The sequence below is a fragment of the Lampetra planeri genome, chromosome 1 (genome assembly GCF_965212315.1).
Source record: "Lampetra planeri chromosome 1, kcLamPlan1.2.h2, whole genome shotgun sequence".
Classification (NCBI taxonomy): domain Eukaryota; kingdom Metazoa; phylum Chordata; class Hyperoartia; order Petromyzontiformes; family Petromyzontidae; genus Lampetra; species Lampetra planeri.
Window position 1 is genome coordinate 7,663,197 of NC_136107.1, and position 72,089 is coordinate 7,735,285.

Below are 72,089 nucleotides of genomic sequence, written 5' to 3' on the forward strand. Positions count from 1 at the left end.
ACTCCTACTGATGCTCCTGCTGTTGTGGAGTGACTCATGCAGCCAGCTATGGCTACAGGGTTTGGTGGTACATGTTGTTTATTGTGAAATTCGGTCAGTTCCTATGATCACTGTTACATTGCTTATGGCTTTATTTTGGTGATTTCGAAAAAAAATTTGGTTTGTAGTACGCTTTAATCTAAGTTGTCTTGTGGTTGTTGTTGTTGTTGTTTGACTTGCATCTCACTGGGATTTTTGCACAGCGTTGGTGTACGGTGGGGTTTTTTCTGGAAGACTTTGCAGTTGTTTCCCTGGATTTTTCTGTTTGCGCATAGTCACATAGTTACTTTAAGATGTTTTCTTGTTCATCTTTTTGTTTGTTGCGGTTGCACCCGATTCAAGTGCCGAATGGCTCACAGGGCTATACCAAATAAATGAAAAAACTGAAAAACAGAAGTTATAAACAAGGGGCCTTTACTTTGCCTTCCATCCGATACGGGTGGGGGGGGGTCCTGGTTCCTTTCGGAAGATGGTCGTCCCGACTCCCCCAGCGATCATCACGATCCATGTGGTTAAATAGCCCATAGGCGTCCACTGCACATGACATTTTTCATTTCCCCGTTGCCTTCTGCCAAACACACTGAAGTTAGTGGGTGGCACCAATCTCTGTCATAACATAATAGAGGTTTTAAATAAATAACTCAGCTTCCCCCTCCCATTGGAGGGACGCGCACGAGGGGCCCACCCACGCGGCTCAGCCAATCGGCAGGCGTCTAGGCGGGGTATTTAAAGCGGCGCAGGGGGCGGGGGGGGGGAGCACGTGGTTCCGGGTACTCAGCCGAGCGTCTCCTCGCTTCGTGTCCGCAACTCCCTGGCCGCACCTCCCCCCCCCTCCCCAAGGGGTCATCGCCGACCAGAGAAGAGGACGAGCGGTCAGCACGGCGGTGTCTTCACCAGGGAGTGGACGTGCCACGGGACTCTTGACCGGCGATCAACGCTCGAGACCCTCCACCTCCTCCTCCTCTCCACCCACCACCTCCTGCCTCGCTTGCACAGGTCACACATTGTACACCGACGATGTGCGCTGCCACCACGTGGCACCCCCCCCCCCCCAGACCTTGCACTTTGCAAAGTCTTACGCTGACAACTTTAATTTTACATTCGACAACAATGGATTGTATAGCATCTAAATTTAAATCGTATCTTAAGACCCCCTTACGAAAAACTGCATGAGGGTATAAGGTTGAGGTGGGTTGGGGGGAGGAACACGGAAGAGCAGAGGGCAGTAAACAGCCCTGAGCGAAGCAACCTGGGCCTAGCACCAACAACATCGAGAGCCACCACATGGCATCTTTAGGAGGGCCTAGATCCTATGCAGGGAAAGTCCAATTCTGCAACATTCAGTCTCGGCAAGCTCGCACCCTGCGCCTTGCACCGGCGTGTGTTACCTTCTAGCTGAACTTGGCATCGCCTTGCAACCAAGCTGAACGTTGTCTCAACTTACACCGCGAAACTCGCCCGTGGCTCCAGCTGGTGGTGGCACAACATCTGTGTGCGTTACAGGTAGGCCCGGCACATTGAGCTTTTTCTTTTTAATTCAAGCAACAGTTGTGGCAACTTTAGTCATTCGACGTGAGTACGCACTGCACTGACCAGCTCGTTAAAAAGTGTTTCCCGAGTAAAGGCCATTGAACCGAAATAGTTTTTTTCAAAGGCCACTTGGCTGCTCGTGTATGCAGAGAGCCCATGCAGCTGTCACTGTAGAATGATGCAGATAGAACCCATGATAATATAACGGAGTGGATCCTTGACTTTCGTAAAGGTCTGGCTGTTCACCAGCATTTGTTCAAGCAAGCGTGACCGCTCCTGAAGCACACTGTCGAAACCGGTCCAAAGTTTGCTTGTGTTGAACCATTGCTGATTGTATCATCATAATTTCATCCGTGCGGTAGGATGTATAAACATCGCATTTATATATTTTATGTGGAAGGTGTGTGTTTAGGAAGCGATAAGAATAGGTGTTCCCCTTTTTTCTGGCAACAAAACAGGTGAAGATGTTAAAACACCAAACTTAAACCTTTTGCAAGGAATCATGTCTATACGGGGTAGTATTTCTTGTGATCTCTCATTTACTTGATACAGCTGTCGTGGCTGTGACGGTTCCACATGAAGACTGAGGCTTGTGTTGCTTCCGAAACGTCGTGAATTTTTTTATTTGTTTTATTTAACTTTTATTAATTTAAATGTTTTACCTACGTGACTTTACCGAAATGAACCTAAGAGTATGAGTAATCATGTCTGTATCAACCACAGATACTTGTGGTCAAAATACAAACAAAAAACATGCTCTGACAGTATATGCATTGTCTTTGAAACTGATTGGTCCACACCAGAGACCGCTTTCTTTAGAGCCATGTCTCAAACAGTGTTAGACCAGAGGACGCCAAAAGGCGAACAGCACCAAGACAATGCCACTATCAGAGTAATGAGAGCTCGGGTTGAGCAGCTACATCATGGGACCTCCTTTGCCAGTACCAAAATATAAGACTAGGTTTTCCCCTTTTTTCTGGCAACATGATGTAGCTGCTCACCCCGAGTTGTCATTCTCCTAATAGTGCAATTGTCTTTGTGCTGTTCGCCTTTTGGCGTCCTCTGGTCTAACACTGTTTGAGACATGGCTCTAAAGAAAGCTGTCTCTGGTGTGGACCAATCAGTTTCAAAGACAATGCATATGCTGTCGGAGTATGTGTTTTGTTTGTATTCTGACCACGAGTATTGTGGTTGATACAGACATGATTCCTTGCAAAAGGTTTAAGTTTGGTGTTTTAACATCTTCACCTGTTTTGTTGCCAGAAAAAGGGGAAAACCTATTCTTATATTTTGACACTGGAAAAGGAGGTCCCATAATTTAGGAAGCTGCTTACGGTAGTTATTTTGCCTCGTATATGAAGTGGAGTTGGGTTAATTCTCAGCGGGTAATAGTATGTGCATGAAGTGAGGTGTAGAGTCGTTGCCATTTGGCATTAACGTTTATATTTTTCCTACATTGTCAAACGATTCGTTTTTAATGATCGTGTGACGGTGAGAGATTTTGTTAATTAAATACCTTGTAATCGGATTGCATGTTAACAGTAATTTGCGTGGCATTTACCAAGAAGCATTGTGGTCACATCATTATGCAAGTTTGCCTTTGTGCACCTACAGTACACGTCTCTTGTTGCTCTCCAGAATCAGAAGTGTATTTACCAAGTAAAGCCCATTCACCTATATAGCGCATGTTTAAGGACAACTCAGCAAATCATGCCTCTACGTGAAATCGTATTGGTGGCCAGTGTAATCGGACCGCACTTGTTGCAGCCATGCAAATTTTTGGAAGCATAAAATGTTTTTTTTCATGGGCATTTGTTTTTGTTCCATGTGCTCCATGGGGCCATGCAGATTCCTATAGCAAGTGAGAGCAGCTGTTACATGTGGGAGGGATGAGACAGATTTTTTCACTTATCTCGCATTTTAACCACGAGTAATGAACTCGATGTTGCGCCGTAGATAAATTGGACGGTTTACATCTAATGAATCACTCTTGCATTTGGTTAACCACAAGACATTTCTTATCCATTGAAGAGTCCCAAATGCAAGAATGAGTGTTTGCCGTGGTTTGTGCCCCACGGGGTAGATTTAACAACATAGGTGTGCAGTGCATGCACAAACACTTTTCTAGACCACCAGCTCCAAAGAACGAAATGTGGCTGCTTTGTCATTTAGACCACCAACTCTGAAAAAGTAGCATCCATCCTAACTCTTTTTAAGTTGATGGTCTTGATAATACTAAACTTTTGTCCATACATTAGTACTGTATATACCTTTCATGATAAATCTCTTTGTTACCAACCTGAATTCATTTTTATCTTGCATTTAAACCCTGAATTATAATCACAGCATTGCTTATCGGTTCTATTTCAACTAATAAAAAATAGCTCAAGGAGCAGAAATGTCCTGTAGCGGCAATTGGAATTAAATTCATGTGCACACGTGCTCTGAAAGTTAAATGACCTTTTGGTCCATTCAGGCCACGCCACAAGGCCTGGTGCATCTGCACTGCTATTTGGCCTGTATAGGTCTCCATTGTGCAAATCACGGGAGTGATTAATGTGGTCACGAGTCGCATGCATATTTTCACGTCTTTGTGGCTCAATAAACATTCACGAAGTTTGTTTGGCAACCTGCCTTTTAACAGAGCCAGTTTGCACAGGATTAGTTCCTCGATTCACGCAGCTGACTTAAATAGTACATTTATACTGGTAGGAACCACCTGGTTCCACCAGCCCACAGGGGATTATTGTGTCCGTCCGTCGTGCATCCAAAAATGGGAGGGGTGGAGAGGGGAGGGGCTGGGTGGTGAGGGTGGGGCTGGGTGGGAGAGGTGGGGCTGGGTGGGGAGGGGCTGGGTGGGGAGGGGCTGGTCACCCCGTGGTGCCCTTATAAAACTCAACGTTTAACCTACTCACACCGGCTTGTGCCCGCCTTCACAGTCGGCCATATTTGGCCGACTGTGAGGGCGTTCCTACCAGCTCCCTCCACAAGAATGTGTTAAGCGTGAGGTATAGAATGCCCCGATGTGGTTCGGATGACAGTGGCGTTTTGTAAACATGAATCAAGCTATTTTTGGCTGTCACTTGTTTATTATAGATTGTGGTCATGCACCTTGGTATAAGTAATTAACATGTAACTTGTTTGCTGTATTTTGGAGAAGCTATCCCGAAGGAAAAAAATCCTATTCAATAAAATAATCCTGCCCTAGTTTAAATAACTGCTACAGATTCCTGCATTAGCTTGTGAAATATTTACATCCATGAGTGCTGATTAGTTTCTCAAACTTGGTTTCAGAAAATGCCCTTCATACTGAAGCATCGTACCATAAACAAATGTTCTTTTTTATAGCGCAGGACTCCTTTTGAATTGTATATTTTATTGTTAGCATTTTCACTTGAATAAGCAACAGTAAACTGGGTCGCTTATAATTTTCCTGTGCACCTTTATAAAAATGTACTTCTAAATACCTTCAAGAGAACGCGAAAGCAAATGCGTCATATTCATGGTTAAGGCGTATTTTGTTCACAAAGTATTTGCAAAGTAAAATTTGGGTCCATTTATTTAAGGTTGCAATTGGAATCTGTATCTGATGGATTAGATGACACTCATTTAACTTTGGGTTCCGGACATGAAGTTTTTTGTATTGGATATTTGGCTAGTCATATCAGCTGTGTATCTGTTACATAGGACAAACATAATTGTCTTTGTGATTTAACGTGTCAATGACAGCAATTGGGAAATTATCTATTCGGTATCTCTATCCAGAGCCTACGCGTGATATCCGACAATTGTAGAATAACAATAAAAGAACACCCACTTCCAGACATCAGCTGCCCTGTTGCCCTGCTCTGTCAGCATTTACAGTTGTTGGGATTATTGAATGTCTTTTTCAGACAATTGCATGCTGATGAAGGGGACCGAGCACAATCTTGCCGCTCCTTGGCCCTCCGTTGCCACGTTGGTTTCCAGTGCAGGATCATTTGCGCCTCCGATTCGCACGGGTGGCTACGTATGGTGTGAAATAAGTTCAACATACAACAGAAGTGGGCTTGTGGTCGTGTGGAGTATGAAGCATTCTTTTTAAATATTCTTGGTTCTTTTGGTAAAGTCACGTAGAAGGAACATAATAAAAGAATATGAATATAAAACAATAAAAATTCTCAGGACGTTTTGATTGCAACACAAGCAATCATCATCAGGTGTGAAATCCACAGCAAGAAAATTTTCTTCTCTTGCTGTGGATTTCACACCTGATGATGATTGCTTGTGTTGCAGTCGAAACGTCGTGAGAATTTTTATTGTTTTATATTTATATTATTTTATTATTTCCCTTCTACGTGACTTTACCGAAAGATATAAGAATATGAATCCCTGCAGTCACGAAAGCTTTAAATAAAAATTATTTTAGATGTTGATTTTTTTGCAAAAATAATGCAAACTATGATTTATATAGCAATGGAAGAAACGTTGCAGTAAGTATTGGAGGATATCTCTATTTCCAGTTCAAATCCTGGTTCAGATCGCTATAGCCCTTCATTGCTACTGGATCAATACAATATTTTGATGGGTAGTCTAGTGGTTGTCCGATGGAATAGCTTTCCCCACCATAGCAATGTGGGTTCTTTGTTATTTTCCGACAGACCTGTTCTTCGCCTGAGGACTGCTGCTTGCGTTGTGGCCGAAACGTCGTGAGAATTGTATTTTATGATTTATTTTTATAATTTTATTATTTCTCTTCTACGTGACTTAACCGAAGGAAGCAAGAAGGTTTATATACTGTTTTACAATAACAAGTTAAGATGCTGTTTCTCAACCGGTAATTTTGAGAATTCCCTCAAGTTAATATTGGATGCTTAGTCAGCTCGTGGTAGTCCTGGCACTTGGAATTTTTAAAGAACTTCGTGAAGTTGCTGTCAACTCCCCCCTCTGTTTTTATACCGTGGGGTAGTCTTGTGTGCAAGCTTATTTTAACGGACACATCACGCGTCCCACTTTTTTGTGCCGGCCCTCGGCGCATCACAGATACAAAGATCCGTATAAAGTTTATTCGGCTGCATAGTTTGCTTTTTTCGTGTAATCTTTTCTAGTTGGACGGAATGCCTACTCCTGTATGACGATGCCTCCTTTCCTGGGGGAGGGTTGGGTGCAGGCAGAGTTAGTAGAGGGCAATGGCACGATGTTGAGTGCCACAAAATTCTGGCATTGAGCCAAGCATGTGCAAATACAATTGGCCTGTGTTGTGGAACGTTGTCCTGTCCCGGCTCCCCCGGGGCAGTTCCTCGGTCAGGCTCATGTGCATGGCCGACTTGTGGAATTATCTCTTTTGGCAGTAGGTGTGATTTTATGTTTTCAGACTAGCCCGTGTGGACATGTGTGTCCACAACTGGGAGCGGTAGTGTAGGGGTTTGAGCGCTGCGCTACGAACCCAGCGGCACGTGTTTGATTCATGCTCACGACCAGCAACAGTGGCGACATATTTGAACCCTTCGGTCTCAAATGCATACCTTGTGTGGTGTGTAAACATCACCACTGGGGGAGGCCAATGCAGTCGGGCGTGGTGCTGGCCACCCACCCCCTCGTGTACCGTGCCAGCCTTCATAGGTGCTCACAGCACTTGCCCCAACATTCAGTTGAAGGATGTGTGTACGTATTTGTTCTTTGTTTGGTCATTTTGCAGCTTCCGTTGCATGTTGTATTTAGTGTGTAATGTACGGTATTGTGGTTCTTTGTCTTTTGTGCGGTGTGAAGTATGATATTTGTGGTTTAAGTGTGTGTTACGGTGTGGTGTGGATATATACGCCCACGTGTGTGTGGGGGTATAGTATTTGTTCAGGTGTGTTATGGATTTGTGGAATGGTTTGAAATATGTATCTATACACTCTGTATGAGTGTGCATCACATTTTCCCCAACAATGTGTATACTGTATTGTAATAAGAGTACTGTATACACTCATATTTTAGTAGAAGACGTATGCAGTCGCTACATGTAAAGTTTACCCCAAAGATTCTATTATATCCATCCTTTTACTTAGCAACATGGCGTTGAAGCCTGTGTGAACTGGTGTACATGCAATTGCTACGCACTAGTCTGAAATGTACATTGAATTGCATGTTACGGTAGATTCCAAGGTGTTTTTGTGACATTGTGGTTTTTATGTGTTTTTTTTTGCTCTGAACTGTGGCTCCGTGCTGAAGTGTTCGGTGTGATTTCTCTTCTGCAGGTGTTGCTACCGTTAGAGTGCGGCCGGCAGCGAGCGACTCTAACCATGGCCGAGTCCGAGTACGTTCTGGAGGAGGAGCTCTCGAAGGTTCGTACCTGGTGAACAGTTCAGATGCCAGCTCCGCCAATGCAGCTGCATCGTGCCTCCAATGTGACCTCAACATGGGCTCGGTTGGCTTGACACCCCAGAAATCCTGCCTCCCTAAGTAGGATTTGTATTTGTTCCTTGCCCTAAGTATTTAAAGCAATACAGGGTAACATAATTACTGTTTTTAGTGAGAGGAAGGTTTTTGGATTTTGTTTATATGAAACGTTTTATGAAATTAAATTAGCAATGGGCCACAGTTAATCTTAGCCGTAGGCCAACTTGAGTGTGTGTGAATACAATAATATAACTTGTGCATTGTCTGATCTCACAATGACACAATGTTGTCGCAACGCACTTTTCTGATAATATTCCCTAGAGTGACGAAGCATATTTTGTTTATGTGGTGATCAGGCCACCATTGCCACGTAAATAATTATAAAGCTGCTGTGTTGCCCTCTACTGACATTGCTAAAGTTCTGTAACGCAACAGTTAAAGCTGTACGATTTCACTTGTTTTTAAATAGTTGCTTAGTGATGTTCCATTATGTTGGTGAGCAATATATTTTTTTTAAACCTCTGCCAATTGACTTGTGAATCTGATGTATGTGTTGTGAGCGACTTCTGACACACCTCTAGTAGAAGACTTCTTATTTATTAAGAGCACACAGGGCGATACACTTCGTAAAGCGGCTAAACCTAGGCTGTCCAAACACGCAGCCCATCTCTGTGCTGCGCTACGCTGGCTGGTTGACGAGCGTAGCGGCGGCGACCGAGCTGGTCTTGCAGAAGAACAGCCACGTGGTCGAAGACGAAGAGATGACGATGGCAGCGACGCAACCAGGACCCAGACCCCACACTAACAGCCCCCAAGCTCTGGTTCGGTGCTCCTTATATCTGCCTGGCGTGGCCAAGCTCCACCTCTAGCCACGCCTCCTTTCTAGAACCTACTCGACCCTTCGGGATGGTTCCCGGAGCTTCTTGACTGATTCCACCCTTAACCTTTTCCCCAGATATGCCTCTTCATAATAAGGCATTATGTAATGCAGCTATAACCATAATTACCCTTTCAGGCTGGCAGGTGCCACCCTGTCATTCCATATGTATTACCTCCACTGTAATTGATATTCTGTAGTGTAAGTGATCCTGAGATACATGCCATCAATAATCCTTTAGTGTAATATAGTCAGAAATTGAATATATATAGCCATGTTAATGTATGTCATGTTAATACATTTTGATAATTATTTTTTAATGGTTAACATCTAGTTTAAATCGTATTGGTTGTTGCTGTTAGATAATAACACATTAGAAGGCAGCTCAGGTGACTGTTATTTTGACTTCCTGGACTGATTGATAAACAAATTACTTAATTTGTATGTGAGATTGTCCATCAACTTGGCTGTGAGCTGAAACAATAATTCGTAAGTTAAATGCTTGTACACCTGACAATTTAACTTTTTTGAATGTTGGGTAGGCCTGGGTCTTAACATAAATTTGGCAAGTTATGTGGCCTAACCTAAAATCTGTTAGGAATCCTAATATTGGCTACAAAAACTGTTAAGGTGGATCATAGTCGGTTAGAATTAATTGACACCCAGTGACTTGGGTTCATTTCCCATCTCTGCACATTTTAATAAAAAAAAAGAAAATACATTTGTGAATCAGGACTGGGGCCTCTTGATTACCTTTGCTTTAATACCTAAAATGGAGTGGTAGGCTGCCTTGTGGGCAGCAGAGGGTAGTCCAGCTGCGTCGCCAACACGCACGGGCTGGCGTGAACGGTCATATAACTCCCATGGTGTGGGGAGGTGCTCCTTCCAGTAGTTTGGCCAAGGGCTGTACATGTGTCGGGCAGGACTTGGGAGACAACAATTGTGGAGGCACCTTTTCTTAACACGCCATCTCGACTACACACACTCGATATAACACTAGCCAACTAGGATCGACCACGCTAACTAAGGTAGCTGGCAGGCTATCTAGCAACGCGATGACGACCACTGACAGACGGCAGTGGCGATGAGACTGTGCCATACCTTCCTGCAGTTCCGTTCAGATGACGTATATGTACATATATGTATGTCATCAGAACATTATTGAAGAAGAACTGTACGTCATTAGTTTGGTTCATTGGACACGGTTCGTCGAGTTCCTGTTTCAGTTCATACACTCACGAGTGACATGACATGTAATTTCTATGCCTGTAACTAAAAGTTTAAATTCCTGTCCCATCCCATCAGGTTCCCCCCCCCATCCCATACCTTCCCATGAGCTTCTGACTGCTGGCAGAGATAACGTGATGGCAGGCAATGGCATACACTATTGCACTGTTTTTTTATCTTGAGAGTTAAGGGAAAGTTGGCAGTGGTGTACAAGCATAAATCAAAGCCTCCAGATGTATTATTAATACTGGAAGCCTTTCATAATATCACTTTCACATCACACGGCCACCCAAAGAAATCTTGTAGTATCACTGATTATATAATTATGAATGTACAGAGGACTACTGTACTGATATTATTCGGGCTTGTTCATAAACTTTAAATTTGTTATCGTATAACATTACTGACTTATATGGCCAATAATAGTGAATTAATGTGGGAACCTTTGCGCTGGTTATTATACCCTCGTATTTTTACTTAATACCTTTTTAACAAAACGGTTGAGTTTTACCATCACATAAAACATTGGTTCAATTCCATAGACCTCATGGACTATTGAGGCAAGCGTTTGCAAGTGTTCACCAAGGACAGGAATGGGGTTGCCAGCATCGCGTACGATCCCAATCATCTCCACAGCGCCGGTGTTCACAAACATCGCATCAGTTACTCCTCTTCGGCAGCATTGATCCATGGGAGACTAAGTCCACTTTAGCAATGCCAACTGCCAATGCTGTGTGGCAAGGAAGTTAAGAGGCCGGTCGTTGGGACGTCAAGCACAGCGCCGTTGCGTCCTCCTACATGTGTACATCTACTACCTCTGCATGCTTGTGCAAGCCGGCTTTATAAAGAGCAGGCTCAAAAGGACATGAGCATCCTCAAGATGGTATTTAGTCCAATTTACTGGAAGAGAATCCTGCAAGGTATTTCAAGACGTGTTATTGTCCAGTTGCACACGAAGCACTATTGCTGTCTAGACGAGGGTGTCCTTTGCCACTATCACTACTGCAATGATACATTACATTGGAAAAGCAGCTGTCAGTATTATGTTTTTAGTATGGCTTTTATTGCTTTCTTCATTGTGTTATGGTTGGATAAAAAAAAAATCCCTTACCCCCCCCCCCCCCCAATTTAAGTTTATATTGTCAACTTTGCCCTACTAATGTATGACATAGTAACAGGTTTTTACCCTTTTAACTGGTACAAAATCTGACACACGAAGAATTAACTTTACACATTTTACACCACACGAAAGGGAGTCTGGGTGGGGTTGGAGTGAGGTGGCTCTTCGTAACCCCTTGCCACGCTGCTGTGAGGCCATGGGAGGTATGCACTGCATTAGAGGCCTGAGTGGGTGTGATATGGGCCGTGTCGGGTTTCTGCTGCATGTCGTGTCCCTGTGTCAGTTTGTGAATAACACCGGGTCAACATGCACTGCTGTTGTCTTGCAGTGATGTGGGCACCATTACAGATTTGAGGGAGTTGTTGTCCTGCTTAGAGTAGTGGAGTGTCGGTGTGGGCGAGCTCGTGCACAGGAACAGGGTTATTCCTGTATCAAAGTGCATAGTTGAAACCAATTGAGTTAACTTCCACACAACTGGTCAAAAGTTATCTTCTCTTATACCGGTATACTCGACATGCCGAACAAGCTAAGCAGGATTTTGGCCAACACCACTTGACATGTTTGGGGGCGCCCATCCCCAGAGAAATGGAATTCCCTTAATGGCTCGGTCGGCACATTGTGTGTTTCAAAGAAAATTTGGTGTTCACCTATAAGAACGTGTGGATCCTCATCAAAGTAATTGTATTTTATTACGAACATTTGTCGAACAGTATTGACATTATGGTTTAGAACAGAACACATGGAAGAGCAGCCAGGTGCTCGATAAGCTTATGAGAATTTGACAGCTGTAGCTAAAAGTAACTAATAAAATATTTACCACTGATACTTCAAGTTTGCACTGTATGATCTCTATACAACACTTTCTTTTCTAAAAGACTGAGTGATGAACAAACAAATAGGAGGGAAGTTCTGAAAGGGAAACTGTCAGAACGATAATATTGAGGCCTAAAGTGTGCAGGTTAAAGGGATACGCAATGGGCATCGATCGGCCATAACCTACATGTTTTGCGTAATATAAGATGGCATTCATAAGAGGGCATTGAATGCCAAAACCAAATAAAATAATACGAGCATTGAAACTGCCCAAGTAATTAAAACGAAAAAATACCGTACATTGCAGGAGTAACTGAAACTCGCCAGATGTTTGGAAAAACAAATCATCCGAGTCAGATTTGGCATGGTACATAAAATACAGAATTGAAAATCTGGTACAAAATATGTATTACCGAAGCTATCAACAGAAGGTGTGTACAGGGTTAACTGCAAGTTGATAAATGTTATGTTGGGAAAACAGGACGAATGATCAGCACGGGACTAAAAGAACATCAGAGAAATATTAAATTCTCCAAAATACAACTGTCAACAGTAGCAGAACACGCTTGCCAACAAGGACACTCAATTGATTTTGATAATGTTGAAGTTCTGTGCAAAAGTAGCTACTACTGGCCAAGACTAATTATAGAATCTATCGAAATTGAAAGAAATAAAAATAACTTTAACAATTCGGATAGCTACCGTCTTAGTGCTGCGCGGAAGCGAATCGTCAAATAATACATTATTTAAATGTATGCCTACAAAGGGCAGCGTACTTCAATAGGGATTACCGTTGGTAGGGATATTTTAATAAACACAATAGACAGAAAGGACAAGTTCAAAAGGCTTGCATAATGTACGTTGCCTCAGTAATCCCCCCCCCCCCCACATGGTGCAAGAGCGCAGAAGGGTGGTCAACACATCTACGCCTCTATATAAGGAACGAAACGGTTAGACTTCTCCACAAATCTGGCTATCGCCTGATGAAGCTCGTTGTAATTACTGGCAGAACATCGTACTCTGTTTGTAAATGTTGTGGCTTGGCTCTCCAACACACCGGTGTTGCTGTACTAGTGACGGATTGGCCACGTTCTGTTTACGTGACAACCCTTACTAGATGGCTGTGGCGGGTTTTAACGACACATTTATATATTTACACGATCTAACCCAAAAAAACTCTATTATGGAATGCAAGTGACAAGTTTTATTTAGACATTTTTGCCTAATGTGTAATTGTTCACCCATGAGTCCACCAGCATATTTGGGGAAAACACTCAAAGGCAAACTACTCGTGGTTCCATGAAGCTGTCGATAACATTGGTTTGTCAGAACTCTTGGTATCATCTCCTGATGGTCCTGAAAATGCCCATTGGTCGTATGCTTGCCACTTTTTTTTCTCTCCAGCCATAAACACATTTGCAGCTGTTATAGGTTATTACACACCAGGAAACTACAACTGTAGTCTATTGATATTTTTCGGTCAACGCCATTTTTTTGCTTAAATTTAGTTCTGAGACATGGTGTCCTTTGGCTCATGTTTTTTTCTTGAGACAATTCATTGTACCTTCCTCTGCAAACGTGTGTTGATAGGATAGCGCATGTAGGTGATGTGATTTTCATGGGCGTTTTGGTTGCATGTGCTCACGAGTCTGGGGCTTCTAATGAGGCTTGGAGAAGTGTGGGAGGAGAAGGTGCCATCGTGGGGCAATGTATTTGTGTGCTTTCTGCTCTGGTGGCTTAAGGTGCCAGGTGGCTGTCACTGGGTCTTGATTTGTGCAAGTGAGACGATTTGCACCTGCAAGATTGTTGTCGGAACATGTCCATTTAATAACACAAGTATTTTAAACCACTAACTTAAACAGAATTTGTTCATAAAATATCCTATTGTGAATCCTAAGTGGGTTTCGGTCAGATCAGTGTGGCTGTGGAGAAGAACCGGTTCTCCTGGTGTCATCTCTCTGGCCATGCTCTCTGAACCTAAAATTTGAGAGCAGGCCAAAGGGTGAGGCTTTGAAACACAAATACTTTGGGTGGGGCGGACTCGCCTTTAAAAAAAAAAATGTTAACTTGTTCGGTTAGTTTTGAACATGTTGGGGTATATGGTCAGAATTAACAGCCTCGTGTAAAATGTTTGTTTTGTTAAAGAAAGACACAAACTAAAATCGTAAAAATTTAAATAATACATGCATAGGCTACGTGTCCCAGGCTGTTTGATATAGTTATGAACCCTCTTTAATGCGCGAGGAACCTCGTGAATACTTGCTTGTTGGGTTCAGATGGCAGGGTGACGCAGTGTGCCCCTCCCAACAAGAAATTCCTGGGTTCTGTTCCCTACTCTGGCACCAATCTGTGCAGAGTTTGTATATTCTCCCCTTGTTTTTCATCGGTTTCCTCTAGCTTTCCAGTTTCCTCCCATAACTAAAAGCGTGCAAAGTTACCGGCATTGGCCAAATATCCCAATGCTAGCAACATCGCCCCCACTACAAACAACATTTGCATTACCCTCCTGAAAAGTCTTGCAACTCTGAGGCTTTCCTGGGAAAACAAGCATAACAATAATTTGTGTTCCTTCCAAACCATATACGAGGGACATATCAACCACCCAGCTTCGCTTGACCCCTGCTGGCATGTTTTTTCTGTGTGGTTAAATCACAGACGACATCCACGGAGCTTCAACACCACGAACTCGCAGCTTCGCTGATACAACGATGGCAACGGGGGGTTATCCTAAGGTTGCCAAAATAGTGTTTTGGTATTGGGAAAAGGGATATCGTTTGCTGCACATTATCAATTGGGTGGTGGTATGCCTGGTGTCAGGCTTGCAGTGGGGCTGACTGTTGTGGCCTCCTATATAAGGGATCTGTTTGTCATCATGGAGAAAGCTGCCTATGGTTTTCTTTTCGATGGCACTCTTCACCTGCCTGACAGTAGGTTAACGACTGCGTCGCACCCCCTTCCCATCCCCAAATGACGAATTGTTACGATTCAATCGCTATTCAATTCAACAGGTCCCTGCGGGGTGGGCTGGTAGGAACGAATAACCAAAGAATATAAACATAATGTATTATTACACTTGTTTAGCCAGGAAAGCCTCACTGAGTGTAAAGGTTTTTGTAGGGTCCTGCCAAGTGTTTGCAGTAGGGGGCGATGTTGCTACACCTAATCGGACATCGGACGGACGGACGGATGGACGGACGATATAATTTTTAATTGAAATGTTTTAATTAAAAACTATCTCAGGGAATTAAAAAACTATCTCAGGCAATTACAAGGGAATGTTACACTTGTTTAGCCAGGAAAGCCTCACTGAGTCTAAAGGTTTTTGTAGGGTCCTGCCAAGTGTTTGCAGTAGGGAGCGATGTTGCTACACCTAATCGGACGGACGGACGATATAATCTATTGTAGGCTCGTTCACTTAGTTCCTACCAGTATAAATTTATTTTTAGCTCTCTCCATTCCCTTGTATTATTTTTCTTACAGTTTTGTCATCTGTGTTAGCCTTATTCTGGTTCCATAATGTGTTTTTTTTATTCCAATAAATAGATTATCGTGCACAATTTGATGCCCAGTATGGATGCTATATTGTGAACATTGGCAATATTGTGCCCATACTTTTGCCTGGTGGTCACTTCAGTATTGCAATTTCTTAGTCGAGTGTTGGCAACGAATGGTGTTAAACTTGCTTATAAGTACAGTATAATACTGTCTGGCCATTGTGTGTTAAATGCATAATGATTAAAGTGCAAAAACATTTGGTTTTGTGGGTTATTGTGAACATTCTTTTTTAAGAGCTCCTTTGCATCACCGCAGCCTAAAGCCTACAGCTAGGCCTATAACTAGGCCCCAAACTCTCCCTTCGTATCGTACGATTAGGTGTAGCAACATCGCCCCCTACTGCAAACACTTGGCAGGACCCTACAAAAACCTTTACACTCTGAGGCTTTCCTGGCTAAACAAGTGTAATAATACATTATGTTTATATTCTTTGGTTATTCGTTCCTACCAGCCCACCCCGCAGGGACCTGATTTTTGACAAATTGCTTCAAATTGAGGCATGACCTTGAAGACTTCACAGGGGGTCAACGCCATTCATAAAAGGCTATCCTTTGTGGCATCGGTCCCCTTGCACACACAATGCCCGTATGCTGCCCTCTTGTGTCAGTTAACCTAAAACTGTAATGTTTTATTAGATTATTTTAAATGGATTTTGCTTGAAGTAAGTATGGGCATGTTCTTGTTCGGTTCTTAATGTAGTGTGGATTGAGCTGCTGTTGCGATGGCCATCCTCTTCATGACATTCTTGTTAACAGGATCCTTTATTCCCACTGGTGTATTCCTGGCCAAGCCATTTTAATTCAACGTAGGTGAAACACCCATGAGATGTGCATTTATCACTATAATACTACTGCGGCCAAATTCTTTGTTCCGACTCGTGTGTAGCACTGAGGTGAGATTCGTTTTTGAGCTAATGTATGATGCCTCGATCTTGCACGGAGGAAGGAAGGCCAAGCCCAGTTTATTGATTGCAACAATGCTAATGGAACTTCCTTTAGAGCGCTGTGGAAAACACTGCTCGTGCATGGATCTGCACCTTCCTGTGTGCGCCCGGCAGAAGCTGCACTGATCGGCCAGTGTGCGGTGCACTGCCCGTAGTTGCATAGAATCGTGTATGGGGTGCTACTTAAAATTGTATTTATTATTTACAGGCGCTGTGCGATGCTTTTCACTTTCTGCTCTGATGCTAATTACTCGCTTGAAAATAAAAAGTAGGTTGTGTCTGAGCTTGGCTTTCCACTTTGAAAAATATAAAAATATGGGTGTTGTGGTGGACCATATTGTGACTTTTTCAGCTCTAATCTGTCATAGATAATTTATGTGAATTCAGCTTTTTGGAGGACAGCCATGGTTTTGTGTTCCATACCTTAACCGGTTCTAAATAATCTTTGTTTTATTTTGCTCATCTTAAATTGACTACTGTAATGCACGGTGCTGTTTTTTTGGGTCCCAATTGAAATGTTTACAAATTTTGTTAAACTGAAACCCTTATTTTTGCAAGTGCAAAAATGGGATTACATGTTCACCACTCCTGAAGGAATTTCTTTCCCCATTTTAAAGAGAAGTACATGTAAAATCCTCTTGCTAACCTCTACAAGGCTCCCTATATAGCAAGTACGTTTTTGATTTGAACATATCTTGTTGCCCAGCCCAAAAAAACACACGTGAACGAGAACACTCAATAACATGACAGACCTGGCTACATGACCATTTTTTTTACCCTACTTCATGTTTACACGGAGGGGTGCTTAGATCAGCAAATAGCTTGCAGCTTCCACATGAGCAGTTTTGTTTCCTCATCAGCAATGTATATGTTTGCTGGAACATGTGCCTTAAGTGTCACCAGATGAAACCTTTTTACTTATTTCAGACCTTATTTAAAATGCCAAACACCTGGTATGGTAATACGATTTACATCGTTTTGCCGATGCGTCGCACTTGTATTATTACTGTGCCATTACTTGAATTGCGTCGTCTCAACCTCGACTTGTGGCTGACGGCATCATCCAGCCTTTCTCGTATCTGTCGCCTCGGCCTTCGCCTCCGCCTACCCTGTGAATTGCTTTGAGTTGACATCGTTTCGATATTCGTTGCACATTTCAGCAACGCATCGCCAAACGTAAACCGGGGTATTACTGTACCACTGTTTTCACCAAAATCTTTAGGTTATGTATTTGATCATTTTTCGATTTAAAGCTTTCGTGACTGCAGGGATTCATCTTCTTGGTTCTTTCGGTAAAGTCACGTAGAAGGGAAGTAATACACTAATAAAAATAAAACATCATATTTTATTATGTTTTATTTTCATTAGAAGATGTATTTGATCATGTTGATGCTTATGGGGTGAAGTGTTTTGGATTATGCTATCTGTGTGGGGTTTCAATGTTCAAACCCTTTTAGCACCCCTCTGCTGCAAAGGTATGAGGCACTGTATGCATAATATAACTGCGATTTAATGAGACATGGGCAAGGTACTTGTATCCCTTCAATCGATCATGCCTTTGTTTTTGCCCAGTTATTTCATTCCTGCCCCCCCCCCGTGTGCAGTGCCGGCCTTCATAGGTGCTTGCTCACAGCACTTGCACCAACAGTCTGTTCAGGCTCGACAGGGAAATCCTTTGTCTTTCTAATTAACATCTGCATTTTTGTCTTCGTGGGGGAAGTATATGGTTCTTTCTGATTGGCTGCAGAGAATAACAGTGGTGTCCTCGCCTAGTTTGTGTCTGAGAGGTTCTGGGAGGAGTTTTTGCTTACTCCAGTTAAATTGGAGGGTAATGTGTGTGCGCGCCAACCCTCATGGGGGAAATTTACTCGTTACATAAACAATACAGAACCCTATCATACACAAGTGTTTAACTTGGCGAGGTTTTTTTTTGGATCCTTCGGGAATGTAACTTTATTATTCTGTGAGCTTTTATTCAAAGGCTGGTGTTAGCCTGTCTTATGATCGATGTTGGTTCACTGTCTTTCATGTTCATTATAGATTTGCATTCTTTTGGCATTTCGCATTTTCAAAGAATCTTCAAATATTTAGTTTTCATTAGAAAAAAAATCTAGTTGAGGAGTTGAGTGGCCGTGTTTTTTTTTACTCTGGCAGTCGGCACAGTTCATCCTGGTGCATGAAAGTGATATTCTGGCACCACAAGTCGTGGGGAGTACACGGTGCCAGTGGTTCGCATGCAGAGAGGGCTTCTTGCTGCCCCGTGCCTGACGATTGTTGGCGTAATGAGCACAGGTTGTAATCTTGGCCAGGCTGTTTTGTGGGTTTGCGTTCCTCGGCTACTTGCGCAACGTGGCTTGGCGCCAGCCACCGCAGCCCCCCCACCTGCATGGTGCAATGTCGTGGCTATAGGTGCCTCCCGAGGGCTGGCCGGAGTCGTCGTGTTTCTGGCAGCAACTGAGCGTCTGTTTTGGCTACGAACTATGGCAGAGAAACCTGGTAGATGTGATATCCTGAACCCAAATAAACACCCTATTGTTGTGAAATCGTTTCTCTGGAGAGGGTGTTGGATATAATATGAAATGTTATCGAATTTTGTAAGAATAGAAATGAAGAGGGGGGCGCGATATTCATTTGCATAAGTATTGTATAATAATGATGGTGATATGGTTCCTGAAAGTGGTATTTTCTGCAAGTGTTTTTTGCTGCAAACAACCATTCTGCAAGTGCTCGCAAATTAAATAATATTTTCTGCAAACGTGCCAACAGCACCCCCATTATAAGCGTGTGGATTGGAGGAGTTATTTTCGGTGCCATCGTTATTTGTGGTTTTGCAGTCGGCACACTGCTCTGCTGCAGCTCTGGTCTGGGCGGTCCATGTGAGAAGCCGTGGTGGCAGCTGTGAGTGCCGTGGCCCGTAAGTGGCGCTGTAATACAAAAAGTTAAGACTGCTCGGAGTATATAAAAAAAATGTATTTAAATTTTTTTACCCACGTGACTTTACCGAAAGAACCAAAGAGTATGGATCCTTGCAGTCACGAAAACTTCAAATCTAGACTGCTAGGAATAATTGGCAACTCTCATTCGTTCCATGTATGGCGTGATTTTTGCGTTAGGTTATATATATCTCTTCAAAAATCGACAACATTAAATACACTTAATATCCTCAATTATCAACAACGTTTTAATTATGAGAATAGGTTTCCCCTTTTTTCTGGCAACAAAACAGGTGTTAAGATGTTGAACCACCAAACTGAAACCTTTTACAATGAATCATGTCTGCATTAACCACAATACTTGTGGTTAGAATGCAAACAAAAAAAGTACTCTGATAATATATGCATTGTCTTTGAAACTGATTGGTCCACATCAGAGACCGCTTTCTTTTGAGCCTAGCCTTTTGGCGTCCTTTGGTCTAACACTGTTTTGAGACGAGGCTCAAAAAGCTATCTCTGGTGTGGACCAATAAGTTTCAAAGACAATGCATATATTATCAGAGTTTTTTTTTTGCATTCTGACCACAAGTATTGTGGTTAATGCAGACATGATTCCTTGTAAAAGGTTTCAGTTTGGTGTTTTAACACCTTAACACCTGTTTTGTTGCCATAAAAAGGGGAAAACCTTTTCTCATATTTTGGTACTGGCAAAGGAGGTCCCATGATGTAAACGTATTAAATAATTTTCAAGAATTCAAACTATTACATTAGTTGCACATATTAAAATAAGTTATAGGTTTGCCGATCCAGGGCACATTAAATCAACAGGTATAAAACATTAATTTATCAAACATACATTTTCTGCGTTTAAATGTCGTTTTTTACATGTATTGAAAATCAAACACAGCAACAGATCATGCCATATCCATGTGCTTCAAATGAGCAGATTTCTCTAAATGCATTTGCATTGGAACTGTGAACCAGTCTCGCCCACTAGGGGGTGTCCTTGCGAGGAGACGCGAGTTTAGGAAATGTGAGACATTGGATGGCTGTATTCAGGAAGAAGTGGTGTTTTTCACTGCTATTGATTGACTTGTTTATTTTTTGTTAACGCGTTCCACATTCAAAGTGTGTGGCTATGCCTATCAGTCTAGTGTGAATGGTGTGGTGACTCTCTTGTAAAGATGATCGAATATGCATCAAACCTGTATATATAGCCTCTTGTTGCAAAAGTCCTTTCTTGTTCAGCAGTTCTACGTCTGTATCTGTCTACCTGATGACTTGCTTGTGTTGCAATCGAAACGCCGTAATTTATTTATTTTTTCTACCTACGTGACTTTACCGAAAGAACCAAAGAGTATGGATTCCTGCAGTCACGAAAACTTGAAATCAAATAAAGAATGCATCAAACTGCAGTGTTTAGTATCGCTATTAGAGCTCCCAATTTGAAAGCCGACCAAAATATGGAGAAACAAGCCAGAGCTATAATGACCATTTACAATTAATGCAACTCCTTTTGCTTTTACAGCTATCCATCAGCTTCCAAACCACTGGTATGTTGGCAAGTTATTTGATGTATGTATGTTGAACTTTTGCACCGTATGTAGCCAACCGTGCTAATCGGATGTGCTGCTGTGGTGCAAAAATAACAACTTGACACCATTCGTTAATAATACTGGATTTCAGAAGTAGGCCGCGACGCCCAGCAAAGCCATGATCTGCTTTATGAATGTTTGTGATCCTACAAGTGTGATAACACTCCTTCTCCTTGTTGCAGGACCTGAGCTCATTTGCCATGCCTGGGCTGGAGATGGAAGCAACCAGCAGGGAGAAGGAAGCGAAGGAAGCGAGGGAAGCAAGCAGCCGGGAGAAGGAGAGAGGATATTCCCACATGGTACCAGACTTACTTGGCACACCCATGCATGCACCAACAGCCATCACTCGCGATACCACAACTCTCACCTGCTACCCCTCAATCAGCGCCACTGCTAACATGAACTCAATTTTACACATTATACAAATGTATCGGTTAGTTTTATCGTCCACCATTCGACTTGTATTATTTTTGAATGTTGAATAAAAGACGCTATGTCAGCCTGAAATGCCGTATGTTATTGGTAGGTATCACTTGCTGTACAAATGTTATTATCGTTCGTTCAATGAAAACGGTTCTGGGCTTAATGACCATTGACTGTAAACTGTCCACAGGTCTGATTCCACATTGGTGTACTGATGTTGAATCCACGCAAATAGTTATCTTAGAATATCCGAGGTGGGCAAAAGCATTGCTGGATCAAAGCCATTATGAAATGACCATGGACTCGCAGAACTATTTAACAGGAAATACTGGATGGTCATCTTCCAGGGAAACATTGGCAATAAGTGAATCTGGTGGAGGCAGTGCTCCTTGGTTGAACGAGTCTCGGTAGGATGGCACGCAGTGGCGGCTGGTTTGTTTGGGGAGCTGAGGCCGTGGCCCATGTAAAATAGCTTTTAATTGATCACTTTCCCAAAATGTTGTACACTATTTTCATTTGTAAATATGTTGATTAAATTGACTAAGTTAAGTTATTGGATTTAAAACAAATTTAAATTACATTTTTAAAGGTTGAATTTAGAATCCTATCCAGGGCACAGTCTTCTCGTGCCCCAGGTTAGGTGGCTATTTCTGTGCCACTTTGACCGGTTCGATGCATTCCTCCTTTTAGATTAGTTCTAGATTTGAAGTTTTCGTGGCTGCAAGGATCCGTACTCTTGGTTCTTTCGGTAAAGTCACGTAGGTAAAGAAAATACAAGATAAAAATAAATTAAATCACCACGTTTCGGGCGCAACACAAGCGTCCGTCATCAGAGGTGGGGACAACCACCGCAAGAAACAATTGCTGAAGTCGGCCAGGGGGGGGCTGATTGTGACAAGGGATTATATAGATGAGGAAGGGGGGAGGAGCCAAGGGGAGGGCGTGGGTCAGAGGAGAGTGGCAAACAAGATCCCAATGATGAGCCCACAAAAATTGGGCGGCTGCTTAATCACATCCATGGCCAATCACAAATTGTCATTTCAAGGTCATCTGCTTGGGCTTGCGCCTCTGGCTCTTAGCCCTTTCTCTCTCTCTCTCTCGAGTCTCCTCTAACTGTATCCTCCGTTTTTGCAAAATATTGTCATTGTAATATCTTTGCTCAATGTTTTTGACTAATTAATTTCCTCAATATTAATTGAATACAAATGATTAAAGTTGGCCTATCATTGGCTATATGAAAATGGCTTTTACCAATGAAACTAATGTAATTTTTACATACATTTCTGGATAAGTTGAAGGCATTGTTATATTGTACAGATTTAGAAATTTGTAATCTATACCATACTCGTCATTTACTGTACAACCTGAGTTATTGTAATTAATTCCTTATACCCACGAGCCTCGCTTCCACCCCCGTGCTGCTGGGACCACCCCACCAAAAATTTGAGCCACCAGTCGCCACTGCTGTAACGCTTTTGCAATTAATGGATCCTTTTGTGGTTGCGATCGCGGTCTAAGGGTGCCTGTTGTGAAATGGTTGTGCAATGCTGAAACACGAGCACCTGTACAGTTGGACATCACTAATGTGGTTGTTGCTAATTAATATTTGTACCAGATCATACACGTGAAAAGTCATGGCATAATTCTGCCTGACACCACTTTCCCTTCGTCATTCCCAATCACTGCCACACCAATTCATCATGTTATTATCACCACACCCACCTCCCTCAAAGATGACGTCTACACTGCAGAAGAAACCCCATGTTTGTGGAATGGTCTGTAATACATATTAATTATGCTTTGGTTATTTCGGTAAAGTCACGTAGGCAGTGGAAACTGCTGGATTATTTTATTTTTTCCGCCTGAGGACGACCGCTTGTGGTGCGATCGAAACGTCGTGATGTTATTTTATATTTTATTTTTCTACCTACGTGACTTTACCGAAAGAATCAAAGAGTATGGATTCCTGCAGTGACGAAAGCTTCAGATCAAAATATTAATTAAAAATATCTATCATTCCTGTCGCAGTTCTATTTAGTTGACCAATGTTTTTGGGGCTTTGCCGTTTTTCTCGTAAACATGTTGACAATGGTTATTCTTACGTAATGTAATTTTAGCTACTGAACACCATGCGAGGGATTAGTTTGAGCTCATACCATGTATTTCACTTGTTAGTACCACCTCGGGTGGCATAATTTTTAGTCATTCCAGTTTCGTTGTGTGGCCAATAACAGTGAATTGTGACAATCTGAAACGAGTGAACTTCGAATATTACACCTAAAAATCAGTTTTTCTGAAAGTGACAGTCCCTCGACTCTTGGCATAGCATAGCCTCTTATTATTGTACTGATAAAAGGTTGATGGAGAAGGGCTTTTGCTAAAGTGTGTGTGTATACTCAACAGAGGCAAAAATACTTCCAATACAAGCATGTTACTGGTAGGAACCTCCTGGTTACACCAGCCCACGGGATTATTGTATCAGTCGTGCAGGGAGGGTGGGGAGGGGCTGGTCACTCCGTGGTGCCCTTATAAAACTCAACGTTTAACCGACTCACACCGGCTTGTGCCCGCCCACAGTCGGCCTTATTTGCGGAATACACCACGCCGCCGTTGACCCTGGCCATTGACCGAACAACCCAACGTTCCTACCAGCTCCCTCCGCAGGAATGTGTTTAAGAGAAATTTAAGAAGTTGCACTTGACTTAATTTAAATAGCTTTTCCATAAAGGATAGTCATTACAAACTCTAAAACATTGCCAATTGGCCAGAGGGGGCTTTGAAATTATAATGCTGCCCCCAAGTGCCTCTGGTTGGAGTTTCTGTTGTTGTTGGGTATCTCTATTCATGACATGGGTCATGAATTACAATCGTACTGCTCATACTTCACTGCACTTGGAACATACTTTCCATGTTGCAAGAGCTGTGCTGGTGGTTGCAGCTGTATGCTGTTAACCCTGGTTATAAGGGGCACAGTCCAGGCTGTACCCAGGGTTGTTTGTCACTTGTAGGATTTAAAGGCACGTGTTTGCTTGCAGACAGAAAATTTGAGTTTTATTCACGTCACCTCTGCATTTCAAAGGCACCTGGGGCTATTACTTGACGAGGGTGCATTTCTGCTGTTGTGTTAGCAGTCTGTGGAAATTGTTTGTTTAGCCTTTTTACATATGAACTTCTTTGACACCGTATATAGCCAACCGTGCTAATCGGAGCTCGTGCAGTATAGGGAAAGGAAAACACGTGGGATGGATGGGAAAATCACTGAAGTAGTCTTGCACAGATCTTTGCAAAAGTCACAGCAATATTTGTAGCACTCGGTATTATATAATTTTCATTCAAGCATTTATTCAATGACACATTTCCTTTTACATTCCAAAATACATTAACTTGAATTGCTGTTTGTACAAAATTATAAAGTCTCAAACTGCTCTTTTTAAATACACTCGACAAACTTGTTTCCAAATATATTCATACCTCGGTACAAAATTAAACCGCAAACTATGATTATGCCCAGTCTTTGTGCAAACCAAGATCCTCATTTTAGGGGTGCCTCGTCAGATTAGTGCCATGAGCACTGTTTTCCTAGTAGTGCTTGGTGCTGCTGTTGCAATACGCTGTCAGCACGCCAGCACGTAATTGGTTCCGTGTGCATTAAACGGCGAATAATCCAGTGCTTATTGGTGCGGGAAGGGAGCGCTGCATATTGGAGCCCCTGAGTCATAAATAGAGCCATTGCACCCCAGGGCACGTTGTGCCGAGGGCCGTGTGCGCAACTTTCCGGTGCCACGTGGGGAACTGCGTGCAGTCTCTTCTACCATGCGCACGGAGAGCTCTGTAAGCGACTGTTTTCCAGCATGCATGGCACCGCGCACATCACCAGCAGGAAGGCACTGCAATCGCGCGCACAGCAGCAGCACCGCCACACACAACTCTACCACTGCCTGGGATGGCAATGCAACACAAGGCAGCAGCAGCAACATGCATGGTAGACTGTAGCTTGTCTTCATTTTGGCTGAAGAAGACATTTTTGTTTTGATATCTCATCTTTGATAGATGTATATAGCTTCTTAGTCCAATGTGATATACAATAATTATACAATTGTACATTGGATAACAGTGAATAAAATAGAGTGGTTATTAAAAGTGGTGGTGTAGTTATGGTGAGAGTAAGGAGGACAGGTATAAGTGGTTGGGGAGGGAGGTAGGGGTAATGCTAGGGATTTGGGTAGGTCCTACCTAGGGGGGCTGGGCGGGGAGTCGCAGTAGGATAGGGAAGGGAGAAGAGATGAGTTTAAAGGGGCGAATGGAAGCAGGTTGGTGAAGATTATTGTATATGCAGTGGGAGTTGGTTCCGGTGAAGGGGAGCAGGAAGGGAACCGGAACAAAAGCGTGACTGGGCACAGGGTGAGTGATGCAGATGTAAGAAATACAACTTTGAGGCTTGTTAAATAGTGTACTTTGCCAACTATAAAATCGGCATTGCAATGTCTTTAAATTGTATTTTATTGAACAAGTATTTCTGGTTGATTTACATAGCAGACTCTTGAAGCTCTAATTCTATGCTGGTTGGAATTTTATTTTCATGATCACATGTTCACTCTGTGTGCGGTACGCCTATAACATGGACTTGGAACCTTGTGACCTTTATGATATTTTTTTACAACCTTGTCTTTATTTGGAATGTCATATTTGTGCCTAAATTTGTTTCTATTTTACATTACCTCGGTTTGCGTGGCCTGTGCCATTTTTTTTTTTGGCTCCCTCCCAGAATCTTGTTGGACTTCTGAGCCATGCGTGCGATTTCCAATTCAGACGGATTCTCCTTCCCTTGCTTTCTACGACTAACATTGCAACTTGGGCAGTTAAAATTTGATGGTAATAAAAAGATTATTGTTGTGGCTTGGGTAAGTATTCCCGTTCGCCCCTGTCATCACATTTATTTAATGTTTGTAATTCACAATGTGGTTGCGCACTTTGTCGCCAGGTGTCCCTTTTTTTTTACCACTGAAGTTCCCCCTTTGTTTTCCAGGACATGGGCCGCAGAAGAGTGGAACGCACGGTGAGTAATGACGGAGACTCAAGCATGCAACCCAAGTCACCTACCTCCCCACTGAGCCCCCGCGGCGCAGAGGGAATCGCGGGGCCTTCCTCCCCGCGGCACAGGCCCAACTTCGCCGGCCTCATTCGCCCAGGCCATCACTACAGGGAGAGGGGTGCCACGAAGGAGCCCCAACACAAGGATTGCAGCCAGGCGCAGCAGCTGGTCTCCACGTCCCCTTTGGGAGCACGGTTGTTGAACCGCAGCAAGAAAGGTGGGTTTAGTCTTGGTGCGTGTGCTGTTTTTGATCCTGCGCTCCATGAAAGGGGATTAATGTAATCTTGCATATGTTTAGGGTCAAGTGTGCACGGTTGTGCCCGTGCACTCACATGGTCATATGTAGCCCCCACACATTGGCATGCCTTGCGTTTCTTAAAACAAAACATAATACTTGGATTTAGCCTTTTAAAACTTGATTTGAAGCTTTTGTAACTGCAGGAATTACTGCTTGGTTCTTTCGGTAAAGTCACGTAGAAAGAAAATAAATTAAATAATCGAATACGACGTTTCGATTGCAACACAAGCAGTCATCAGGTAGAACTAAATTTAAGAGAGACGAAACACAGACACTCTGTCTCCTGTGTCTCTCTGCTTGTGTCTGTCTGTGTGTCTCCGTGTCTGTTTTGTCTCTCTCAAATTTAGTTCTACCTGATGACGACTGCTTGTGTTGCAATCAAAACGTCGTAGTCTATTATTTAATGTATTTTCTTTCTATGTTACTACCAAAAGAACCAAAGTTTTGCCTTTTCCTCCACTATCCCAGTCTCGCTTTAATAGCTTGCAGTTGCATGTATTGAGTAGTAGTACAGCCAATATCCACTTTGCCTCTGATTTTGCAGGGTACAACTTTTAAATCTTTTAATCTAAATTTAAAGAGTGTTCATGCATTGGCGCTCTGTCCATTTGTCTGTAAATAGAGATCACTAACTCTTGTAAAGATAATCCAATGTAAACGAAATATTATTATTAAGTTCTGTTTTCTGTTAGTGATATAATTTATAGACAGCCAGGCAATCTAACAAGCATTCACCAAAACTCCTCGACAAGGATTCTGAAATAAAAAGTACCATGCATGCAGAAAAAGAATACATCCATAAATGGATAAGTCTATGAAATATACTACAAGAACTGCCATTCGCCACTAAGTGGCGGTAACGTCACCGTGGCGCTTGTGCTGGCTATGTGCACTTTAAGGCCCCGTGAAGTGTCGAACGCTTTCTGGCAGGAGGTCATGGAACAGACCCAGGTATCGTACCATGGGTTGACGAACTGAGATTACCGGCAGATGCACCACCTGTGCCCCCTACTGTGCCAACTTTGTGTGTTTTTTAGCTGCCCGGCGCTGCGCTCGTTGTTGCTCCTCTGCCCTCCGCTTTGCTTTCTTATTTTTATCAAATAAGTGTGCAAACAGATGCATAGACTCAATTTCAACACTCTCCGATGGTGCTGGCTCCATAGAGGAGCAGTGCCAAGGAAATGTGCCCCCTCTCGGCCAGCACTCTGTTTACTTAGTTAGGCATCGTGCAGTTTCTTCCCAATCACTTGTCTGACGGCCAGTGGTGCATATTCAGGCAATGGGAAGTGGTCCGTGGAACTGAATACAATAATTTGTTTTGGACAACACGCATCTTCTTCACTGCATGGTGATTCGTGGAAGGGTTGGTGGTGCATAGGTCCAGAACGTTTGTGGAACCGCTGGATTATACGATTCTGCTCCTCCCCCGATTTGGTGGAGGTGTGACTTGCCGATGGGCGGATACATGCACTCAAAAGCCATCTCTGCTGCTGCTAGTCTGTTCCACCACTGAAAACCCAGCTTCCTCCAGATTCATTCTGAAATGTAGTTTTGTTGTAAGTGCACTTAAATCACTACTTGATGTGATCAGTGAGGGCAACACTGCCAATCTTTGATGGGATGGTTTTGATGGCATTTCCACTTCATACGCCGAGTTGATGGACACTGGTGCTTACTAATGGCGCTTGGAGTCTCGGCAAGGTAGACCATGGTTGCTGTGCTCTTTTGTCATACACGTGACAGGGCATGGACAGAGTGCGACCTCGTCTACTGCGGCATCCTCCTCTTCCCGCCCTCCGCGTGTTGGGTTCCCGCTGGAGGCGTACGACCACGAGCCGAAGCGGCCGGAGTTCCGCCGCCGCGCGTACTCGTCACCTCCCGAGCCCAGCCAGCGCCCACGCGCCTACACATTGGTTGGTTGTGCTTGCCGACCCGTTTAATAATAAAAACGCCTTGTGGCATGTACGCATGGGAGACGTAGAGCACGCACGTACATCGGGAACGTTTCTGCAGGCTGGGGGCGCACAGGGCAGTTGGTGTGTACACGTGCATACTGAGCAGTCGCGTGTACACATAGTAATGTTCCCACTTTTGATGTCGGCAGGAGATGCTTCCTCTGTGGCAGAAGTGTCCATTGGAAAAGCTTTCTGGACAAATCTAATGGCAGTTATCTTTCTAAAGTTAATGTTTAGTAATCGTCATAAAAACAAGTCTGCAGAGCGGTGGTTAGCACATGATCGTGATTAACATGGTGGCTGGCGTTCACTTTCTGATATTAGAACCAGTCGAGGCTCCTCCCCTTTAAAACCATGTGCCAACACACTGAAGTATGGTCAACCACCCGTGAGCAACACGTCATTTGAGCAGTGACTTAACAAATGGGTGTAAATTAATATTTATCCCAAAATAAAAAAAATTATTATAGTTGAATAATATTGATATAAATAGTGATATGGGAATATAAGGACATACTTTTCCTGGTGCTTTTTTAGATTAATTGTACAAGTAAATTAATATTTACTTTTGCAAGGGATGTTAATGATATCGATTAGGTCACTGATGTGAATGGACGTCACACCGGTTTCTCTGTGAATGTTTAGGACAACAAGCGCGGTATTATGCTAGCTTTCATCACTTTCACGTTTCTTTGCCCTATGTATAAATAATAGAAGTACATGCTTTACTAGTTTTCATCTCGCTCAATAAATAACAAAGTATGTATACGACCATCGTGTAATAAAATATAACAACACTAGCATTTAATATACTGCCAATGTTTTATATATTTATACACACTTTAATAGAGCTCTTTTCATTAAAGGGCTTTTTAGTCTGATCATAGCTTATGGTGGAAGGCCAAATGTATGATCTTGAAGCCCCAAGGGTCCTTGTATGTTGTGGTACATCAGGAATGGATGGTATACACATTGACAGGCCTTGAAGAACTGTCAAATGTATTTGGTTACCCTCAAAATTTAATAATGGTCCCAGCTTAGGCACACCGCCACTTTGCTTTGAGAAGGAACCGGATGACCCTATGGACTTGATTTTTGTTTGTATATGGAAGCAACTTCTGATGTCCAGATAAATAACAATTGAAACTGATGAGCATATCTACTTTATTAAGTGGTTAACACACTTTTTTTAAACATTTAACTTACCATTGTATGTTTGACCATGTTTACACTACATTTGTGATAAAATTCGATCTTATTTACCTGCATTCTGACTGACAGATTTCAGCTTTTTGAAAGCCTAATCCCAAGATCTGTTCTTAAGATTTCCCATCTCTAAACTGATTTACATTCCATAAAAAAAAACTGTCACAACTAATGTGAAACGAAACAGTGCTCCATGTTTCTTGATGACCAGGAACAACAACATTCGAAATGTTCACTTTCCGTGTCTGCCCAGAGAATCAAAATCAGAATCTTTATTTAGACTGGAGGAATCTGAGCTATTAACCACTTTTTTTTACAGATGTCCAGTAGGGGCGGGTCAGAAAAAATTATAGGCGGAGTCCATCCCCGACCAAGATATAAATTTGAAACTTCTAATCATGACACCACCTGGCAAGACTTCAAATCAAAATGATGGATTATAAAAGTTAACTTTATTTATTATTAAAAACATTGGTAATATAATCATCAGCATAAAAAAATGACAACGACATGTGTAAAATCACAGCTGGATTTAGGATTTTCCATGTTGCAACCATGCCCCCAAGGCCCTGCGGTACAACTAGTCTTGCACTTATAGTAGTAGGTTTTTACCCTTTTAAACTGGTACAAAACTGACACATTTATTCAAGGCATCATGTTTGCAATAACCACAACACAAGTAGTCAAAAAAGCAAACAAAAAGAAGCAACTCTGATCATGATGATAATAATATGCACTGTCCTTGAAGTTGATTGGTCCACACCCGAGACGGCTTTCTTTAGAGCCTAGTCGCCATTGGTGTTGGACCAGATGACACCAGAAGGCATACAACTCAAACACAGTGCAATATCAGAGTATTGAGAGCTCGGGGTAAGCATTTACACTGAGATCTCTTTTACCAGTGGCAAAATATAGTAGTAGGTTTTTACCCTTTTAAACTGGTACAAAACTGACACCTTTATTCAAGGCATATTATAGTCTTGTACTTATTCTGTAGGTCCTGAGTGTACTGTAAAAATTTTAGTTTCCAAGCCTTCCTTATTCTTAGGCTTGAGCATTACATCAGAAATTATGTACATTTCAATATATAATTGCTTTATGCTTGCGTGTACTTGCTCATACTCGGGTACCTTCTGGCCATTGTTCACTGGATTTATTTGAGCTGTTCCGGGTGTCTGGGTGTCTGTAAGGATGGTGGGGAGGGCCTTCTCAGGAATGTGTCTGCTTCTGCGAGCTTGAGGACAGACCCATTTATCTCCCCGTGGAGCCACTCGGCATTGCGGCTCGCGCTCTTATTTATAGCGTTGCTGCTGCGCTGATTGGTCGAATGTCCCTTGAGCAGCGGTGCGGTTGCATGTGTGGACTCTGAACCATGGGGCTGCAAGGGCGATGCTTCCTTTGTCGCCATTGAGTCGAGCAGCGGAGTCTTGCCGTACACCCCTGGAGCGGCGTGTGCCAGGTTTTGGTTGATGCTCTGCGTGGGAGAGCTGCTGTGTGTGCCTTCCACTTGTTTTCTTGGTGCGACCCCCCCCCACCCCCCAGTACTGCGTGTCGTGTTTATTTTGTGCGTGTGGCACGCACCTTTGGGGCCATGTCATATGCTGTTAATAGTGCTTTGCTGTGTCCTCGGCAGAAGGGTTGCGTTTTGTATCGAGCATTGCATCGGCACCCTGCATGCATGGCGAGAGTCCATTTACACGAGGTGGCTGGTGGTGCTCTGTCTGTGGCAGGAGCATCGCTTGGCTGACAGGTCCGAAATCATGCTGGAGAAGCTGACCCTGGAGGAAACGCGTGAGTAGTTCTCCCACTTCTTGCGGGGCCGTACCCATTACTTGTTATTGGTGGTGTTCTTAACAATTCATGAGCAAAATAGCTTTTCTGTGTAAAAAGAAAACGGCTCTTGGTTGTAATATCAATAGATTACAATGCCTAAATATATTATTATTTATTTTTTCAGATTACCCGAAATTGTTAATGCACGGATTTATAGTGAAATATCTGAAGCACTTTTTAGTATCCTATGTTACCTATGTGTTCAAAAAGTAGTGATGAGGCAACTTATAAAATAATTGCCTGCAACCCATGTAGTTTGCTTGGGACTGTGATGCATATCTAATTGATGTCAAAGTGCTCCTTGGCTGTGCCGGGCATTGGTGCCGCCGTGTGCATAGTGTGGTGCCCGCAATGCTTCCTTGTACATTGCTCTCCATGTCGCTGTTCTCTCCATGAAATATAACACCATCTTTTATATACAAAAAGGAAAATGTCTGAATGTCTAGGACTCTGTGAAGAATGCCTTTTTGTTGTATGGGAGGTTTGGCCAATTTACATTGACTGTGTGAGGAAGAAACCAGAGGTCTTGCAAAACTTTCTCACTCAAGCATGATAATTAATGCTCTGTTTGCATCCCTGAGCCAATTGTGTAAATGTCATATTTATATGGTAGGCATGGGTGCATGTACTGGACAACAATTGTTGCCTTGCCACCACAAACTTGTACTCTGTTAATGGGCTGCAGAGGATTGAAGGGCTAAGTTCGATTGTATGGCAACGACTTGAACTCAAAACCTTCCAATTGTGAATTTCAAACACTGCATTTGTCCAATGAATAGCCATTCAGTTTTATATTATACAATGAACATAATTTTATCTGCATGTCAGCTGAAACTCTAGGACCCACTTTAAAACAAATAGGCTGACCTTTTTGTATCGTTGTCGCAGCCTCTCTTCCTCCATATACAATTAACAACTTGACACATCCATCAACAGCTGCCTTGAATAGAAACTTTATAGGAGGTGACTTTTCGGGAAATAGCCATTCAGAGGCCCTCCAATTTAGCACTGACTACGTATGGTGTGAAAAGAAATTCGTACGTAGAGGCCATAAAGGTTACACAGTGCACTGGCCTCTGCTGTGAAGAAGGGCAATTACCTGAATTATATCTATGATATACTTTTTTTAGGGCCATGTTATTGGCGAATGTGTGTTTTTTGTTATCAAAAATAAATTTCCACCTTTTATTTATCACAAAGTAGATGCTTCCTTAACAGGCAGGCGTCCCGTGTGTGCAGAGCTTGTCTGCTAGAAGCCCAGTGGTCACGGCTGCTGTGTGGTGTATTATTAGCCTGTTTAACACGTAGGTTTCACGACCAATATCATCCATAATAGTTTTTTTGGGTTGGATCGCGTGAATATATAAATGTGTCGTTTAAAACCCGCCACCACCTGACACGGCCAACTCGTAAGGGTTCTCACGTAAACAGAACAGGTGTGTACAGGATTAACTGCACGTATGGTAAATGCTATGTTGGGCAAACAGGACGAATGATCAGCACGAGACTAAAAGAACATCGGAGAAATATTGAATTATCCCAAATACAGCTGTCAGCAGTAGCAGAACACGCGTGCCAGTGTGAGGAAACAGGTAATTTTGATAATGTTGAAGTTTTGTGCAAAACTAGCTACTACTGGCCAAGACTAATTAGATCTATCGAAATTGAAATGACTTTAACCGTTCGGATAGCTACTGCCTTAGTGCTGTGTGGAAGCGAATCGTCAAATAATACATTTTAAATGCATGCCTACAAAGGGCAGCATACTTCAATATGGATTACCGTTGGTAGGGATATTTTTTAATACAAACAATAGACAGGAAGGACAAGATAAAAGGGCTCGCATAATGTACATTGTCACAGTAATCCCCCCCCCACGCAGAAGCGTGGTCACCACATATACGCCTCTATATAAGGAACGAAACAGTTATACTTCTCCACAAATATGGTTGTCGCCTGATGAAGCTAGTTGCAATTACTGGCGAAACGTCATACTCTCATTGGAAATTTTGTGGCTTGGCTCTCCAACACACCGGTGTGCTGTACTAGTGACGAATTGGAATATTCTGTTTGTGACAACCCTTACTAGTTGGCTGTGTCAGGTGGTGGCGGTTTTTGACGACATATTTACGCGATCTAACCCAAAAAACCTTTTATGGATATTATTCTTCTTCTTCTTGGTTCTTTCGGTAAAGTCACGTAGAAGGGAAGTAATAAAATAATAAAAATAAAACATAATAAAATAATTCTCACGACGTTTCGGCTACAACGCAAGCAGCCGTCTTCAGGTGAAGAATGAGACACTACCAAGCTAGGAGCTTATATATAAGCTGGGTTGGAGGTGGAAGAGCGCCTTAACAAAAAGAATGTGCATATGAAGAGGAATTTAGCATATTCATGGGAAATGCGTAGGAGGTGGGCGGGGGGGTTTCAAAGTCATATTATGCCCATGCATTATGCAGGATCAGCAGCACCAAGGGGGGGTGCAGGGAGTAGCATTAACAAAGGAAAGGAATGTTATTGATATGTAGCTGCAGTAACTAAACAACCACGTAGAAAACTAAAGTATAAACTACATAAAAAACTAAAGTATAAACTGCATAACACCATCAGTATACTTACTATACTCTACAATAAGCTGAGTTACTAACAGCAAGTAATACATTATAATTCTACGTCGTAAAAATTATATAATATGCTTCCATCTAAACTATATTCTCTTACATCACACGAGCATACACCGTACTATATACTGCCATAGATAAACCCAACATTAAATTATATACTGTATTGCTATAAACCACTCTATACCTTATACGTTGTTATATTACAATATGTATTATTTTACCCACCCTAATGTGTATCGAAATGGTTTATTACGTCCTTCCAATGATTGCTAAGCCAGAATCCATCTTCTCGGTTAAAATTGTCTCTGTGTTTGTATATGTGGATCGCCTCATGAACGAATGTCTCATGATAGCCAGATGGCTTGCAGAGAACCTCTGTCTTGGAGAAGTCAATGTCATGTGAGCCCACTGAGTTGTAACAGTGATCTGCCACGGCTGAGGTGTTTGTCCTACCGTGTTTCAGGTCAGCTTTATGTTCACGGATGCGGTCCGAGACATGTCGTTTGGTTTCCCCAATGTTACTGCTACCACAGAGGCAACTTAGTTTGTAGACGCCAGGGTACTGTATGTCTGGAACCACATCTTTTACAGACGGTACCAGATCACGGATTTTATGTACTGTGTTGAATCGGACCTGGATCTTGTGTTTAATCAGGATTTTGGAGATCTTTTTTGTGACCCCAGCAATGTAGGGTAAGGTGATGGTCTTGAAAGGCTCCTCAACAGGATCCGTCTTGATGGTTGGAGTGATGGCTTTGCGCATTGTGTAGTCGGAGTAACCATTAGCCTTAAGAGCTTGGCGTACGTGTTTGAGTTCACTGGAAATGTGTTCATGGTCGGAGATGCATTGGGCTCTATGATATAGTCTTGATGATGATATTATTATTCTGCCACTTCACTGGAGGATGAAAAAGAATTTCAAATCTGCAGTGTTCATTTTATTTTGTTTTCTCGTCATAACATTTTAATCTTACTGCAGATTTGAGTATCTAAATTGCTAGTCATGTTTACGTAAAAACAGTTTGCTTTAACTAACTTTCTGAAAAAGTTTATTGTCCTGATGGTAGTATATATTTGTTTGTAATCAACCAGATGACATTTCATGAGTTTCCCAGATAAAAAAAGAAGATGGAGCAAAAATTCCACAGCATCAGCACGTCGGCATTCGTTTTGTGCCTTATATGATTATCGAAAGCGCACTTGATTCGGCAGGGGTGTTATTCTTTAACTGTGTGCTCGCTCATCTGTGATTGCCATGCATTGGGCACAATCAGCTCATTGAGGCAGATCTCACACACACACAAATGCCCATTTATTTTCCCTTTTCTGGGCATGATTGAAGGAGTGAGTGTGGCTGGCATCGGTGCGTTGGGAGTAAAGTGGCCTGATGTTTGACGGCATTTTAAAGGTCCCCCAAGGACAAAAAAGCTCTTGCCCTAAAAAAAGCTGTCACGTAAGCCAGCTTAATGCACGTTTATCCCATCAGGCCACTCGGTTACATCTTACAAGCCAACACACATTTTTAACTGATGAGAAAAGCATTGAGCTAGAAAACATGTAGGCGAGAGCTAACGTCCTACTTCATGGGACCTCTGTTGCCTGTACCAAAATCTGATAATGGGGTTTTTCCCCTTTTTTCTGGCAAAAAAACAGGTGTTAAGATGTTTAATCACCAAATTGAAACGTTTTACAAGGAATCATGTCTGCAGTAACCACAATACTTGTGGTTAGAATGCAAACAAAAAACGTACTCTGATAATATATTCATTGTCTTTGAAACTGATTGGTCCACATCAGAGACCGCTTTCTTTTGAGCCTAGCCTTTTGGCGTCCTCTGGTCTAACACCGTTTTGAGACTAGGCTCAAAAGAAAGCGGTCTGGTGTGGACCAATCAGTTTCAAGGACAATGCATATATTATCAGTGTTTTTTGTTTTCATTCTGACCACAAGCATTGTGGTTAATGCAGACATGTTTCCCTAACACCTGTTTTGTTGCCAGAAAAAAGGGGGAAAAATATCTATTATCAACGTCATACTTGTTATTATAAAAATTATTACATTGGAGAGAATTGTAACATCCCGAAATTATCACCAAATTGGGTTTTTGAGTGAAATATAGAAGTGTTCAATTTTTTTCGAGTGTTGGTAGTGGACTCGCCTGACAATCTGTCACTAAGCCTTAGTGTGGTCGTTTGTTCACATAACACCCAGCACAACGGAAGAAAGACGACAAAGATCTCCCATAGCCTCAACAAACTTTTCGGGCAAGTGCCCTTCGTGTACCAATGAATGCCAGCACCCCTTTCTCTGCCTAGTGGTGATGTTTACACACTGCGCCTTTAACTCATTTGAGGCCGAGTCGACCTATGTTAGGCCCAGGACTGTTTCAGATAATCGTCACTGGCATTGCGCAGGAGCAGGAATCGAACTCTTCGCTGGGTTCGTAGTGCAGCCTGTTTAACCACTGCACCACCGCTCTCCGAGCAGAACACACCCCCTTGATTCTTATTTTGGAATGTGGTATGACGTCTTCCCTATTTAGCCGTTTGGATTTTAGTTTGTAGTGATGTAACTAGCATTCATCTCCTGTCAATTGGCAGAATGATCGCATTGACTTCTGCAGATTGGTCCGCTTGTGCACATCTGTCAACCTCTGGGGCACATAATTTATTGATATTAAATGCAAATCTCAAGAGGATACATATAGATCCCGCCCCCACTGCGACAAATCCTCGATTGAGGTGATCCATCGGCAAGCTTGCGAATGGACGGCTCTATAGTGGTGTCTTCAGGATTTAGTGGGACACTCTAAATGGAGATGAAAACCGCAGTTGATTCTGATGGCCCCAAATTGAGCCAAAAGGTCTCTGTTCTCATTCCCCCCCTGGCTCTGCTTGAGAGTGACATTTTGTCGCTCCCCTTAGGCCCAGATGTTCTCAGCCAGATCTATAATTTATGTATATTATTAGTTTGGACGTGCAGTTACGATACTTCTAGATTTTAAACTTTCGTGACTGCAAGAATTCATACTCTTAGGTTTTTTTCGGTAAAGTCATGTAGGTAAAAAATAATAATAAAAATAAAATACTAATAATTGTTTTATTTCTATTCTATAAATAATAATAGGAAAATAATAATAATTATCATTATTTTATTTCTATTAATATTTTTTTTACCTATGTGACTTTATCGAAAAAACCTAAGAGTATAGTTACGATACTCCAGAATTATTATCTTTTATAATTTTCAGCTTGCTTGCATCGTATGGTAACACGTGTGTGTGTGTGTGCGTGTGTGGGTCTGTCTCTGTTTTTGTAGAGGGTTCCCCAGACACTGTTTACGTGAGGTTCATGAAGTCGCGCAAGTGCTACGACATCATTCCCACCAGCTCCAAACTCGTCGTCTTTGACATCTCCTTGCAGGTCCCATTGACGCATACTACTGCACGCGGCAGTGCCTTTATATCTCTTCTGTGTCATGTGTATGTCTCTCATATCGCTTGTGCCTCCTGTCACTGCTGCTGAATGCATCCTCTTGTTATATCATCTAAGTGCATCTAATGCATCTCCTATTCTCTTGATTTAATCTGAAACATCTGTGTTCACTCTTCCTATTATTTTAACAGAATAAAAAATAAATGGGTTAATTGATGGATCGTTATACGTCTAGTGTGTATGAGTGCACAAGCATCTGGTATTGGGGGGTGTGTGCACGCGCGCACTGCCTTATGCTGATGTGGTGACGTATGCTTCAGGTGAAGAGGGCTTTCTTCGCCCTCGTCTCCAATGGAGTGAGGGCAGCACCTCTCTGGGACAACAAGATGCAATGCTTTGTGGGTAATAAATGCATCCACCTGTTTCCTCGCACTGCAACAAACGAATTTGATGATGGCCAGTGGATGAAACTTGTCGATTGGCAACCCAATGGAGGGCAGCTGCCCGAGAGGACGACCACCATAGAAATGGGGCACTGAGATGCTTAATGGGTAGGAGTGAAGAAGTATTATGGTGAGACATGGCGACGAGTTGGCAAGGCCTTCATCCGGCAGTGGATTAATCATGGCTGATGAGGATTAGAAACTCGGGATATTGTGTATTAAAGTGATACATGTGCACATGACTTCTCCTTTGTCTAACTCAAGTGACCTACAATACACCATGCATTCAATGAAGATTATTTGTTCCACTACACTAATTTTACAAGTTAATTTCATCTATTGTGTCCTCCAGCTTTGTTTTGCACTCTTCTCAATACCTGACAGTAGTGTATTTTATAAGACAAATAAAATGTTTCTAAAGAAATCGTAATGGAATGCAACACCGTTTTTCTGATCGGTTTGGGTGAAAGCGTGTTTCTAAGTTGAAATATAGTTCAGTCTGACATACCTTGCTGTTCTTTTGGGAGCTTGGGTTAGATGCCCTTTTGTGTTTTAACTCATGTTAGCCTTTTTTATTTTCACAGGAATGCTGACAATTACAGACTTCATTAACATTCTTCATCAATACTACAAGTCTCCAATGGTAAAACACTGCTGCAGGACAGTGCCGCAGCATTAAACACAACCGTTCGTAAAACGATGATTGTCCTCGTGAGGGACAATTATAATTCTAATGACCTCCTTTGTGAGAAGTTAAAACTGCTTGTTCTTTGGGTACACTAGCCGCTGCCATAATAATTTGTAAAATGCCACCACTGGCCTGGATCTTGCAATGCAGATGAGAGCCATCCCACGTTTTTTGCCAGGAGAAGCTTTTGTTTTTGTTTACTTTACTAGGGCAGTGAATGTTACCAGTTATTCAGCATTGAAAGTCACACTGCTCCTGGTTGTTGGGTTGTGTACAGCCCTTGGATTAACCTGATCTGATGTATAACAGCTCGGAATGTATGGATGCTAAGAAGTATTGACTCTCTTCCCATTTGCAGGTGCAAATTTATGAACTGGAGGAACACAGGATCTCAACATGGAGAGGTAATTTGTGAAAGACACGACCGACCAAAAGGGGCACTTTGCACTGTGAAAAGAAAGCGCATTGACTCTTTTAAGCCGTTGTATGCCATGCCATGTTTCTAAACTTGAATAGTTTCCTGAGCATTGTTGGCAGTGGTGTGGAAACTGGCTAGAAATACTCCTTTACTGTCGCTAATCAACACTTTTATAACTAAAAACACTATCTGTGGCCATTCTGCTCTGAATGGAGGGCTATGGAAACCCAGTACATGTAGGCTGGTTTTGGAAATTAAGCCCATATCCTGCTTCATTTTCAAATGTTGTGATGCTCAATGATACATTATAGATGTTTTTTGTTTCCCCATGTGAAATGTAATGTTAATCTTTTCAGGATGTGTACAGTTTGAGTTTTCCCTCAAATTGTAGAAAAGTAAATAAAGGTACCTTGCAAAGTTCTTTATTGACTGTCCTTGTACTTTAAACCTTGACAGCTATGCATATTTTGTGTTTTGAACACTGGTTCAACATGCCTCCTTTGTGTTTGATTTCACAGAAGTTTACCTTCAAGACTCATTCAAGCCTTTGGTATCTATATCTCCTAATGCAAGGTATTTCCATTAAGTTTCTCTGACGACTGGTCCTCCAACCTGTAGTTGTCCACAACCATTTATTTTGAGCCCCTCTTGGCCAAGAGGAATAGTTCTGGCATAATCCAGAAGTTGCGGTAATCCGCACCGACACCGTTATTCCAATTTAAAAGTTTAATTTATGACGGCTTGAATGGATGCTCGCCATTTATTACTGTCATTAAGAAATCTTATAATTACAGTGAAGTAGATTTAATCCTCTTAAACTCCTGGTAACCATGTACCAAGTCCAAAATTCACATTAGTCCTAAACATGGGATGAATGCTGTTAGCAAGCAACAATTTGAGGCTGATATAGCATTCTAGATGGTGGTGTGGCCTACACCATGCTCGGTCCTCTTGATTTGCCCATTATGAATGTTTAATTGCACTACACCATGTCCTTATTTTAGTGACGTTCAGATGAAATTCCATTTCCATGCCATCACGAATAATCAATAATTGAACCCTGGTCACTAGGATTATAGCATAGTACGTGAACCATTACACCATTGTTCTCTAAGCATGTACACACGAAGGCAAACATCCACACACATGAACAGCAGTCACCGTTCGCCACTGCATTGTGTCATGGTTTGCTGGTCCCTTGCAGTGTCTTTGACGCGGTATACTCGCTCATAAAGAACAAGATTCACCGACTGCCTGTGCTGGACAGCGTAGCGGGGAATGCACTGTACATCTTGACTCACAAGCGTATCCTCAAGTTCCTGCAGCTTTTTGTGAGTTACCACTGTGCTTGTGTGCTCTCGGGTGGGGTGGCAGGGATATTGATTTTTTCCTGTGCACAACTACTTGGCCAGTAATTACATCGCGTTTATATTCCCAACAGGTTACCAATTTGATCTTCGTGCTTAAGGATTTATGTCTCTCGATTTCCCGTTAACCTGGCTTGTGTGCTCGATGAATTTGTATCCTGCAAGGTTGATGGGCATATTTAGTAAATTGGCATGTCCCCCCCTAATTTGTTTTTCTGTCTGGTTTATCTGAGAGTTCAGCAATTCTGTGCAGTGTTCTCTAGCTCTCATGGTTGTATGTAATTTGGGCTCGGATCTTTGCTGACGTCTGCGCAATCTGTTTCTTGGCAAGTGATAGTCCAATATATCAAACATTAGCATTGCTCAGGGCCGACAAGACTTGTTTTTACAAGTGAGATTGAGCACACACAAATGTGGAACTTGTGCGATGTTGTATGTAAATACAATACGGTATGTATCATCATTTAGTCGACTCCGTATTTAACCTGTGAAAGGTGTGAAAATCTTGTATGGGGTTGTGTGTGAAATTAGAGTGAATATACATGCCTATGTAATTTCGTCTAGTGTGTGAATCTGGTCCTTGATTTAATGTTTGTACGCAGTTGAAAGTTGAATGTTCACTGCTAGTTCTTAACTTTGTCTTGGCTATTAACTGGTTTGCCATTGTCCAGCTGCGGTTGTGCATACTCATCGCTGGTTGTTTTCTGAAGGAATGACAGCACTTACTGTGCATTTATTTGCCAGACTTTGGCTATGCCTCATTTGTCGTGGTCGTGCCTGCATTGCCTTGGCTGACTGTGTACATGCTGTGCCTGGGGACTGGCAGGCAACGGAGATGCCTAAACCGAGCTTCATGAGTCAGAGCCTGCAGGAGTTGGGTATCGGCACGTATAAAGACATCGCGGTGGTGAGCCCCAGCACGCCCATCATCAAGGCCCTCGGCATATTTGTGGAACGCAGGGTGTCTGCTCTCCCCGTTGTGGATGAAGATGGTACGTTCACACCCCTCGGCAACCACTGGCCCCCACACAGCGCTTTGTTGACTCCACAGAGATTGTATGCGTGGGACACCTGAGCAAGGCGAAACAGTGCAAGCTGGTTGATGAGGGCTCTTTGCGAGCTTTCAGTTCTCTTGTGCATATCAGGAGGGGGGGGGGGGTTTCTACCAGTTGGTTTCCTTCCAGACTGAAAGCAGAACCTTCCTCGTTGAGTATTGATTCTATGCAGTTTTCTTGGGTAAAATGGCATGCCATTTCCCACGTACAACTTGATACATTCAAAGTAGGACAAGAGGTGGCATTGCACCCTTACGCTGTATTGTGCTTGCATAGGCATGTGAGCTTATGCGTTTGTGCATTTGCTGCATTACTCTGTCTGCAACTGAATTGTGCACGCAAAAATGTTTAATTTGGTTATTTTCCTTGAATCTAACTCTCTTCATATTCCAGATCAATGTGTTGAGAAAAAAAATATGTAGTGGGGACCACTTGGCTTCATTCATCTAATTCTCTGGAATGGTTTTTTAAACGGCTGGTTTATACATCCGTGATTTAAAGTTGAACTCTTAGAGTTTTACTGCTTTAGTTTAACAATGCCCTCCAGGTTACTTCCCTGGTGCTTTAGTACCGTATGGCGTTACCTTTTGACGTCCCACAAGTCCTGCACTGCTGTATCTGTCAGGCCACTTCTTTTGATCCATGTTCATATACTTGTTCCTCGAATAGCAATTTGATGTTTTAAATCACTGCTGTTTTAATGTAGTTACAATATGAATATGATAAATGCTGATAAATTGAAACCCCCACTAAATTGCCCTCCACTTTCATTGCATTCTACTACATGACTCATTCATTATCATTGCAATTGATTTCCAGGCATTAAATTAAAAAAGTTGTTAGCAAATTACAAGTGTGTCAACCCTAAGACTAAACTTTTATTTTTAATTGTTAGTGTTATCGAATGTTTGAAGTGACTGAAAATTAGCATGCGGTTACCAAATGCAGCATTTTTGGAGCTTGACCTGACGATTGTGCAGTTGTTACAGGTATACTGTTGGCACAGAATTCAGACCTTCATTAAATGTTGTGCTGTTTCCTGGGCTCTTCCTCTCACACTCACGATTGAGGGTGTTTTTTTTTATTTGGTTGGGACCCAAAGGGGTTTTCAGTAAAAAAAATAAGCATCCAAAGAGCCTAAAACTGAACTCTCATTATTTCAACTGAACCGTACCCTGTGCAAGTCCCTATGTGGGCAGCGGTGCAGAGACAAATATCGGAGTGAAATGACAATGAGTTCTTGATGTCTGTCAAGTTGGTGATTGTGTGCATTTCTGTTGTTTTCATAGGAAAAGTTGTTGATGTCTACTCGAAGTTTGACGTCATTGTGAGTTTTGCCTTCCTGTGTTCCATTAAAGATGCCACCAAATAAGATACATGGCAGATACTCTAAATTAGTTAGAGCTGGTGCCTGAAAAAAATTTCACGTGCAGATATCTACTTTTTTACTATTATTTTGGGAGCAGTCATTGTTTTGTGGTCATTTTGTCATCAAAAATAAATTCCTGTCAGCAAATTCCATCAACATAAATGTGGGGCCTGGTGTTGTCAACTTTTTGTTAAAATTAATGTTTCAAGTCTTTACCAAAGTGTACAAGTGCATTACATTTTGAGAGTTAATTGGACTGATACTTGCAGTGAGTGAATAAATGTGTTTTTTTTATAATTCTCGAACAAGGTAATACCAAATATAAACACATTTACCTGCATTTTCTCGAGGCATTGCAATCCCAGAATGAAAAGGCGTTTCCATTGAAGTATATAAAATATTGGCATCTTCTAGTCATCTTGCTGGTTTTGTAGCGACGGCACATAGCCTAGGCATAATGTCATTGGTGTTGGTCCTCTGTCGGTTCATGAAAGAATATGGCAGCGGAGAAGACCTACAATAACCTGGACATCACGGTGACACAGGCGCTGCGCCACCGCTCTCAGTACTTCGAGGGTGTAATCCGCTGCTTCCGCCATGAGAGCCTGGAGACCATCATCGACCGCATCGTCAAGGCCGAGGTGTGGTGCTCGCATTGCTCTTGGCTCTCGCACCTGACTGCCTCTCCATGTGCCCTGTTGGTCATGGATGGACTTTGTTTTTGTCCGATGTAATTACGCTGGCCAGTGCTGGTTGGTGATTGGGGAGGTGGGGGTGGCGGGGGGTGCTCAGGACCATTTCAGATACCACTCCACTACAGATGTTGGCCGTGACTAATGGCTGGCATGGGCTTTTATTCAGGAAAGCCTTGCCTCGTCTTGTTGGGATGTTTAAAGTGTTGATCAATGTTTTCTGCTCGGGATTAAATTGGAGTACATGTATTAAAACTTGCACGTGAGGGGACATCCAATAAGTGTAGATGGTTGAGCAGGCTTGCTGCACTGCCATCTCTTTTGATGTTTTAGCACAGGGTTGTTCTGACATGTTATTGCGACTTGCTGTGAAGAGTTTTAAACTGGAGTTTCTTCATCTCGTGACACGTCCAATAGCAATATTTGAATAAAATTGTGTCTCAAAGTTCTGAAATGAATATTGGTTATTTTAGGACCGTGACACATGCGACCGCCTAAGGGAAGTTTGATGCAGCCTGGTCGTTGGCTTGCCTGCAGGTGCACCGACTGGTGGTACTGGATGAAAAGGAGGTGGTGACGGGCATCGTGTCCCTTTCCGACATCCTGCAGGCCTTGGTGCTCACACCTGCAGGTATAAACGCGCTGTGGTCCTAACACATCCGTGCCACTGCTCCCGTACCGTCTCCTCCCTCCAGCGCAGGTAGGGCGAGCGAGCGCCTGCCCGCTGAGCTGTGTGCCGTGCTCTCCCTCCCCCGTCACTACCCACCGCATGGAAGATCCAATTGGTGGAGTTGGGAGCACTTGAAGCACGTGTGTGTGTGATTTGCACCTGGGGTTGTGTGCTTTGGTGTTGTGCACTTTGGTGTTGTGCACTTTGGAGCATAAACAGAACAAATGCATGTTTACACATTTATCTTTGAGCCTGTGGGTTGTGGTGTTTGTTTTTTGTCCTGTGTTTATATTACTCCTTTTATAGGACATTTGCTCTATTATTCACAATTGTCTGAAGTAAATGTTAATACAATTAGTTGATGCTCTTTTATAGGATTAACTATTTTGCCCACTTATTGCATAAAGTAAAATTGTGCTACTATTAATTATAGGCTTTTTTAAGTCTTAACGCACTTATTTAGCTGTAATCGTTTAAAGCAAAATGACATGAGGTGAAGTAAAGTGGTTAATAATAAACAGTTGTACAATCATATCTCATGTTATCAATTTAAAATAATTATTTTTTAGCGAATAAGCCATGAACAAAGTCCTGGGTAAATTTGAAATGATCATTGTTTGTATTTGTCTTAATAACAGGACACAAGCCCTATTATAATATACAAAATAGTGCAGCCCAGCCAAAAGGCTTCTATGATAATGTAATTGAGCTTAAGAATGTTAAAGGCTGACAGTCGACAGGAGTGGACTTTGGATTCCAAATTACTTTTTGCAACCTTTTTGAAGGATGTTCACCACAGCAAAGTTTACATATAATGGAAAGTAAATTTTTTTAACGTGCCTTTTTAACACCTAGCTTCCTTACTTAGCTACCTCTTACCCAAATGATCTTAGACTTGCACTCCTTGCATGGTTTGCAGGTTATAATGAATTATGTATAAACTGAGTTGTATTAGCTAGTGCCTCTTGCGGCACAGTTGGCAAACAGATGTGCTACATTTGAGGGGTTTTAATTGCGAATAATGATTTCTGAAATTATATCGACTGATTGGAAGTTCTTTTTTTTTAAATACAGTTGCCCATCATTTCAATTAGCCTAAAAATACACAAGTTAGAACCTTCTCTGAAAAGCACCAGGATTTAAAATACATGCAGCATGTGGGTAAGTTTGATTTCAAATACATGCAGCATGTATTTGAAATGGGTAAATTTGGTAGTTAAGCTGTTGTAATGACTTGCACTAACTTTTTACAAAATGTGTTTTTTTTATATCAACTTTGTATGTATATTGCATACTTCCACTGACAACTTCATGGCAAAGACCGTCAGTCCACTGGACAACCACTGTTGACTTCCCACGGTGGCACTAATTAGACCACAAAAAAGATTAATGGCCAAATAGACCCCTAACTAGGATGTGGACTTGCAGTCTTCAACACAAGCAGATGTTTAAGATGGGTAGCTTTCTTAGGAGGTAAAAGCCTCCGAAGACAGGTTTGTGTATGGAAATAATAAGTACAATACTGTGACAGTGCAATTGTGCCTTGATAATTATTTGATTACAACTTTTCTTTTTTCCAGGTATTCCAAAGAGAAATAGATGGGAAATGCAAGACTCCAGCACGAATGTCTGAGTTGGCCGTTCATAATTCCTCATTCCATCACTCTTGGCCTCTAGTTTGCAACCCATATAGTCTGGCTGAATGAAGTTGTATTTTGTGTTCTCTTAGCTATGGAATAAGAGAGGCTTGTATTGAAAATGTCAAACTGCTGATGAAGGCTAGCGACAGGTGCAATGCGTGTCGCTTCCTTGAGATTTGCCCGCTGAAATGTCATAAATATTCTTTCACTGCTGGCTTCTCTGCCCATGATGCTGGCTTCTCTGATGGCGCATATGCTCAGCCTCTCAAAATGTTCAGCCATAATTATAACATTTTTAATTGGGCATTGCAAAAATCGGGTAATCCCCTTGGGACAATTGTGAATTGATATATTTTTGTAATGGCTCATATTCCTCTTCACTTGAAGATGCCTATACATAGATCCATCTAAGCCTGACTTGCAGTCCTACCACATCTAAGGAACTATCTGTTCAAGTTAAACTGAAGTAATGAGCATATATTATTGTGGGAGAACTATAGCACTTTGAACTCTTTGGGGATTGCCTGAATAGCAATATTTACTTGGAGTCGTATCATTGGTGCATGACTCTTTTAGCCTACAAAAGCTTTCTTGTAAACGGTTAACAGGTTATAAATATTTACACGATCTAACCCAAAAAAACGTCTATGGATGATATTAGTCGCGAAAGCCTACGTGTTTAACCGAGGTTTTATTAAATCAAAATGCCTATGCACACACCCGGCACTTGAAGTATCTGTAAGAGATTAACTTGTCTTGAATTTGTGTAACATTGAGAGACTTACTTTACGATTTGGACCTTCAGTCATAAAATGTCTTTGTATTTCCTGCAAGCCATTCAGCATTGTACCTGCTACAAGTGTTTATACTAGGGCATGTGTGTGCATGATTTGAGCACAACATTCCCAATGAGTGCTGATAATTGATGACTGTTTTGATCACAAATGCCTTTCTCTGTATGTGATATATTTTTCTGGGGTTGTACTGTATAGTTCTAAATCTATTTGACTCCAATTTATGTAGCAGTAGAGTCTTCACTCACGTGAGTGTTGTGGCACTTATTGGGTTCGTATGTGAAGCACTAGGCATTCAATGTATGCAAGTCAGTCATTTGAGAGTAACTTTTAAAAATTATGTTAAAGGGGAATTTTCTGTTGTGATGTTTAGCCATGTTGCACCAGGCTGCCTTTCACCTACATAAATTGGAGTCTTGAATGTTTCTGCCTTCATTTAGAAGGTAAAATTTATGTTCTATAACAAACAGTATTACAGTATATGCCTTATTTGGTTTTGAATAAATATTCCAATTGCATAATTTTCCTGGTCAAAGTGTAATTTGTAACACGTGGTCCGCATCTTGAAGTTGGGTGCATAATAATCACTGAACTTTAACCAATGCTTCTGGTGCAGGGATGTTTTGGAAGAATGTATTTTTTTTATTACAGTAAATGTGTACTTTTCTATATTTGTTCAGGAGAGAAATGTTTAAGCTCAAGTAATTGTGGTGTGATTTTGCATTTATAGATACGTTTATTTTTAAGAGCAGAGAAGGACAGGATTGTTTTGGTTTTTATTTTGGGTCTCCTGGGGAATGTTCCTTTACGGATGTTATGTTTGACATTAGTTATACTGTATTTAGAACGTTTTCCTGTTGCTATAACTGGCGAAGGCATGTCTCTTTACAAGACTCATTCCAAATATGTATTTTGGTACTTCATGCGATGGTTCTAATTTATGGAGATTTTTTTAATATGAATGTTTAATATACAAATACAATTTAGTATCAACCATTAATCTTATGTTCTGATGACATGCCGATTTGGCACTTGGCTACGTACGGTGTGAAATAATTTCAACATACATGATTACCAATGTTAATAAACTACAGTAAAACTAGAATAACCTAACGACTAAGGCTGCACATTTGGCCTAAAGATAAATTTGAAAAATAGTTTATTATTGCAAGTAGATGGTTATTGAAGTGAGCTGGATTTTGGAATAAAGTGCTTTTTGGAAAGCTGACGTTTATAATTAAGAATAACTTGCATGTATTTAAATAAAACGTATTAATTGGTGTTTATTACTTTATGCAAAAAGTCCTAAACATGATGTTAACAAAATAATAACTAGACAATGCTGAACAGCAATAAGATGCGTGCTTTGAATTACACTGACAATGGAACACATGGATTTCGGAACATGTTCAAGTTGAAGGCATCCTATTGGCAGTTTTAGAAAAGTGTTTTAAGGACCTAATGTTAGAATGGAAGATTGCCTGATTGGCATGCCCAAGAGGTCATTTCCCGTGAAATATTGAGCAGTGAAATTGTCTCGTATGCAAGGTGCCATATCAACTCGCATCATAGGACCATGAAATTGTGACGGCTTTGGGAGGCCATCAGCCAGAATATAATGGATCGGGCATGAATGGTGTAAGTGAATAAATGTTAGTACATCAGCCTGGTTACACTGCAAATTGGATTTGAAATTATTGTGCTTGCATCTTTAAAATATTGAAATTCAAATGTATAATTTGGCATTTGACCAGTGGTGATAATGCAGTGCATTTTTTTCTATGATTAAGTTGCAACTTTTATAGTGCACTAGCGGGAAGTACCCGGCGTTGCCCAGGGGAAAGATATATTTCAAAACTTCTCTTAAAAACAACATACAAACACAAGTACTAAGCTATTGTGAAAGGCCCGGCGTTCTGTTTGTCCATTTGTCCAACAAAATTCTAAGAGGCTTGAAGTCCTGAATCCAAAAGTAATAGAAAGTGGTGGGTAGAGAGAGACAAGACAGACACGGAGACACAAAGACAGACACACAAGCAGAGACAACACAGACACCGAGAGAAAACAAACTTAAATCCTCCCCGTAGAGGTGGTTTAAACTTGTGTGATGTCCTCTTCTCCCCCCCCACCCCAATGCGTGCAGTTACTACTATAGTCTGTAGATATTAATATTATAGCGCTTAGTATTATTGTAGCGCGGATGGGGGTAGCGGCCCAGCCCCCAGCCTGCAAGGTGCCACCTCGGCCGGCTGGGCAATCTAGGCGAGGCCGCAGGCTCTGCACGGGACTAGGCCTCACCACGGCAATGTTTAGTACTAATTTCTTGCTTCATTCCCTAAACTCGCGTACAGAGCAATTGTTGGGGCCGCTGGTCCCCGAAGTCCCTCCCTGCTCCATGCCTATGGCAGGGGCTCTGCCGTTCGCCGACCCCTCGCTACTCTGTGAGCAGCTGCTGCCGTCGCTGGGCTCATCACCTGACGGCTCCCCTCCCTGGTCCGTCCCTCCGCGAGCCCGTGTGAGAGGCATAGCTCGCCGCACGCTCTCGTTCACCTGTAAACGCTGCGTTGTCTCTCCACGAATCACGCGCTATTAAACGGGGGTCAGGGGTCGGAGGACGAATGACACTGCCCTCACACTGCGCGAGTCCCTGTGGCGATAGACAGAGCGGGGACCTGCGGACGCACTGACCCCTTCCCCCACACTACGAGCGCACACACCTGCACAGACGCGACACCCACTCTCGCACCGCTCTGCGCAGCGCTCCCACGAGGCGAGCCGCTGTATACGCAGCACTACACGCGTTCACACTGCTCAACGAGATCCCACGAGGCCACGATTCGCTATTAATGATTTATTGTTTGCTACCTGGAACTGGTTGTTGAGTCTGTATGAATCGAAGAGGCTGGCCTATTCTCCTACCCCTGGACCTATTCCCTATTTATCGGCTTACGATACCCTTTCACCTTGCTACTCACGGTTCGAAGTATTCGGCGTCCTGTGGGTTTTCCTCTATGCTCGTCTGGACACGTTACGCGGACGTCCGGAGGGCAGAGCTGGGAGCCGACTTGAACGCGGGCCTCTTGAAGAGAAGTGAGATCGCTCTACCTCGCTACGCTCCCTTTTATCCTAATTCCCGGACTCAAGCCCACCCCCCCCCTTCCCACGTACTCGTCGCTCCCCCTCCTGCCATGTGTGGGGCAGGTGCTTGTTCAATTGCTTTCTTATGCAGGGTGCCTTAGTTATGCACATTATGCGGCGGTTTCCATCACAAAGGCTCGCCGTGGGAATCTGTGTACGGGCTCCCCGCGTGCCTCCGCTCTCCAGATTATTCATACTTTCAGCTCCATCCTTTAACTCCCCTAACAATGGTGCCTGCGCGCTCAAGCATAATTATCCCAATCAGCAGCGACTACGCGCAAGAGCCCCTGCGGTCATGCTAATCACGCCGTCCCTGCCTGTGCGGGGCGCCTTGGTTATGCAACTCGGATGCGCTGCGTGTTTTCTAATGATGCTCCTCCATCACAATGCTTATGCGCGGCGCTCAATCCAACTATGCTCCTCCATCACAATGCTTATGCCACTCTTCTTGCCCTGTCGATAACTTGCGTGTGTGGGGGGATGCGTTTCAACCGCGGTGGCCGAATGCCCTTCGCCGCGACCATACCATCTTAAGGCCGGTCGCAGTGCCGCGGTGCAAAGTAGCGTCGGGGGAGGTCGTCCAATTCCCTGGTCGCCGGAAACCGTGAAAGTCAATCCCGATAAGGGCTTCTCGGATAAAAACCGGTCGATCAGGTGACCTCCCCTTCCAGCTCTATGGGTGGGGGGAAAATGCGTGCGGGTGTGTTCATGTGAGGTGAGGTGAGGGAGACGCGGGGTCGGCTCCGTCGCTTGGTGGTGGCGAGGTCGTAGATGGGGCGCCTGCTGAACGGCTTCGTGGCGGCGGCATCACATAGCCCCCGGAGGTGCCAGTCCCCGTCCCGGGTTGACTGGAGCACCCCACGAGGAAACGCTGCGGGGTCCGGGGGATCCGTCCGGACCTTGTGGCTGGTCTCGGGGCGGGTGGCTCCGTCCTCTGTAGTTCCTGCGGCGGCCTCCTCCTCCACTCCAGCGGCTCTCCCTGTCCCTCGGTACCTGCGGGCTGGGGCACAAACTCAGCAGCAGAAGGGTTTAGGAGCCGTGGTCCGCGTCGTCTCCTGACTGGATCGGTTCGTCTCGGGGGCCTGGCGGGGCCCATGTAGTGTTGCGAGGCCCCCCAACACGAGGGGTGCGGGTACCCCGGGATTTCGGGGCCTTCGGGCGAAGGGGTTCTCTCTCGCCGGGGCCGCTTTCCATGGTTTTAAGCGGCGGACGTTGACCACCGTCTCTCGACCCCTCTCCCCGCCATAGATTAGTACCATCCAGGGGGAGATCTGCCGCACCACAGTCCAGGGTCCTCGCCAGTAGGTCATCAGTTTCCCCACCTGCCCGGCCCCGACGCGAGGGGTGTGTAGCCACACCTTAGCGCCGGTCAGGAATAAGGGGGGTTCCATGCGGGGTCGGGCGCCCTGTTCTTGCCGCCGATGCGCGGCTTCCCCTTGCGGGTATGCTCGGCCTCGGGCTTCTCGCAGGGTCTCCATCAGGTGTTCCACGGGGCGGCTTCCCTCCTCCGGCTGGGGGGAAGGAACGCCGAACAGCAGATCTGCGGGTAAACGAGACTCACGGCCGAACATCATCAAAAATGGGGTTTGTCCCGTCGACGTGTGTACGGTGGTGGCGTAGGCGAAAGTGCGTAGGGGAGGTGTTCGTCCCAATCCCGTTGATTTGCGGCCGCCATACGTTTGAGTTTCCCCGCTAAGGTCTGATTCATTCGCTCCACCATACCGTTCGCCTGGGGGTGGTACGCTGTGGTTCGGTCCTTCTGGATTCCGAATTCTCGGCACAGTGCCTGGAACAGCTCGGCCTCGAACTCGCTACCCTGGTCGGTGAGGACTCGTTCTGGGATCCCGTGCTTAAGTACGTAATGCTCCACGAATGCCCGGGCCACCACCAGGGCCGTTTTGTCAGGGATGGCCACTGCCACGGGGTAGCGGGTGAAATACTCTACTGCGACTAGGATATACCGGTTGCCTCGATGGGACCGTGGGAATGGCCCTTGTAGGTCGATCCCGACCAGCTGGTTCGTGCGGCTGACGCGGAACGGCCTTAGGGGTACCTGGTATCGTGCCGGTTTCGGCCCGCACTGCTGCTGACAGGCGCGGCAGCCCTGTACCCAGGCGGCCACGTCTTGTGCCAATTTGGGCCAGAGATACTGGCGACGCAGGGTCTCTCGGGTGCGTCGTTCCCCGTCGTGGCCCCCGAGTGGGTGGTCATGCACCAGCCGTAGCAGCTGGGGTCGTACCGGGGCAGGAACACAGATGCACCCCGGCTGGCCGGCCTCGGTTAACTCCCGTACCACTCCGTTCTGCACACACAACCGGGCATACAAACCGCTCCAGGGTCCTGGTAGGGCGCTCTTTTCCTCCCACAGTGCCGCCTCCACTGCCGCCAGATCCGGATCCCACTGCTGGGTCTGTCTCAGCTGCTCGTCGTTCAGGCCCGGGAAGGCGCAGCCGACGTCCTCCTGGATCCGTCCGATCGGGGCGGGGTGATCCGCCGGGTCCCGAGCCGTGGGTCCCGCGCTTGCCGGGCGGTCGACGGGATCCTCGGTGCCACCTGTGAGGGTCTCTGTGGCGCACACTGCACTCTCTCGCTGGGGGGGGGTCAGTGGCCGCGGCCCCTCGGGGGTCCGTTGCCTGCCGGCAGCGTCCCCCCGTGAAACACGGGCAGGCCTCCTCCGCCCTTGTCTCGGCGTACACCGTGGGCCGCCTCGACAAGGCGTCCGCGTTTGCATGCGTCTGGCCAGCCCGATATTCGATTTGCAGGTTGTACTCCTGCAACTGCGCCAACCACCGGGCCATCTGCCCCCGTGGCTCCTTGAATGTAAGAAGAAACTGCAGAGCATAATGGTCAGTGCGTACGCGACATTTCCTGCCGTATAAATACGGCCGGAACTGCTTACATGCGAAAATCACGGCGTACAACTCTTGGCGGGTCACGCAATAGTTCAGCTCGGCCCCACTCAAGGTCCGGCTGGCGTACGCGATGACTCGCTCCGTCTCATCCTGTACCTGTGACAACACCGCGCCCAGCCCGCTGCTGCAGGCGTTGGTGTCCAAAATAAAATCGGTGGTAAAATCGGGGAAAGCGAGGGTGGGGGCGTGGGTGAGGTGATCTTTGAGAGTGGTGAAGGCCGTCTGGCAGGCCCCCGTCCACTGATAGGGGTGCTTAGGGGAGGTGAGTTGGGTGAGGGGGCGTGCAATCTCGCTGAATCCCTTTACAAATCGACGATAATAGGTGGCGAGCCCCAAAAATGATCTGATCTCCGTCAGATTCCTTGGCCGTGGCCACTCCACTACGGCGCATACCTTCTCCGGATCGGTGTGCACGCCTGCCTCGCTGACGCGATGCCCGAGGTACCCCACCTCGCGTTGTGCGATGTAACACTTACGTGGCTTGAGCTTGAGATGAGCCGCTCGCAGTCACTGGAATACCTCTCGTAACCTGGACCAGTGCTCAGACAAAGATCTACTGAACACTATCACATCGTCCAAGTAAATCAGGCACTGTTCCCATTGCAAGCCCCGCATCACCAACTCTATCAGCCGCTGGAACGTCGCGGGCGCATTGGTGAGTCCGAACGGGAGTACTCAACTCGAATAGTCCCATCGGGGTGGTGAATGCGGTTTTTGGCCGATCCTCCTCCGCCATCTCCACCTGCCAGTACCCGGACGCGAGATCGAGGGTGGAAAAATATCGCGCTCCGGCGAGGCTGTCAAAAGTGTCGTCGATGCGGGGTATAGGGAAGGCGTCGCCGAGCGTGACTGCGTTCAGTTTACGGTAATCGACGCAGAACCGGGTTGACCCATCCTTTTTCGTTACTAGTACCACCGGGGCTGACCAGGGGCTCGCCGAGGGCTGAATTATGTTATCGCGAAGCATGTCCCCAACCGCCTCTTTGATCTGGGTGCGTTCGGGTGCGCCCACTCGGTACGCAGGGAGTTTGATGGGTCGGGCTGCACCGGTGTCAATTTGGTGCTTAACAAGGTCGGTCCGACCCAAGTCCGAGTCGTGTTCGCTGAACACGTCGGCATACTCCCGCAGTAACTCGCGCAGCCGATCGGCCTCTCCCTTAGGTAAATCCGCCCATGGTACATGTAACGCGTCGAGCAGGGGAACGACCTCGGCTCGGGGAGTCGGGCCGACTCGCCAGGCCAGGTCCTGGTCACCCTCAGGACGACCGGGGTCCTCAGCCCAGAGTGCGAACACCGAGTCGTTAGAGTGGCATGCGTGCAGGGGGTGTACGGTGGCTATCGGGGTGCACCGTCGCAGTATCGCTGGGGTACTGTGGGGGTTAAACATCCGCATAAACAATCGGTCCCCATCTGCGTTTACCAACGTGGCGGATCCCACGACCCCATACCGTTTTGCCAACTCCGGGTGAGGAGTTAGCATTACCTCCCCTGATGGTCGGAGCGCGGGGTCGGTGGGGGATGTTGCCACCGGCACCAGCATCTCGGTGAGCGGCCCGATGGTGACTGCCGTCGCCAGGATAGCGGCCACAGGTGCGAAGCGGGGGCGCGTTGGTTCTCGTCCCAGAAACGGTATCCGCTCGCCGTTGCTCTCCATGGTGGCGCATCGCTGGCGGGGTTGCACGTTGAGTCCCAGCTGTTCTAAGAGGTCGGTACCTGCGATACACTCGTGACACAACGCACTCGACACGTAGAACTCCTGGGTGCACACCTGACTGCCTATTCGGACCTCCAGGGTGGCTCTCCCCAGCAACCCCATTCCGGCTCCGCTCGCCGTGTGCAGCGCGCGGTCCGGTGCCTGCAGGTGAAGTACGTCGACCCCGATCGCGCTGCAGTGCGCTGCGCTCACGAGCGAGGCCACCGCCCCCGTGTCCAGCAGGATTCGGGTACGCATTCCGTTTACCTCCCCTTCCACCAGCGACGTGGCCCCCGTGATCCCCGCCACCAGCTCCCGCAACCAGTCGCCAGGAGTCACCGTTTCTGTGGGCGTTGTTGCTGGAACCTGTGTGGAGATCACTCGCTCGCCATTATTCTCATTATCGTCTATTTGTATCGGGACCGCGTCGATTGCACCCCTAGTTGGTCCGCTCTCTAGGGGGCGTTGGAGTTTAACCCCCGCGTCTGCCTAGCTCGGGTGAGTTCAGGACAGTCCCTCACTAGATGCCCTCGGCGATTGCACATATAACATGTCCGGGGAGGGGGGGCGGCTCCGTAGTGGGTCCCCTGTCCGCTCCCTCTCCCTCCCCCAGTACGCAGTTGTCCCACATCGGACTCTAATTGGGCTACCCTCCCGGCCAGCCCCCCTACTGTCGAGCGTAGTTCCCCCATCTCAGACTGGAGGGTCTTCATATTTTTATTTGCTTCCTCGCGTACTTGGGTTACCCTCTCACCTACTTGGGTTACCTTACCGTCCATTCGGTCTACCCGGCCAGCAATATCTCCCATGCCGGTCTGTAACCCGGCTACCCATCCCGGGGTTGTCTCGCGGGGTCTCTGGGGCTCTCTTGCCCGTCTCCTTATGGGGCTGGCGGGCTCCTCCTCATCCTCCTCCTCGTCAGGGATGAGGCTCGCCACGGTGCACTCCTGTCCCGACCCTCGGAGCTGCGCGCTTTCGCTGGAGAGCTCCTCACACTCAAGTGCTTGCTCAACTAGGGTATCGAAGGGGAGGCCTGCGCTACCCCTTTTGGGCTGCCACCACGCGGTGCGAGCTAGGTACCTGAGTAGCTTGTCTGCAGCTAGCGCGTCAATGACCTCCTTCGCGAACTCTGGACGGGCGATCTGGGTAAGTGATCGCACGTCCTCGGCGTAGTCTCGGAAGTCCTCGCCAGGTTGGCGTCAGCGCGCCTCTAAGGCCGTCTTTGCCCGTATCGCGTTGCGCGTGCCAAAACGCAGGTCTAATCTATGCATTAGTTCTTTTAGTTGGGTTTGCGCGCTTTCGGGTAGTGCCTCTACAAAGTCGGCTGCCCGCCCATCTAGGTTCAACGTAAGTTGTCGTAACGCCTGCGCGTCCGACCAGCCATTAAGCTCTTTAGCGCCTATGATATTGCGGGAAAACGCTTTCCATGTAGGGGTCCCCTGGCCGGTGAACACATGCCTTACCTTTGCGTGGAGTAGCGCGCCACCTTCCCGTGAAGATGTGAGGGTTCGTACGACTTCTGACACCAAATTGTTGGGGCCGCTGGTCCCCGAAGTCCCTCCCTGCTCCGTGCCTATGGCAGGGGCTCTGCCGTTCGCCGACCCCTCGCTACTCTGCGAGCAGCTGCTGCCAACGCTGGGCTCATCGCCTGACGGCTCCCCTCCCTGGTCCGTCCCTCCGCGAGCCCGTGTGAGAGGCATAGCTCGCCGCATGCTCTCGTTCACCTGTAAACGCTGCGTTGTCTCTCCACGAATCACGCGCTATTAAACGGGGGTCAGGGGTCGGAGGACGAATGACGCTGCCCTCACACTGCGCGAGTCCCTGCGGCGATAGACGGAGCGGGGACCTGCGGACGCACCGACCCCTTCCCCCACACTACGAGCGCACACACCTGCACAGACGCGACACCCACTCTCGCGCCGCTCTGCGCAGCGCTCCCACGAGGCGAGCCGCTGTATACGCAGCACTACACGCGTTCACACTGCTCAACGAGATCACACGAGGCCACGATTCGCTATTAATGATTTATTGTTTGCTACCTGAAACTGGTTGTTGAGTCAGTATGAATCGAAGAGGCTGGCCTATTCTCCTACCCCTGGACCTATTCCCTATTTATTGGCTTACGATACCCTTTCACCTTGCTACTCACGGTTCGAAGTATTCGGCGTCCTGTGGGTTTTCCTCTATGCTCGTCTGGACACGTCACGCGGACGTCCGGAGGGCAGAGCTGGGAGCCGACTTGAACGCGGGCCTCTTGAAGAGAAGTGAGATCGCTCTACCTCGCTACGCTACTTTTTATCCTAATTCCCGGACTCAAGCCCCCCCCCCCTTCCCACGTACTCTTTGCTCCCCCTCCTGCCATGTGTGGGGCAGGTGCTTGTTCAATTGCTTTCTTATGCAGGGTGCCTTAGTTATGCACATTATGCGGCGGTGTCCATCACAAAGGCTCGCCGTGGGAATCTGTGTACGGGCTCCCCGCGTGCCTCCGCTCTCCAGATTATTCATACTTTCAGCTCCATCCTTTAACTCCCCTAACAATGGTGCCTGCGCGCTCAAGCATAATTATCCCAATCAGCAGCGACTACGCGCAAGAGCCCCTGCGGTCATGCTAATCACGCCGTCCCTCCCCTGCCTGTGCGGGGCGCCTTGGTTATGCAACTCAGATGCGCTGCGTGTTTTCTAATGATGCTCCTCCATCACAATGCTTATGTGCGGTGCTCAATCCAACTATGCTCCTCCATCACGATGCTTATGCCACTCTTCTTGCCCCATCGATAACTTGCGTGTGTGGGGTGTGTGTGGGGGGATGCGTTTCAACCGCGGTGGCCGAATGCCCTTCGCCGCGACCATACCATCTTAAGGCCGGTCGCAGCGCCGCGGTGCAAAGTAGCGTCGGGGGAGGTCGTCCATTTCCCTGGTCGCCGGAAACCGTGAAGGTCAATCCTGATAAGGGCTTCTCGGATAAAAACCGGTCGATCAGGTGACCTCCCCCTCCAGCTCTATGGGTGGGGGGAAAATGCGTGCGGGTGTGTTCATGTGAGGTGAGGTGAGGCGGACGCGGGGTCGGCTCCGTCGCTTGGTGGTGGCGAGGTCGTAGATGGGGCGCCTGCTGAACGGCTTCGTGGCGGCAGCATCACACAATGCGTGTTTTGTCTCGCGAAAAGAAATAAATAAATCCCACTAAATCGTTAATTAAACTCATTAAATGTTGACGGATGGGATAAAGGAATAGTGCTTGCTCACCACGGGGCTTCCTGCGTGGTACCTGGCTATTTTTTTACGTAAACCCCACAGTTTTTGAGCCAAATCCTTCGCAAGTGTGCGTCTAGACAGACAATAAATGACGTTTATAGGTAAGACTAGCGGAAAGTACCCGGCATTGCCCGGGTGAAAAATATATTTCAAAACGTCTCAAAAACCTTACATATACATTCACAGGTACTAAGCTATTGTGAAAGCTCGGTGGGCCGTTTGTCGATTTCTCCACCAACTAAATATTAAGAGGCTTGCAGAAGTCCAAAAAGTGATAGAAAGTGGGGGGTAAATAGTTGATATAAAATGTTTCTGAAAATTGTCGACCCCGCCCCCTTAAAAATATTTTTACCCCTGCGTAGGTATATAAACGTACACATCCTACATACAACAGTCAGTAGTATTTATTGACTCTGTAGTTGTATCGACTGTCACAGTAGTATCTACTGAGCCAGTAGTAGCTACTGACTGTCTAGTAATATTTACTGATTGTTGCGACTACTGACCGTGGTAGTATCTACTGGCCCTACAGTACTATCTACTGACTAATAGTAACTACTGACTGTAGTATCTACTGGCCCTACAGTAGTATATACCGACTCTAGTAGTAACTACTAACTCTATAGTAGTATTTGCTGACTATAGCAGTATCCACTGACTATAGTAACTACTAACTATATAGCAGTATCTACTGACTCGATAGTAGTATCTACTGACTGTAGCAGTATTTACTGACCGTCGTGGTATATACTGTTTTAGTATCTACTAACTCTATATAGCAGTATCTACCAACTCGATATCAGGATCTACTATCATTACAGCAGTGCATACCGACTGTGGTGGTACCTGCTATAACTATAGCAGTGCGTACCGACTGTGGTGGAACCTGCTATCACTGCAGCAGTGAATACTAACTGTGGTGGTACCTGCTTTCACTGCAACAGTGCACACCGACTGTGGTGGCACCTATGATTACATCAGTGTATACTGACTGTGGTGGTACCTGCTATCACTACAGTAGGACATGCTGACTCTATAGCAGTATATTTCGACTCTATAGCACAAACTACTCACCTGATAGAGTGCCGTGGTGACGCCTAGTCCCGTGCAGAGCTCCCGGCCTCACCTAGATTGCCCAGCCGGCCGAGGTGGTACCTTGGCAGGCTGGGGGCTGGGCTGCAACCCCCGCCCCCCAACCCCCACCATCCCCCACCATCCCCCCTCCCACACTACAATAATACTATCTAAGTGCGATAATATTAGTATCTATCGACCCTATAGTAGTAAGTGCACACATTGGGGTGGGGGAGATAAGGACATGACACTTTGATGAATTTACCTCAGCGTTGTGTATATTTTTTGCATTTTAAACGTGAATGAGAAATCCCCCCCCCCCCCCCCACCGATGACGCGTATGCGTTCCTAAGGGCAACCCCCGGGCAGCTTTAGCTGTGTGAGAAAATAATTAATAATAGAAATATCACTAAGTTGTTCATTTAACTACTTTAAAGTTGACGGACGGGAAAACGGAATAGCGCTGGCTCACCACGGGGCTTACGGCGTGGTACCCGGCAACTTTTTTTTTAACGTGAACCCCACGGTTCGCGAGCCCAAATCCTTCGCAAGTTGCGTGCACGCAGACCCAGAGACAGACACAAAATTACGTTTATAGGTAAGAAGGACGAGCGGGAAGTACCCGGCGTTGCCCAGGCGAAAAAGACAGACACACACATTGACTTGCACACACTTACAGACATTGACCCACACACACAAACACATCAATTTACACACACACATATGGACTCACACACAGACATCGACTTTAGATACACACACATGCAGTTACATACACATATTGACGTACACACATACAACAACTCACACACACACATCGACTCGCACACACATAGACTCACACACACATCGACCTACACACACATATGGACTTACACACAAACACATATCGACTAAGACACACACACATGGACTTACACACACACATGGACCCACGCACACACATCGACTTACACTCACAAAAATCAACTCACACACATACATAGACTCACACACAACGCTCTACACACACATATGGACTCACACACACAGACATCTACTTTAAATACACACACATGGAGTTACACACACATATCGATGTACACACATACAGCGACTCACACACACACATCGACTCACACACATATGTAGTGGTGATACGCGCTGGTAGTAAGGATCGTGGGGTAGCGCGTGGTGATTGGCTGTGGGTTGGTGACGCGCGCTGACGGTGAGGGATCGTAGGTCAGCGCGGGGTCATGGGTTATGTGATGGTGATTGGCTGTGTGTTGGTGACGCGCGCTGACAGTGATGGATCGTGTGGCAGCGCGTGGGGATTGGTTATGTGCGCTGGCACAAGAAGGGATCGTGTGGCAGCGCGTGATGATTGGTCGGTTAGGGTGGGTGCTCGCATCGCGGTCCGCATAGGCTCCGTCTCCTTGGAGCGGAGGGTTATATAAGGCGGTGCGCGCGGGCGCTCGGGGGGAAGTTGGTGACCAGTGAGGACGGAAGACGGAGGAGGAAGAGATAGGGCCCTGAGACACCTAGTCCCGCTGTCCTTGTAGGGACCGGGGCCCTGTGTGGCTCAGAGGCGGGACCTTGGGACCCGGGGGCCGGACGTCCGTGTGAGGATTGAGCCACGGGACCCAGTGGTCGTGATCCGTACCCAAGCTGGGGTGGGTCTAGAGGTTCCCCCGGATGCTACGGGGCTGGAATGCCCGTGTGTGTGTAGCCGGGTGGAACGTGTAGCGTGAGCAGTAGTTACCACCCGTGTCAGGTGGAACGTGTAGCGTGAGCAGTAGTTACCACCCGTGTCAGGTGGAACGTGTAGCGTGAGCTGTAGTGACAACACGTGTTATTGTGACAACCCAAGTGTGAATAAAGTGTGCTACCCATCAAGTGGTTTCCCGCCGTAGTTTACTATACTTCAACTGGCGTCAGGAGTGAAAGTCTTCCAGGCATGGATACCAGGAAGACTCATCAGACTCACGAGATTGACCGCGAGGATAACCACGACGACGCGGGCCAGCAGGCATCGGTGGGAGAAGAGGAGGAGATGCCTGCGCCACAGGACCCCTCATGGCCGCCAGACGAGCGGCTGGGGGCTGATGCCGGACTCCGCGAGGCGCACTCCCGCCTGGCGGAGCTGCTACTCGCCGCGGCGTCCATCCTGGCGGAGATCACCACGTCGGGAGGAGCGGGGACGTCGGCGGACATTCAAAAGACTCGCCTCGCTGATTCCCGCCAAAATGACTTTGCAGTTCCCGCCATTTTTACCGAGCGGACATCTTTTGACGGGAATGGCGAGCACCACGTGGCGGGGGTCCTCCAAGCGCGGCCGCTTACGTCATCGGCGCGCGCTGCGGGCCGCCATCTTCCACCTACCATAGGGGCCGCCATTTTGCAGACCGACGGTGCGGCGGGGGAGAGCCACGTGGCGGAGGACGACATCATCTTCCAGCAGCGCCTTCCCACGCTGACAGCCTTCAAGGCGGACGGCGGGGACTGGGGCGCATTCCAACGGAGGTTCCTGGCGCATCAAGAGATGTCGGCCTGGTCCGACGCTACGGCGCTGCGGGCACTGCCGGCCATGTTGGACGACGACGCGCTCGCGGCCTTCGGGTCCGCATCGAGATCGGCGCGCTCCACGCTCAAGGCTGCGCTGGGCCTCATGGCCAAAGTTTACGGCCCACCTTCGGCCTGCCGCCACCTATTTTACGGCCGACGGAAGGCGGACACGGAGACCGCGCTTGCCTACCGCACGGCGTTGCTGGCCCTCGCCGATGCCGCGTTCCCTCGTATGGACGAGGAGGGGCAGGACGCTATGGTTTTGGAACAACTGCTCAAGTTGGCACAGGACCTGGGGGTCCCCATCAACACAGCCGACGAAGTGGATATATGTTCGTTGCGTGTTGCAACGAGTATTCAAGCGCACGAGGTCCTGCAGCGGAAACAAGTGGTCGTCTGCACTGCTGCCGGGGTCTCAGCTCCGGGCCCGGTGGTCACCGAGCCCCAGGTCGTTCACCCACGGGAGGAGGCGTTCGCGGCTGCACAACCGGGGGATTGGAGGTCGGGGGGTCGCTCGCCTCTGCGATCGACCCGCAAGCTGGAGCAACCGAGACCTCCGACGTCCCTCATCACGTGCTACAACTGCGGCCTTCGGGGCCACGTGGCGTCCGGGTGCCGCGCTCCACGTCAGCGTGCCACGGGACCTCGGCTGGACGACGACCACGGCCCCAAGTCGTCCCACCTACCCCCGGCAAGTCGCGGCACTTCACATGCTCGGCCTACATACACGACACACATGGGCCGTCGCTTTGCGGCGGAGGATGGGCGATTGGGGGTCGGGGAATCGGTTCGGAGAGGGGGGTTCGTACGGGGCGACGGGGACATTAAATGGTCCGAGTTGGGCCACAGAATTGTGGCCGCGGCGGCGGGTTCGTCGGTCGTTACGGGTTTCATAGACGGGGTCGAGGTCAGGGTGTTGGTGGACACGGGAGCGTCGGCCACTATAATTTCAGACCTCATTTATAACATTCTCCCCATCCAATGTCGACCTCTGCTTCCGGTGGACGTGCCATTATACGCGGCAAATGGGGGCTCATTGGGTATTATTGGTCAGATTCGGGCGTCCATTTCCATAGGTGATATTAAATTGGCGGGACCTATTTTCGTCTCCTCTTCCTTAGCGGTTCTTTGTCTGTTGGGCACAGATTTTTTGGCTAAGATGCCCATTAAAATTCTCATGGATCAACGTTGTATTGAGCTGCCATCGGGTCGCCGTATTTCTTTTTTGTCTAACCCTACTGAAATACGGACGGCGTGCGCGACGATCCAAGCGCTAGCGACACAGACGGTGCACGTGCCCCCGGGTTCGCAGATGTTGATACCCCTCCGGTTGCGGAAGCCGTTGGGTGGGGAGACTGCGGGACAAGGCGTGCTTTTGGGTCCATCGAATAGAGCTGTCGGGGGTCTGGATTTGGCGGTGGCTCAAACGTTGGTTCGGGCTGACGGGGACCCGTTCGTTATGGTGTTAAACGCGGGTTCTAGGCCGGCCATTATTCCGCAGGGCACCGTGCTTGCTCACGCGGCACGGGTCCCTGCGGAAGAGCGCCTTGTTGCACATGTTGATCCCGTCCCGGCGCAGAAAATTGCATTGGGTGATGACCTTGAATGGGTCGATTCGCTGTGTGCGGACTCGAGTGATTTGTCAAGGGTGCAATTGGGTGCGCTGCGCGCTCTGCTGATCGAATTTTCCGATGTGTTCAGCACGCACAAATATGATATTGGGTGCACGGACCTGTTACGCCACCACATTGAAACAGGCGATGCAGCACCAGTCCGGCAGAATCCCTTCCGGCTGAGTCCTGCCGAGAAGGAACACGTTCAATCGGCCGTCAATGACATGCTGACGGCCGATATTATTTCGCCCTCATCCAGTCCGTGGGGAGCACCTATCGTTCTGGTTAAAAAGCAAGACGGCTCCTTGCGATTTTGTGTGGATTTCCGTCGCCTGAATAAAATCTCCGTGGCCGACGCGTATCCGCTCCCCAGGATGGACGAGTCCCTGGACGCATTGTCCGGGGCGCGGTATTTTTCTACACTTGACTTACTGTCGGGATTCTGGCAGCTGCCACTCGAAGATGAGTCTAAACCTAAGACAGCATTCCGGACCCCAGGGGGCCTGTTCCAGTTTAATCGGTTGCCCATGGGACTCCACTCCGCCCCCGCGACGTTTCAGCGCCTTATGGAATTGGTTTTGTCGGGTTTGCAATGGGATACTTGCTTAATTTATCTTGACGATGTCATTGTTTTCAGTAAAACCTTTGAGGAACACCTCCAGCGATTAAGAGGGGTGTTCTTGCGGATGCGTTCGGCTAAGTTAAAGTTCAAACCGGCGAAACTCCACCTTCTGCGAAAATCCGTAAGGTACTTGGGCCACATTGTCGATTCTTCAGGGATCTCCACCGATCCCGCGAAGACAAACTGTGTCAGTTCATGGCCAACGCCCACGTCGGTTTCTGAGGTCCGCAGCTTCATTGGTTTTGCGTCATACTACCGCCGATTCGTGGAGCATTTCGCCACCATTGCCAAACCCTTGCACGCTCTAACAGCCAAAGGAGTCAGGTTTCGATGGGGGCCAGAGGAGGAGGCCGCGTTCTGCTCCCTTCGGGACGCCTTGGTGGGTGCCCCGCCCTTACGTTACCCTGACTTTACGAGTCCCTTCTTGCTGGATACTGATGCTAGTAACACGGGCATTGGGGGTGTGCTCTCACAGGTCGTTGGGGGAGTTGAACGGGTGGTTGCCTATGGTAGCAGGGTTTTGTCGCCTGCGGAACAGCGCTACTGCGTCACCCGTCGCGAGTTGCTGGCTATTGTTTTTTTTGTGCAGCAATTTCGGCCTTATCTCTATGGCCGTCATTTTACGGTCCGGACGGACCATGCGGCGCTTCAGTATTCATTGAGGGTCGCCCAGCCCTCGGGCCAATTGTCACGGTGGTTGGAAGTCCTCCAGGACTATCAATTTACGACCACTTACCGTAAGGGGTTGCGCCACACCAACGCGGATGCCCTGTCGCGGTTGTCACCTAGTCCTGAATGTGCGTGCTTGATGGGGTCGGGGCGCTGTAAACCGCCAGGTGCTGTGCCCGAGAGTGAGTTGGTCGCGGCTAATCCTACGGGCAGGGACTCGCTACTCTCACTGTCTCTCGTTGAGTGGGGCCGACTCCAGATGGCTGACAGCTCCCTGCTCGCGTTGCGTCGTAGGGCGGGGGGTCCCGAGGAGGGTCAAACACGGGCTGGCTCCTGGCTGCTCAAGCAGGGCCTGCTAATGAGGTGGGACAATATGTCCCGGCGGCACGCACTCGTCGTGCCTTACGCTATGCGGGGCAAAGTTGTTTTGGCTGCACACGAACGCCTCTTACATCTGGGGGTAAACAAAACGCTTGCCCTGATCCAGCGGGACTATTATTGGCCGGGGATGGGGAGCGATGTGGTCAATATACTGAAGGGGTGTGTGGATTGCGCCAAACGGAAACCACCGCCCATTGCGCTGAATCCATCGCTGCAGTCTATTCAGGTCTCGCGCACCAACGAGCTCGTTGCGCTGGATATTTTGGGGCCTTTTCCTGTCACGCCTAGGGGTAACAAGTACCTGTTGGTTGGTGTGGAATACTTTACCCGATGGCCTATGGCGTGGCCACTCGCCAACCAGTCAGCGGCGGCCATGGCGGATGCTTTTGTCCAAGGCTACGTCTTGGACAAGGGGGCTCCCGAACGCTTGCTGACCGACCAGGGAAATAATTTTTCGAGTAAATTGCTGCAGGAGGTGTGCGACCTTTTGGGTACTAAAAAGGTGCGTACCTCCCCGTACCACCCACAGACTGACGGGATGGTGGAGCGACTCTACAGGACTTTAACCTCCATGTTGTGCCAGCAGGTGTGCGAGGCACAGGTTGACTGGGACTTGCAGGTCCCGGGGGTCCTCGCCGCGTATAGAATGGCCCCCCACGCAGCTACGGGGTTTTCCCCATTTTATCTGATGTATGGTCGGGAGGCCGATCCGCCCATGGAGACTCAGCTGGGACTTTCCGCGCCACGGCCCAATTCCAAATTGGCCGTCCATATTAAATTTAACATTGCAAAACTCGCCGATGCACGGGAGGCTGCACGGCTTAATTCAAGATCTCGGCAAGTCGCCAACGAGCGCTTGCGTGCACGGAAGGTGTTTGTGCACGATTGGAAACCGGGCGATAAGGCCTGGCTGCACTGCCCTCATGCACCTTTGGCTACGTCACCTAAATTGTTGAGGCCATGGCGGGGACCCGTCGAGGTCGTGCGGGTTGCACGCCCCCAGTGTGTTCAGATAAAATGGGGATAGCGCCGGTGGTACGTTCACCCCTCCCGGCTTAAACCGTTCTCGCCACCATATGGTCTTCCTGTGTGTCGTGATGACCGAGCAGGTGATGTGACAGACGACCCGGGAAGGGGGATTTCTTCGCCTGATCCTCACATGTTTTCGCCTGATCCGCTCCCAGGTGTCCGGGAACTGACAGCTGCCGACCACCGGCGACCGGATCCCCGGGGCATGGCCGGTTCTTCCAGGCCCGAACCGTGCCTTCCTGGGCTGCCGGTGCCACCGGACGGTCGACAGCGTCTCGTCCCGTACAACGGACCGGTCAGGCGAACTCGCGCTAGGTCGCGCAACTTTTCCTGACCGAATAAATGGGGTGGGGATGCGGGCCGACGCGGCCGGAGCGTCTCATCACTACGTTCCCCGTCCGCTCGGCCACTTTATCACCCATTCAAGGAGCGTGCGGAAGGGGGATCGGTAGTCAAGGAGACACTGGACACGTTTTTTTCGGAATAACTTTATTGTGTTGCTCGTCGGTTTCTACATAGGTTGTTGTTGTGTTGTTGTGTTGTCTTGTTGTGTTGTGTTGTTGTGTTGTCTTGTTGTGTTGTGTTGTTGTTTTGCGTTGTTGTTGTGTTACGGGGCACACTTCGGGAGTGGGGTTTTTTTTTGTTGGTTTGTTGTTGTTTGGCAGCCGGGCCGGCTGCGAGCTATGTGGGGGGGGGGGGGGGGGGGGGGGTGATGTAGTGGTGATACGCGCTGGTAGTAAGAATCATGGGGTAGCGCGTGGTGATTGGCTGTGGGTTGGTGACGCGCGCTGACGGTGAGGGATCGTAGGTCAGCGCGGGGTCATGGGTTATGTGATGGTGATTGGCTGTGTGTTGGTGACGCGCGCTGACAGTGATGGATCGTGTGGCAGCGCGTGGGGATTGGTTATGTGCGCTGGCACAAGAAGGGATTGTGTGGCAGCGCGTGATGATTGGTCGGTTAGGGTGGGTGCTCGCATCGCGGTCCGCATAGGCTCCGTCTCCTTGGAGCGGAGGGTTATATAAGGCGGTGCGCGCGGGCGCTCGGGGGGAAGTTGGTGACCAGTGAAGACGGAAGACGGAGGAGGAAGAGATAGGGCCCTGAGACACCTAGTCCCGCTGTCCTTGTAGGGACCGGGGCCCTGTGTGGCTCAGAGGCGGGACCTTGGGACCCGGGGGCCGGACGTCCGTGTGAGGACCGGGCCACGGGACCCAGTGGTCGTGATCCGTACCCAAGCTGGGGTGGGTCTAGAGGTTCCCCCGGATGCTACGGGGCTGGAATGCCCGTGTGTGTGTAGCCGGGTGGAACGTGTAGCGTGAGCAGTAGTTACCACCCGTGTCAGGTGGAACGTGTAGCGTGAGCAGTAGTTACCACCCGTGTCAGGTGGAACGTGTAGCGTGAGCTGTAGTGACAACACGTGTTTTTGTGACAACCCAAGTATGAATAAAGTGTGCTACCCGTCAAGTGGTTTCCCGCCGTAGTTTACTATACTTCACATACATAGACTCACACACACATCGACCTACACACACAGATGGATTTACATACACACATGGACCCATACACACACATCGACTCACACACACAGACACATCGACTCACACACACACATCGACGCAGACATGCACATCAAATCACACGCACACATGGACTTAGACACACACATTAATATTATAAAATGTGCAAACTTAAGTGTAAAATTTTAGTTGTCTACACGCACACACATTGACTTACACACACACATATCGACTTACAAAAACACAGCGACTCACACACACACATGGACTTACACACATACATCGACTCACACACATCGATTTACACGCACACACAATTGATTTTTTATTTTTACTCCACACACACACATCGACTCACACACACACATGCACCTACACACACACAAAGAAATGGACTTACACACTCACATGGAGCCACACACACATCGACTGACACACACACACATCGACTCTCTCACACACACATCGACTCTCACACACACATCGACTCACACACACATCGACGCAGACACGCACATCGACTCACACGCACACATGGACTTCGACACACACATAAATATTTGAAAATGTATGAACAAAATAAAATAAAAATTAGTTGTCTACACACACAGACCACGCACACATATTGACTAACACACAGACATCGACTGACACACACACATATCGACTGACACACACACTAATGGACTCACACGCACACATGGACTTAGACACACACATTCTAATTTTAAAATGTAGTAACCTAATAGTTAAATATTAGTTGTGTACACACACCACGCACACACATAGACCAACACACACATCGACTGACACGCATACATATCAACTCATGACCACACACATTGACTCGCACACACACCGATTGATACACACGGACGTGCACACACACTAACATCGTCGCAGACACGCATATGGACTCATGCACACAAGGTCTTAGACACAATAATAAATATAATAATATTTACCAAGTAAATTTGTAATTTTAGTTGTCAGCACACAAGCAAAAATATTATATTTCCAAGGTGATTATTAACATTAATAGTTTTCTATGTACGTGAGTTAATGTAATATTTGCAATGTGCTTATTTAAATAATAGGTTTCTATGAACGTGAGTTTAGCGAAAGAAGCAAGAAAAAAGTACTTAACATTGCCGTGGTGAGGCCTAGTCCCGTGCAGAGCCCCCGGCCTCGCCTACATTGCCCAGCCGGCTGAGGTGGCACCTTGGCAGGCTGGGGGCTGGGCCGCTACCCCCCCCCACCATCCCCCCGCCCGCGCTGCAACAATGCTATGTAAGCGCTAGCGCTATATGATTAGTATCTAGCGAGCCTATGGTAGTAAGCGCACACATTGGGGTGGGGGACATGAAACTTTTAAGAATTTACCTCAGCGTTGCGTGTATTTTATTCGCATGGCGAAAGAGAAATCCCCCCTCCTCCGATGACGCCTGTGCGTTGCCAGGGGCAACCCCCTGTCAGCCGAGTGGCGTAATAAAGCTAAATCGCTAAATAAAGTACATAAACGTTGATGGATGGGAAAATGGAATAGCGCTTGCTCACCACGGGGCTTACGGCATGGTACCTGGCTATTTTTTTTTATGTAAACCCCACGGTTTGTGAGCCAAATCCTTCGCAATTTTGTGTATACAGACAGACAGACGGACATATATTTAATATTGATTTAGCTTTGAATTTGTATAAATTAACTTTCAGTTTCATTAACAAGACCATATCCTCAAATATATATATACATACACGTTTGTCTTTCACGCGTACCAGTTGACTTGCATTCGGTGCAACAAATCCAACCCACAGATATTTTGCTGGTTCACATGCATATGCCACACAACTAAATATGCAACTGGAGTCTTTTGCGGCTGAGATTAAAATACATCTCGTAAAACGTGGCCTCTTCAGAGCCTAATGCAGTTGCCAAGTATCCAGACAGATTTTCGTCTGAACAAAAGGGGTTGCTTGTAAATTTAAGCAGTGTGTATTTACACAAATGAGCATCGCCTCCTTTACAAAAAACCTGCTTACCGGGTGGATGGACCCAAGAGAAAAGTTATTCATGTCAACCTACTAGGATGGTCAACATGTCTGGGTGGGCTGGGCTCAGTTGAAAGCGGTTCCAATAGTCCTCGTGTTGCAATAAATGAGATTATACTTAATCCACGAAAATGGCAATTGAACACGATTTAAAATTGTGGCAGTTGTGAAATATTGTGTTCCGATGTTTTAAATTTTAGGGTTTTCATTTTAGCAAATAAAAAAGACTTCTGACATGCAATCTGTATTTGATTGTCTGCAGACATGACTTACAAGTTATTTGCTAGCACAGTTGGATGATATAATCATTGCTGTCATGCCTTTGTCTGACTCAACAACACATGCATATTTCCTTTAAATAAAAAAAAAAGTTTTTCCCTGACGGCATTTCAGATCGTACTACAATTACTACATTCTAGATCCTATGAGCATTTTCTGTGGCCCCCAGAAACCAATTGACTTGGACTTTGGCCTGCAAATCCCGTCATGTTCGTCACTTCTAATAACGAGGCAGACAAAACGCCTACGTCTTTGTCTTACCACAAACATGCATTTTTATACAACAGGCACAGCCTTCTGGAGTCGCATATAAAGATGCATTTTCAGCATCATTGGTTTTCATATAAGCCTCCAGAAGTTCCATGGAGTTACATCAGCTACAACAAGACTTCGATAATCTGCAATCAAAGCTTAATACCTTAAAACTGGTCATCATCGATAAATAGACAAATGGAATGTTATTCTCTCGCTGCCCAAAACCTGTATCACCACCACACTGTACAAGCCGACCACTATTGGAACAGCTCTCAAATGAGCCGAGCCCACCCACGATTTCTCTAATAAAGATTCGTTCATGAAGCCATCCATAAATATAGACACAGACACAATTTCAACCGAGAAGACGGGTACAAACTGAGCAATCATTGGAAGGACGTTATCAACCAGTTTAAATCATAACTGGCTATGATGTTCCCATCCTACCATCTTCCGATTTAGTGCTTTATGCCCATTTCACAGGGTTCACACCAACACAGCCACTTCGCGCGCCGACTACCCCTCATTTGCGGCTCTGCGTTTTCCATTAACATGCTAATCTCTCATTAACATGCAAATTTTCACCTGGCAGCCCTTTTATTGGTGGAAAACCAACCACCGTCGGGTTGGCTGCCCACCAATTGCATTAACATTGGCTGCTGACATTTGGGCTACGCCCGTTTCAAACCCTTTTAAATAGTTTCCCTTTGGAAGCTAACCCCCCTTTTCCTGAAGACGATCGCTTGTGGTGTGATCGAAACGTCGTAGTTTTTTGTTATTTTCTTTGAACCTATCTATGTGACTTTACCGAAAGACCCAAATAATGAGCCCACCCAAGTTATCAACTTGCTAATTGAGCATGTTGATAACTTCAATACTGTAAGCGTTATCCTAGATTCGACTCTCTTTAAAAACCCACAATGATCACATGGCCGACTGGATATCAGTGAAAAAGAGCTTCATAGCTCATCAGATTCCTCAAGTATAAATAAAGATTCTGATTTTGAATAAGATAAACAAAAACATTGAATTCCTCGACAGAAACACTGTACAGTATTGCACATCCACTCTGCCTGAGAAGAGCTAAAGCCACCATCCTGCCCATATTTGATTATTGTGACCAAATCTACTGCCTAGTTTCCGAATCTACCCTCGTGCTCTCCATTTTGCCATTGACGCCCCCCTATAGAACTCATTACAATCCCATGAGGGGCCGTCCATAAATTACGTCACGCGATTTTGGCCGATTTTTGATCCCCCCACTTCCCCCCTCTCGTCACACGGCGTCACAAAAAGTCAGACCCCCCACCCTCAAATATGACGTCACAAAGCTCTGCCCCCCCCCTAAAACCGTATTTCCATTTTGAAAATAAAGCATGCTTCAAATCACTTTAAACTATTGTCATTGTAGTGCGTATTTAATGTGGCGCTGCACTCTGATGTTGTGGGAAAAAAACATTTATTAAAAAGGAGGCATTGGAAAGCTGAAATTTAGCATGAAATTCACTTGAAAATATTCATTGTCTAACTAAAACTGCAGATGTTCACAACATTATATTGAAATTCTCGTATAATTATCAAATAGTTATAACTATAAAAAATACGTGAAACTTTGTAGTAGAACCAAGCAAAATGGAGAGTACAAATATAACAATCACATATTCATTCCACAGAATGAAAAGCCCTGGTAGAATCATTAGAATAAAAATGTTTCATAACAATCATTCAAAAATGTTACAAAATGTGTGCTCCATTCTCCCATGGAGAAGCAAAATGGTCCTTCATGGAATAAAAAAAACTATAGATTTTTTGCGCGTAAAATACTAAATCGTGCACACGATATACTGAATCGTGAGCGGTTGAAAAAAAAATCATTTCCATAAGGGAACTCCGTAGTTAAATTAAAGATCCTAAATGGTTAAATTCAGTCACTCATAGTTCATAGTAGGACAATGGCGAAAAGAAGCATGACGCCATTTGCTGGGTACAAAGAACTACAATTTCATGGAGGAATAATTAATCAAGGAGAATGCGTTGGCTATTGTACACTTGCCGAATTACGTATATT

General features: G+C 46.0%; 1 protein-coding gene across 5 annotated transcripts; it reads left to right on the plus strand.

Moving 5' to 3' along the window:
• The first annotated feature begins 793 nt into the window (after positions 1-793).
• On the plus strand, positions 794-47,520 carry LOC144735952 (5'-AMP-activated protein kinase subunit gamma-1-like). Of its 5 annotated transcripts, none has more exons than XM_078618668.1 (17): positions 794-1,035; positions 7,791-7,877; positions 21,178-21,294; positions 26,445-26,727; positions 28,552-28,721; positions 31,700-31,760; positions 37,748-37,851; positions 38,184-38,265; positions 38,891-38,949; positions 39,353-39,398; positions 39,931-39,985; positions 40,617-40,743; positions 41,606-41,771; positions 43,124-43,161; positions 43,698-43,844; positions 44,433-44,595; positions 46,146-47,520. In XM_078618668.1, exons 2-16 carry the CDS (start codon positions 7,836-7,838, stop codon positions 44,547-44,549), a joined length of 1,614 nt encoding a protein of 537 aa, XP_078474794.1. In that variant the 5' UTR covers positions 794-1,035; positions 7,791-7,835; the 3' UTR covers positions 44,550-44,595; positions 46,146-47,520. The 5 variants fall into 5 exon arrangements, with proteins under 5 accessions (XP_078474794.1, XP_078474714.1, XP_078474887.1 ...); XM_078618588.1 differs by having other exon boundaries at positions 44,433-44,526; XM_078618761.1 differs by lacking the exon at positions 46,146-47,520 and having other exon boundaries at positions 44,369-44,549.
• Positions 47,521-72,089: the final 24,569 nt, after the last annotated feature.

What these genes read in the sequence shown, in the direction of transcription:
- LOC144735952 (XM_078618588.1), top strand. Translation starts at nt 7,836, where the DNA reads ATGGCCGAGTCCGAGTACGTTCTGGAGGAGGAGCTCTCGAAG. An exon ending in GTTGAACCGCAGCAAGAAAG is followed by an intron (nt 26,728 to 28,551) that starts GTGGGTTTAGTC and finishes TACACGTGACAG; the next exon opens with GGCATGGACAGAGTGCGACC. An exon ending in TCAAGTTCCTGCAGCTTTTT is followed by an intron (nt 40,744 to 41,605) that starts GTGAGTTACCAC and finishes GGGGACTGGCAG; the next exon opens with GCAACGGAGATGCCTAAACC.